We start from the raw sequence: 72,089 nt of genomic DNA on the forward strand, positions 1-72,089 counted from the left end.
TGTTGTCCAATCGGAACATAAAATGGCTGCTTGATCTGTCTGTCGGTTGCAGGCAGAGAGTAATAAATAGGATTAATAAATGAAAAGAAGAAAATAGGCTCTGATCCAGAAGTCCCAAAACAATGAGGGACCAATGGAGCTGTGCCAAAGGATGCCCATTGTTACTCTCCCTAAATCTGGAGAATAACCTACAATGTACAAAGTAAAGATAAGAGTGGACTGGAGTGTCCACATTAGTGCTGGGATTTCTACGGGTATCCGTGTACGCAGTTATATACGCTGCTAATATCTATAACTAGTTGTCTCTCACGCTGTCCTGTTTATGGGTTCTGATACTTTTCCACACTACTGTTTTTTCCCCTAGGATTATTAAAAGGTGGGGCTCCCCTCTGCTTTTTTCCCCTCTTCTTTTTATGTTAACTGTCCCACTAGGACACCCCAGTCCACTCTTATCCTTAATAAATAGGATTACGTATTGTAAATTAAATGTCAGTGTTTTTATCTGCCATCATTATTAAATATTAGTATTAACCCATTAAACATCAGGATTTAAATAATTTCAGGCGTTAGATAAACACCCCAGCACTCCATGCCGCTATCAAACCCGTGCAAAAGGGGACGATAGGCATGAATGTGGAATACCTAATCTTCTCAGCAAGGAACATAAGTTACTTTCACTATTCCAGTTGGTTCTTTAACCTGTTTAGTACATACTCCAATAAATATAACTAGTAATGATTCCCAGTAACGACCCCCCATATCTCCACCAGTATCTTCTTTAATGTTTCTTTACATCCCCTATCATTACATCCAAATAAAACATTAACCGGCACATTCTCTATCACCTTACCTTGTCCAGGAGGTCTGTAGGGTTGCTGCACAGCCAGGTGGGGTAACGTGGGTTAATGTTTAATACTTCCTCTATGTACTCCTGTCTGCTGACACTGGTATTAAATGGGTACTGTCCGGTGATCATGCGGCAGAGAATTACACCAAATGACCACCAGTCTGCTGATTGGCCGTACGGTTTGCTGCTGAGTACCTGGCAAAACCCATAAGATATGCAATTTTATTAAATATGGTATTAAATGTACCAAACCTATCACATTCTAGAGATCTTCATACATTACCCATCTTTCTATTATTAAGCTAGTCCAATAACGTTCCTGTCAGTCCATCCATTAATACTCCGATACTGCCTTTATACCCAGCTCATGTTAGTCATCATTCTACTGCTCGTTATACACCCCTTTAGCTACTGCATTGCTCTTATACCACTCCACATAACCCCCCTCCTACAGTTCACATGACTACACCCTCTAACTAACCTCTGGCGCCATGTACTTCAGTGTGCCAGCTCGTCCTCTGGTTGTTGTATCTGTAAAGATATTTTCTGCCGAGAGACCAAAGTCAGCTATTTTGAGATAGCCGTTGGCACCCAGGAGAATATTGTCTGGCTTCAGATCCCTAAATGATGAAGACAGATATAAATGTGAGATATAGGACAGAGCAGAGATATCAACACATTATTTCTTGTTAGAGTAAGTTACCGCTTACTAAATAAACAAACGCTAATACTGACCGATGAAGGATCCCCCGGGAATGGAGATACTGGATCCCACAAACAAGGTTTGATGAAAAGAACCTGGAAAACAGAATACAAAGAACATAAAGCAATCTCCCCAAACACTAATAGTAAATAAAATAATAAAATATACCTGGGCAAGGTACGAGTATCTATACATCATGCTAAACGCTCTGCTTCCAATATAAACATAACATTTTCATTTTAAACAGGACCTGTCCTTGGGAGATTAGAGTTTACTTTATTATCATTAATATTGTTATTAAAACCATCAGTTCGTTAATTTGGAACATGACTGTCCCTTGATATATTATCCATTGAACCCTTCTCGGTTCTCTACCATAAAGCACAAGCTGCTCTATGATTCTTCCAATTTGTTAGATGTACAAATCAATAATCTAAAAATATATGAATTTATTAAGAAGATCCATGGTCATAGCAATTTGTATTTCAAGTGTGTAGAAGAAGATCCACCCTGAAGTTAGCTTAGGGCTGCGGCAGGTCAGCTGACCCCTAGTGGCTCCCGATCTGCCGTCAGTCCGTACTGAATGTATCCCGCTGCTAGTCCTGAGTTTCTTGGGGTTTTTTTTGTGTTTGTTTTAGACTATCTTTATTTTTATTTTTAAATCGAACAAATCAGGTGAAATTATGTGTAGATGTGCAGTAATGCCTCAGACAGACACGGAATGAGTTATTAATAAGGAACACATCTAAAAAGTTCTAAGTTGCCTCTGTATACACAAAGTTAGGTGTTTGGGCATGCATCTCAATAGTAACTTTCCTAGCAGGAAGAACCATGGAAAGCATAGTAATATACTATATCATCAGATGGATTCCATGATATCAACCGATTATCCAACTCGTCAACCATTAAAGCCATCACATATTCCAGAGGGATGTAAGATCCTCCGTCCTCAGCTAGTGAGCGAGATACCACTGAGGAGGAGGGGAAAAAAAGGGAGGGAAGAGAAAAGAGAGAAAAAATAGGACACAAGCATAGAATAGGATCAGAGCTAGGTTTCTTGTATTGCCTATTGTCTGGCTGATATTGAAGGGGGGATTCTGGTTTAGTACATTACCGTTAACTCAGTCTGTACTCCTGATGGATCTCCATTAATAGCACTACTATTGAGGATATAGGTAAATACAGGGTTATATCCATAGCCTCTTACAATACTGTATCGTGTGTTAAACTCACTCCTTCCTCCTACCTGCTAGAGCTATTAATGACTCACCTTGCTTCCCCCATGGGCAGACATTCCTTTCCAGCCATGTAAGAACGGAGACTGCCCCCTGGTACGTGCTCCATGACCAGGGAGGCTTCCTCCTGTTTCACAAGACAACAAATATCTAGTTAATATATATTGTAATAATAATAATAGAACACAATCAGCCGTATAGAAATATATAGAAATAAGGAAACATTATGGACAGCGTTTCATACCTGGGTCTGGAAGGCAGCCAGTCCCTGACATAGGAACGGACTGCCGCTCGCCATTTTCAGTATCCGCTCCTCCTTCTGAATGGTCTTTTCCTTAACTTTACCTTTCTTTATTACTTTAAGTGCAACAACTTGACCTGTGTCTTTGGTGGAAGCTAGCGCAACCTGAGCATCACATAGAGAGAGGAGAGAGCCTCGAATCAGCCACAATGTCACAAATGAAGGGGGAACTTTCAGCTACTTTTTTTTATTTAAAACTTCATTCAGTGGGGGCATATTACAGATATCACGTGGTAACATAACTTCGACACCGCCTGAAGGATGTCTATACAGAGCTTGGGAACCTACCTGGAAAAAACCTACATAAAGAATAAATATACATAGCTCTGGAAGCTACCTGAGAACCCTATATCAGGGATATATATACATAGCTCCGGGACCTACCTGTGAACCCTATATCAGGGATATATATACATAGCTTTGGGACCTACCTGTGAACCCTATATCAGGGATATATATACATAGCTCTGGGACCTACCTGAGAACCCTATATCAGGGATATATATACATAGCTCTGGGACCTACCTTAGAACCCTATATCAGGGATATATATACATAGCTCTGGGACCTACCTGAGAACCCTATATCAGGGATACATATACAGAGCTCTGGGACCTAACTGAGAACCCTATATCAGGGATACATATACAGAGCTCTGGGACCTAACTGAGAACCCGATATAAAGCAATATATAAATATACATATATATATATATATATATACATATATATATATATATATATATAGTGACCGAAAGCAAGGAATTGTGCTGGAAGGAACCTATATACCTCCCCAGATTTTGCAAGGTTCTTACTTTGTGTAATTAGCCCCAGGGAAATGTGTTATGTTATAATGAATGTTGCACTTTAAATATGTGTATATTTGGGCCCTGGGGTGGAGCACTTGGAGAGTAGGGAGGGCCACTCCACATTTTGGAAGTTGCTTGTAACCTACAGGTGAGAAGTCCAGTTCCAGAGTTTGAATCCTAATCTAACTCACCTGAAAAGTATTGTCAATTAGCAGTGCTATTAAGTACTCCCCTGCCAAGGAAGGAGGGAGATTGTGTTTGATTTCTGTGAGTGGAAACAGAGAGCTGAAAACCTGAAACAGTAAGGTTGTTTATGTTGGGAAATGGAAAAGCCATCCAACCCAGTTAGCTGATTATTTTGTTTAGTTAGTGCTCAGAAGAGCAAGGCTTTTGTTTTGTATATTTTTGTTACCTTTATACCTTACTGTGCATTTATTTTGGAGCCACAATAAAAGAGCAAGTCCTTTTACCTCATCCAGCGTGTGAAGTGTTTCTAAAGCCTGAAAAGACTGTAACACCCCAATCCCAGGACAAGGTACCAAGGGAAAGGAGTACTTTTGTCACATATGGTGGAGAATGCGGGCAGCACACGGCAAAGTCTGTAAGTAGGGAGAAAGAGACTGCTGAGAAAATGGAGGATGTCATGAAAGCTTTGCTCCAGTCAACTGCTGTACAGCAAGAGACAAACAGGAGGACTGCAGAGACTAATGCAATACAGCAAGAGAGCATTTCAATACTGCAGCAGCTTGTACTGGCTCAAAAGGAAAATACAGATGCTTTATTCAAGCAAGTTGAAGCAACACAGGCAGCAGCTCATCAAGTGCTCAGAGAGGAGCAGCAGCATGCCACATGTGTCATACAACAGGAGATCCAGAGTCTATCACAAAGGCTGGCCAGGGTTGCCACAGAATCACCACAATGTCCAAAGGTGATCAGAGTGAGTCACTACTTGCAAAAGATGGTATCCACAGATGATGTAGAAGCCTACCTGATGGCATTTGAGCGAACCGCTGAGCGAGAAGGTTGGCCTGAAGTGGAATGGGCAAGTCTGCTAGCACCATTTCTTACTGGTGAATCCCAGAAAGCATACTATGATCTGGAAGCAGCGGAAGCCAGTGACTACAAGAAGCTAAAAGCAGAAATACTGGCACGCCTGGGGGTGACAACAGCCGTCCGTGCCCAGAGATTTCATTCATGGACTTACAGCCTGGATAAAGCGATTCATTCACAGATGTTTGACTTGATACACCTTGCCAGAAAATGGTTGCAGCCAGAGATCAACTCACCCAGCCGCATTGTGGAGCAACTGGTGATGGAAAGATTCCTAAGAGGCTTACCTATTGGACTTCGTCGGTGGGTCAGCCAGAGCAATCCCCAAACAGCAGACCAATTGGTTGAATTGGTTGAACGGTATATAGCAGCGGGAGAACTGCTTCAACCTCCTGGCCAAGAGAGACGCAAGAATCCAAAAACCTACAACTCCAGCAAATCTGGTAAGACTGTTCCAGGGAAAAGGGGGTCTTTTGATGAGAGAACAGGGTCTTATTACCCAAAAGACATTGTTAAAAGAGAAAAAGACTTTGGGAGGTGGGAAGAGCCTACAAATGAATCAAAAAGTTCTAACTATGGTATAAAATGCTTTAAATGCAGAAACTTTGGACATATTGCAAAAGACTGTCCTGAAAATGTTGAACCAATGGAGTGTAATTTTGGTAATAATTGGGAAGGAATTGCACTTTATTCACAGGTTGTATGTTCTGTGGAAAAAAATGGTTATTTCAATAGTCACCCTGGGTGTACCGTGAATGTGGAGGGAAAAAATATACAGGCATTGCTAGATTCAGGGAGTATGGTTACCCTTCTAGACCAATCCTTATTACAGGATACTCATATTGTTAACTCTGGAAAAGTTGATATTGCTTGTGTGCACGGGGATATACATAACTACCCTACTGCAGATATACTTGTTAAAACCCAGTGTGGTACTGTAAACTGCAGAGTGGGGCTGGTACCAAAACTGGCACATGAGATGATTATTGGAAGGGATTTTCCCCATTTTCTAGACCTATGGGCGTGTTTTGAAAACCCATCAGGTGAACAGAATGATGAATTTCCTTTTGCAGATACTCTGGCAGATGAGAGAGATCATGATGATGAGCCTAACAGTATGCAGCACTCCCCTATAAAAACATTAGTTGGTGAAAACCCAGAACAAACTAATGCGGGACCTTCTAGAAGCTCTGAACCAGATAGAGTTAGTTGATTTAGAGGTTAGGCCTGGTAACTTCAGAAGTGCACAGTGGTCTGACCCAACATTATTGGTAGCCAGGAATAATATTTCTATAAGGAATGGATCCCCTGTAAATCCAGGGAATTCTCTTTCTTACCCTTATTTTGAAGTGGATAATGATCTGTTGTACAGAGTTGAGAAAAAAGAGTCCGTTATTACAAAGCAGCTGTTAGTACCACAAGCCTATTGGCGCACTGTGTTAAACCTTGCACATAGCCATGTTTTGGGGGGTCACCTAGGGGTGGACAAAACAAGAGAGCGTGTTTTGAGGAGATTTTATTGGCCTGGAGTAATCGCAGCTATCAAAAACTACTGTTCGTCATGCCCTGAATGTCAGGTCACTGCGCAATTTACGGCTTACCGTAGCCCTTTAGTACCCTTGCCTGTTATTGAAGTGCCTTTTGAATGTATTGCTATGGATTTTGTAGGTCCTCTGGTAAAATCCAGTAGGGGGCATCAGTATATATTAGTAGTACTAGACTATGCTACCCGTTACCCTGAGGCAATACCTATGCACACAACCTCAGCAAAGTCCATTGCTAAAGAGTTAATGATGATGTTTAGCCGGGTTGGGATTCCCAAGGAGATCCTATCAGATCAGGGTACTCCATTCATGTCCAAGGTTACTAAGGAACTCTGCAAGCTCCTTCACATTAGACACCTCAAAACCTCTGTTTATCACCCACAAACCGATGGTTTGGTTGAGCGATTTAATAAAACGTTAAAGGCTATGCTGCGCAAAGTAACTGATAAAGATGGGAAAAACTGGGACTTTCTATTGCCCTATTTAATGTTTGCCATTAGAGAAGTACCCCAAGCTTCCACGGGTTTCTCACCTTTTGAATTATTGTATGGCAGACACCCCAGGGGATTACTTGACATAGCAAAGGAAACTTGGGAACAAGAAGCAAACCCACATCGCAGTGTAATAGAACACATAACTCAGATACAGGAACGTATTGAAGCCATTATGCCAATAGTCAGAGAACACATGCAAAAGGCTCAACAAAATCAGCAGAATAGCTATAATAAGAATGCTAGAATTCGAGTATTTCAACCAGGAGACAGAGTATTAGTCCTGGTTCCCACAGTAGAGAACAAATTCCTGGCAACTTGGCATGGGCCATATGAGATTATTGAAAGAGTAGGAGAGGTAAATTATAAAGTAAGGCAACCAGGTAGAAGAAAGGAAGTGCAGATATACCATGTCAATTTGCTAAAACCATGGAAAGAAAGGGAAGTTCTGGTTACTACAGAGGCTTCAACCTTCCCTGATAAGTGTAATGTTGACCCCAAAGTAAATATCTCAGAGACCCTGTCAATACACCAGACAAGGGAAGTTAAGGAGTTTATTAGATTAAATAAAGAGGTATTCTCCCCAGTCCCAGGAATGACTAGTGTGATTAAACATGACATTTTGACAGAACCAGGAAAAAGGGTCAATCTCAAACCATACAGAATACCCGAGGCTCGCAGAGAAGCTATCAGAGCAGAGGTTAAGAAAATGTTAGATCTTGGAGTCATTGAGGAGTCACAAAGTGACTGGAGCAGTCCAATTGTGCTGGTACCAAAGCCGGATAATACAGTACGGTTTTGTAATGATTATCGCAAACTGAATGCTATTTCTAAGTTTGATGCATACCCCATGCCTAGAGTTGATGAGCTAGTAGAACGACTTGGGAGAGCTCGGTACCTCACTACACTAGATTTAACCAAAGGTTATTGGCAAGTACCACTCACAGAGCGAGCAAAAGAAAAGACCGCATTTTCTACTCCTGATGGCCTATTTCAGTACAGAGTTTTGCCTTTGGGCTTGCATGGTGCCCCTGCCACATTCCAAAGATTGATGGACAGAATACTAAAGCCGCATGTGCGCTATGCAGCTGCATACTTGGATGATGTTGTAGTACACAGTGAGGATTGGGAATCTCACCTTCCAAAAGTACAGGCTGTCCTTAACTTAATACAAAATGCTGGCTTAACTGCTAACCCCAATAAGTGTACAATTGGCCTAGAGGAAGCAAAATATTTGGGCTAATCTATTGGTAAGGGAATAGTGAAACCCCAAGTTGCTAAAATTGAAGCCATGCGAAATTGGCCGAGACCACTGACTAAGAAACAGGTGAGAACATTTCTTGGCCTCATTGGCTATTACAGGAGATTTATATCCAATTTTGCTACAATTGGAAGCCCATTAACTGACCTTACTAAAGCTAATGTTCCAGTAGTGGTAAAATGGTCCCCAGAGACTGAACAAGCATTCAGAAAGCTTAAAGAAGCCATTGGTGCCCAACCAGTGTTGGTAACACCTGATTTTTCTAAAGAATTTATTTTACAGACAGATGCCTCTGATGTAGGACTAGGTGCTGTTCTCTCTCAGGAAATTCAGGGTGAGGAGCACCCCATATTATATTTAAGCAGGAAGCTTAATCCCCAAGAAAGAAACTATTCCATTGTTGAGAAGGAGTGTCTGGCTATAAAGTGGGCAGTAGACACACTTAAATACTATCTCTTGGGATGAAAATTCAGACTAGTGACAGACCATGCACCCCTTACTTGGATGAGCCAAAACAGGGAGAAAAATAGTAGAGTAACCCGCTGGTTCCTTAGCTTGCAACCCTATAATTTCTCCATAGAGCATAGGGCTGGGAGTAAACAGGGAAATGCAGATGATCTTTCGCGGATGCACTCGCTAATGTCCATGGTCGCTCGACCCAATAGGTCTGAGTTGGGGGGGAGGATGTGTGACCGAAAGCAAGGAATTGTGCTGGAAGGAACCTATATACCTCCCCAGATTTTGCAAGGTTCTTACTTTGTGTAATTAGCCCCAGGGAAATGTGTTATGTTATAATGAATGTTGCACTTTAAATATGTGTATATTTGGGCCCTGGGGTGGAGCACTTGGAGAGTAGGGAGGGCCAGTGCTCCACTCCACATTTTGGAAGTTGCTTGTAACCTACAGGTGAGAAGTCCAGTTCCAGAGTTTGAATCCTAATCTAACTCACCTGAAAAGTATTGTCAATTAGCAGTGCTATTAAGTACTCCCCTGCCAAGGAAGGAGGGAGATTGTGTTTGATTTCTGTGAGTGGAAACAGAGAGCTGAAAACCTGAAACAGTAAGGTTGTTTATGTTGGGAAATGGACAAGCCATCCAACCCAGTTAGCTGATTATTTTGTTTAGTTAGTGCTCAGAAGAGCAAGGCTTTTGTTTTGTATATTTTTGTTACCTTTATACCTTACTGTGCATTTATTTTGGAGCCACAATAAAAGAGCAAGTCCTTTTACCTCATCCAGCGTGTGAAGTGTCTCCAAAGCCTGAAAAGACTGTGTGTAACACCCCAATCCCAGGAAAAGGTACCAAGGGAAAGGAGTACTTTTGTCACAATATATATATATGCAGAGATCGAGAATGATTGCTGTGTAAGGGATATATAGATCTAGATTCTAACTAAGGTCTCAATTTAATATTTTTGGATAAACTTTGATAATCAAATGATCACAATCTGTTAGAATTTTTTTTTTTTATAAATGATTTACCTACATAAATTTCCTATAGATTGTAATGACTTCAGTAGATAACTAATTTGAAAAGAGATTGTGATCATTTGAAATGCTTACCCAAACATTAAATCGAGACCAATCTCTGTAATTCTAATGTGAATAATAAGAGTTTAGAGAAAGATACACAGATTCAATAGCACTCCACATAGTATTTTGTGCAACTTTGAGATTTGTATTTCATGTATGTATGGATGAAACCTATCACCTTCTTTTATTTATTACATTATTCATAACTCGATTGTTTACTTTTCTTAGTTTTCTGTTCCATATTGTTTTCAATATGTTTACTAAAAATAATTTAAGAAGATTTAATAGAACTGTCAGTATAAGAAGCCATGTTAAACATCATAGAATAGAAGAGTCCTGGAGATTTTATTTGGAGTCTCAATATAATGTTCTAAATACTTTTCAGATCTGAATATGTTTTCCACATTCATGGATGATACACAGATTTATAGGAAAGTTAATCTCAATGAATTGTTATAGGAAGATAATGATAATCATGAGACCTATAATTGTTCCCTACTAGATCAATAGATGTATTAAATGAGGTGTATACATTGCTCATTGACTCACCTTTCCATAGCTCCCCTGTCCCAGCACTTTGTGGAATCTATAACCGGTGAATGACAGAGGCAGTGACGTCTTTGGTTCAACCACAGACTGTCCACTTACTCCTTAAAGAATGAACACATATAATATTAGTCTCCACTTCAACATAAACATAGGAACCAACTTAATTTCTCTAGTACCCCAGATTCGCCCTACAAATCTTCTGATCCCACCCAGTTATATGAAATAATAATATGGTTTGTAAATATCACATGGACCATTTCATTAAAACAATTTTATAGTTTGTGGTACATTAGCCATGAATATCTTTGGCTAATTCCTAATGGATGGATAAATATTCTAGATAGTTTAAAGGGCTTGAAATATTGGTCTGTACCATTATAGTTTAAAAAAAAAACATCGCCTGAGCACTTATGGTCACTGAATTGCGGGAGATAGTGATTAAAGAGATAGTGAATGGGTTCAGAGTATGGTCAATTGAGGGTGAAATTTCTTATATTTTAAATTGACCAATCTCTTTAAAGCTTGTAGGTTCATCTTACCTGCCACACATTCATCGTCGCTCGTTGACTTGTTTTCTTTCTTAAAGCACTTTTTCTCTCCTATCTCCTCCCTATCTCTTTTCTCCTCTTCCTGCTTTCCAGGGGAGATCTTTATCTTTTTCTGCCTAACTTGTTCCTTCTCCTCCTCATCATATTCCCTGCTTCTTTTCAGGGCTTGTTTTCTGGGTGGAGATGTGTGACCGCCTTTTCCAGCAGACTTTCTCTCACTTTTCTGACCAAGTTTTGAAGATGAGGAGAACTTTGGTCTTTTCTGCATGAGCTGCTCCCCATGATCGCTCTCCCTGCTTCGTTTCAGGGCTTGCTTTCTGGGTGGAGATGTCTGATCGCTCTTTACAGCAGACTTTCTCTCACTTTTCTGATCCAGTTTTGGAGATGAGGAGAGCTTTGGTCTTTTCTGCATGACCTGCTCCTCTTCATCATGACTGGAGGTCCTGTATCTTTTCTGTCCCTGATATCTGATGCGTTTCTCAGCAAGGAGCCGTCTTTTGGGTTCTCTCTCTCTCTCAATGTCCTGCTCATTGCAGCTCCTACTTCTCTTTTTCCTGGAATGTCCAGGAGATATCCGCTGTTCCTGCTCTTTTGAACCGTTACTGAGTTTTCTATATTTGTTTTTAAATTCGTCAGAATTTTCCTGACTTACCTCAGTTTTCTTATGAGAACGCTTTCTTGTTCTCTTCATGCTTATATTATACTGTGTGAATCTATTGCTTTTAAATTCACAAATATATTTAGCAATCAGCTAATTAATAATTGTAACAATAAATAAATTATTGCAAATCTCACTCAAGCAATGCAGTAGCCACTGTCCACTCGCAAGGTGTCCAGTCACTCTGAGAGTAGGTGAGTTTGACATTGATTGTTTCATCGGATGATGTCAGAGTATTTATGATGTCACTACACCTGTCCATATATGGAGATATGAACTAGTCAGTAATGGAGAGACTAATATCTTATCCCAGTTTTATAAGTCTCAGGATCCCCATCCAACAGTGAACTAAGAGTCATGGTAGAAACCTTTTTTGGATACCCCTGCTCTATTGGGGTGACAGGAAGATGTGACTGAGTTATTTTCATTAAATTAATTAATCAATCAATCTCTAAATAATAAAGACACTGTACGGGTCCCTTCGGTCTGTGTTATGAAAGTTGCATTTCACCAGCAATTATCTGCTATATACTAACAACAGCCCCCAACTTTTCATGGGTGCTCCCAAAATAGTGATACACAAACACACGCACACGCACACGCACACACATACACATACAAGCACACACACAGACACACACTTACACACACTTACACACAGGCACACACGCACACACAGACACACACAAACACACAGACACACACACATACACACTCGCTCACAAGCATATGCACATGCACATACAAGCACACACATGCCTCCTGGCCACATAAACAAACATATAAAAACATCCAGTGATATAGACAAGTATAGACACTCATACACTGACACCAACATCACACATACATCCAGATTAAATCCAAAAATGCAATGTATTATTAATTTTTTCCACAAATATATGTTTTTCAGGGCTGGCAGTTGATCAGTTTGGGTCTTTAATCAAACTTCATTTGAGCTACAATATTTCTGGTGTTTTTAAACCTAAATTCTCAGGACCAATAGAGGATTTCGTAGTGTCTGATAGCCTTGGTGATGTGTGGAAACCTGCAGAATGTGAGGCATGCCACAAAAGCTGCACCTAGAGGAGCATTTTAGATCTGCTGCCAACCTTACTCTGCTAACACCCAGTTCTGTGCTCCCTGTCTAAACCAATAATAACAAAAATGTCTCCCGTGCCCAAGTCTAATTGTTAGTTACCATGCACATTGTCATTAATTACAAGCCGGTTATAAAGAAGATGTGGAGTATAACTCCCATCACTCTCAGACAGGATACAGTTCAACCCATATTGACAGCTGGAATTTTTATTGTGGTAGCCAGCTGTATAATTGTAGTTTACTGGGTTTTAAACAAAGTACTTTCTAAACTCCTTAACCTTAAACCCCGATTCAGTAATTCAATGACATAGGATTACTGCACAGAGTTCACTATACACCATGTTATTACTGTGCCCTGTACTACAATAATAACCCAAAACGACACAATATTATCCATCTGTGCAGTTAAAGGGTCCTCAGTTAAGAAAAAGGTTAAATGAGTCCTTTATTACACGTGAATTTACAGAGGAAGAGGTTCTATTTCAACTGTCAAAAGTAAAGACAAATAAGTCAATGGGACCTGATGGAATACACCCAAAGCTATTAAAAGAGCTCAGTGGTGTACTAGCAAACCATAAACAGATTTATTTAACAAATCATTGTTAACAGGAGTAGTCCCAGAAGATTGGAAGTTAGCGAATGTTGTGCCCTTTCACAAAAAAGGTAATAGGGAGGAGTCGGGCAACTATAGGCCAGTAAGCCTTACTTCAGTAGTGGGGAAAGTGATGGAAACCATGTTAAAGGATAGGATTGTTGAACATCTAAAAACACATGGTTTTCAAGATCAGAGACAACATGGGTTTACTTCAGGGAGATCATGCCAAACTAATCTTATTGACTTTTTTGATTGGGTAACTAAAATTATAGATCAGGGTGGTGCAGTAGACATTGCTTACCTAGATTTCAGTAAGGCTTTTGACACTGTTGCACATAGAAGGCTTATCAATAAACTACAATATTTGAGTTTGGATTCCAATATTGTTGAATGGGTAAGGCAGTGGCTGAGTGACAGGCAACAGAGGGTTGTAGTCAATGGAGTATATTCGAAGCTTGGGCTTGTCACCAGTGGGGTACCTCAGGGATCTGTACTTGGACCCATTCTCTTTAATATTTTTATTAGTGATATTGCAGAAGGTCTTGATGGTAAGGTGTGTCTTTTTGCGGATGATACCAAGATATGTAACAGGGTTGATGTTCCAGGAGGGATAAGACAAATGGCAAATGATTTAGGTAAACTAGAAAAATGGTCAGAGTTGTGGCAACTGACATTTAATGTGGAAAAGTGCAAGATAATGCATCTTGGACGTAAAAACCCAAGGGCAGAGTACAGAATATTTGATAGACTCCTAACCTCAACATCTGAGGAAAGGGATTTAGGGGTGATTATTTCTGATGACTTAAAGGTAGGCAGACAATGTAATAGAGCAGCAGGAAATGCTAGCAGAATGCTTGGTTGTATAGGGAGAGGTATTAGCAGTAGAAAGAGGGAAGTGCTCATGCCATTTTACAGAACACTGGTGAGACCTCACTTGGAGTACTGTACACAGTACTGGAGACCAGATCTTCAGAAGGATATTGATACCTTAGAGAGAGTTCAAAGAAGTGCTACTAAACTGGTTCATGGATTGCAGGATAAAACTTACCAGGAAAGGTTAAAGGATCTTAACATGTATAGCTTGGAGGAAAGACGAGACAGGGGGGATATGATAGAAACATTTAAATACATAAAGGGAATCAACACAGTAAAGGAGGAGACTATATTTAAAAGAAGAAAAACTACCACAACAAGAGGACATAGTCTTAAATTAGAGGGGCAAAGGTTTAAAAATAATACCAGGAAGTATTACTTTACTGAGAGGGTAGTGGATGCATGGAATAGCCTTCCATCTGAAGTGGTAGAGGTTAACACTATAAAGGAGTTTAAGCATGCGTGGGATAGGCATAAGGCTATCCTAACTATAAGATAAGGCCAGGGACTAATGTAAGTATTTAGAAAATTGGGCAGACTAGATGGGCCGAATGGTTCTTATCTGCCGTCACATTCTATGTTTCTATGTTTCTAATTTGAATTCGTGATATAAATCAGCGATCTATTGGAAGATTTAGCTAATCATTGTGAGTGAGGGGCGGTCCCCCTAGACATGCTTATACCATTTAATTTTCATAACTAACAATAATTTGTCTCCCAACGTAAATTATGTGTGAAAAACACACAAACATAAAATATTACAAGACAATATGACAGATTTTAGTGGGTAAAGTTGCATTATCTAAATTTCACATTTCATACTGTATTACATCATTTTGTGGGGAGGTTTTGGTCAACGTGATTGCTACTTACATTATAGTAACTTATTACCAAAATTTGAAATATTCTACAATTGAAACACGAATGTGCTCATTGCAATATGTAATCTATAACTGCCGAAATAGATGAAACCCTTTGGCTTATAAGGGATTTTCAAAGATAGGATAAGTAAATCGAAACATTTTTAGATATACTTTTCTGGCTAATTCTGCAATAGTTTTCAGAAATCATAATAGTTAATTCTGTGGGAAAAAAAGTTTAAATACATTTTTGAACCGGTCAGTAATTTTGAAACTAATATCAGGATCCCCATTCAACAGGGAGCTGAGAGTCATGGTAGAAACCTTTTTTGGATACTCCTGCTCTATTTTTTTTTTATTGTGTTTTTTTATCCCATTCATTTAGCTATATATATATATATATATATATATATATATATATATATATATATGATATAGATTAGGCACTCACCCTTAAGTGGCTGTAACCTGTTCTTGCCTTTGGTGCTACCCACGTCCAAAATACATAATCAAAGATAAATCGGAGCACTCAAAAAGGACTTCTTTTCAGTGTTTAATGTGGCAAAAAAAATAAAAAATAAAATTACATCAAATCTTCAAATCGACGTTTCGACCCCTTAGGGTCTTTTTCAAGATCAAACAATGTGTGAAATAGCAGAGTTTAAATACAAAATAAAGATTAGCAACTCACCAATCTCGTGTGTGCAGCTACCCGAACCCGGAAGTGTTCCACCACCTCACGTGACTCCTGGGACGTGCGTCCGTACGTGCGTCATGGTTGCTAAGAGATGGAGTGTAAACTCCGTGAGACTTGGAGCGTGGTTACTAGGCAATGGAGTGTAAACTCCGTGTGTGGAAAGTATACAAACCGGGAAACCCGTGAATCAGGTAATGTGGTTCAAAGGAATTAAGAGATCTCTAAACGAGATCATAGAGTGACAGTTTAAAAACAAAAAGCATATTCAAACAGAGGATTTCTGGTATGTTGGAAATGTATCCATGAGGTAAATGCCGAAAGGATAAATAAACTAACAGTGAAATAAAAAGGTGATTTATGTGGATAAGTGAAAACGTGACAGAACACTAAAAATATCTACAATCCGTTCGGCAAAAAATCTCATAACATACCCCAAAAGCGGGTAGTAATAGACAGGATGAGTAAAAAAATAACAGGTCAGAATGAAATTTAGAAAAGATAATGTACAATATACAATATTCAATATTACAATATTATTATCAAATTACAATATTATGTGACTATGATCATGGGTATTACTGCTGATAAATCCCAGATTAAATATATCCATATCTGAAGAGTAGGACTGTTAACTGGCTACTGTAAATAATTCACAAAAACATGGTGAATGAAATATATTCGTTAAGTCCCTTAGGTGTAACAGTGTCAAGGCGATGTATCCAATAGGTTTCACGTTGGAGTAATAGTTTGGATCTGTCTCCTCCTCTGGGACTGAGTGGCACATGGTCAATGGCCATAAATTTGAGTGTGGGAAGTCTGTGGTTCAGTTGGAGGAAATGCTTGGCAACGGGTTTATCGGATTTTTGGTCTCTAAATGCAGTAGTGATGGTTGATCTATGACCACGGATCCTATCTCGGAGAGTGAGGTCCGTCTTTCCAACATAGGAAAGAACACATGGACAAGTAATTAAATATATTACATGATCAGTCATGCATGTGATATAGTGGGGAATGGGAATTCGGATGCCACTATGTGGATGGGCAAATGAACTACCTGTGTTCATGTGACTGCAGGTGACACATCCACTGCAACGATAGCAGCCTTTCTTGGTGGGTCCTGTGGGTTTTTGGTAACATAAAGTGGGATCACTTTTGACTAATAGATCTCTCAGGTTTTTATTCCTTTTCAGGCTGATATTAGGTTTTTGAGAGAAAATTGATGGAAGATTTTTGTCAGAACCTAAGATGCCCCAATACTTGTGCATGACTCTTTGGGTTTGTGAGGTACCGGTGTGAAGGGTTAGCGGTAAATACATCTTAGTTGCAGGCAGCGTTTTTCTTGCAGTCTCTATGGGTTTCTTTGTCATATGCCTGTTGGCTTTGTCCATGGCTCTTTCCAGAACTTCACGGCTATACCCTCTGGCCAGGAATCTCGCGGTCATCTCTTGCAATTGATTAGCTTGATTCATGGGTTCACTATTGTATCTCAACACGCGCATGTATTGGGATACTGGGAGTGACTCTTTCAACTTATGTAGGTGATAACTGTTGAATTGGAGTAAGGTATTCCTCGCTGTGTCTTTGCGGTAGAGAGTATAGCCCAACTTGCCTACCTCTTTGTCTTTATAGACAGAGACGTCTAAGAATTGAATAATGTGAGTGTCCACTGTGAGTGTCAGTTTCACCGGAAGTTCAGAGGAGTTTATTCCATTAATCATTTGTTCCAAACTGTTGATGGTTCCCGTCCATATCAAGAAAATGTAATCTACAAAGCGATGATATATAAGTATCTGTTGATGGAATTTCTCCAAGATGTGTTGGGTTTCAAAGAGGAACATGTAGGCATTGGCATATGAAGGTGCCATTGCGGCTCCCATTGAAGTCCCCATCAACTGTAAGAAGAAATGATCCTCAAACTTGAAATAGTTGCAGGTGAGAGCTATAAGTAGGAGCTCCATAAGAAATTCGATAGGTGGACCATTATATTGGGGGAATTACAAAGGATCCGTCGTAGTGCCTGAATTCCTTCTGTGTGAGGTATTATGGTATATAAGTTTTTGACTTCTAATGTAACCAGTAGGTGTTGTGCTTCCACTGAGGTTACCTTTTTGATGTTGTTCAAGAAGTCACTGGTGTCTCGTAGGCAGGTTGGAAGATCCATGACTGAGGTTTTAATATAATGGTCAATGTATTTACCGATAGGTTCTAGTAGACTGTCTCGAGCCGAAACTATCGGTCTTCCTGGTGGATTTAGTGGGTCTTTATGAATTTTTGGTAGGGTGTATAGAACGGGATGTTTGGGATGTTCTACATACAGAAATTTGGCCAGATTTGAGTTGATGAAGCCCATCTGAACTCCAGTGTTGATAGTGGTTTGAATTCTATTTTGAAATTTCTTCACAGGGTTAAAGGTTAATTTCTGGTACGTAGTTGTGTCGGAAAGTTGGTTGTATATCTCATCCCTGTATTTAGTGTAGGACATCACTACAATAGCTCCCCCTTTATCCGCTGGACGGATGATGATATTAGGGTCTGACATTAGGTCTTTAAGGGCATTCTTTTCTGAGCCAGTTAGATTTTGTCGGTTATCGGTGGGATTCTTGAGTGTTAGTGCGGATTCATTTTTCACCGATTGCATAAATGTCCTAATGGATGTATTGGAGGTTTTTACATCACCTTTATACTTCACTTTGAATGGTTGTTGGATGGTTGTGGTGGTATCCGATATCGTCGGACTGTCTTTCCATCTTTCATAATTAGTCAAAGTGCGTTGGACCTTTTTATTTCACTGTTAGTTTATTTATCCTTTCGGCATTTACCTCATGGATACATTTCCAACATACCAGAAATCCTCCGTTTGAATATGCTTTTTGTTTTTAAACTGTCACTCTATGATCTCGTTTAGAGATCTCTTAATTCCTTTGAACCACATTTCCTGATTCACTGGTTTCCCGGTTTGTATACTTTCCACACACGGAGTTTACACTCCATTGCCTAGTAACCACGCTCCAAGTCTCACGGAGTTTACACTCCATCTCTTAGCAACCATGACGCACGTACGGACGCACGTCCCAGGAGTCACGTGAGGTGGTGGAACACTTCCGGGTTCGGGTAGCTGCACACACGAGATTGGTGAGTTGCTAATCTTTATTTTGTATTTAAACTCTGCTATTTCACACATTGTTTGATCTTGAAAAAGACCCTAAGGGGTCGAAACGTCGATTTGAAGATTTGATGTAATTTTTTTTATTTTTTTTTGCCACATTAAACACTGAAAAGAAGTCCTTTTTGAGTGCTCCGATTTATCTTTAATTATATATATATATATATATATTAGTGTAGGACCCAAGGAGACATCTGACTGCTATTTTGGGGTCAAGAAGGAATTTTTTCCTAGTTTGTGGCAAAATTGGAAGCGCTTCAGACTGGGTTTTTTTTCATTCTTTTGGATCAACAGCAACAACATATGTGAGGAAGGCTTAACTTGATGGACGCAAGTCTCTTTTCAGCTATGTAACTATGTAACTATGTAACTATGATATTAAAATACTGTGAAGTAGTGGTGGGTGTAACACAATATGGCCGTCTGGTGGAACTGAATCCCCATATTTGTTTGGTAAGTTAGGCGACTTTATAAATTGAAAACTGTATTTTTATGTGTGAGCTGTTCCTTAACCTGTATTATTAATCATTTAAAGAGACAGCAGCTAACCGTTATGACCGTATACAAAATATTTCCCAAAAAAGTGACCAAGACTAAATCAGAAGGACAATACTAATAATAACTTCCATTAAGCCAATCAGAGCTGGACACGTGTCAGAAACAATCCAAGTGTGAGAAAGCCCTGGTCACGTTATTGTATAGACTTTGTATATCTGTTGTAACGGTTGTTTTACATGTGCTGTCTCTTTAAATAATGACACATGACTTTTTATTTGTGTTCTGCATCCTTTTGCATTCTTGGTTATTAAATCAATCATTTTCAGTCTCTGTATTTTCTGTTCTTTTATTTATTTTTAATTCACCGTAGTTTTTTTATTTACACATTAGAAGGGATTATTTTTTCTGATGGCGGCGGGATCTTTGGTAAATGTTAGTGATGGGCTGAGCTTAAACAGCATTCCATTTCAGTTGCAAATTTACCCACAATCCATCGGTGAAATCAGTCCGGCAGAAGGCAAACAGCAGACAATATGGAGGGAGGAGAACAGAATTTGCGGCAGCACACACAATGTTATATTTATTTAAACTATACCAGTGGCTGACACAGTGCCCACATGCAATGGTTACCATGACAACATGAAGTCATGAAGCCACCACCCCATCGCTGCTAACCCACAACAGGCCCCAGAGGAACCAAAGCCAAGTGAAATAGAGAAATGTACGCAGTGCTGCACGTACAATGTATGATGGGATCGCCGCTGGGACGGCCATAATGTGAGAGCAGACGGCAATGCTCTCCAGCTAAACAGCAGGTTGGGGAACTCACCGAATTATCACAGCATTGGCAACCACCAAAATCTAACTCCACAACCTCAGAGACCCCCGATAAACCCCCGATAAACCCCCACCATGGCACTGCTCACACAGCGAGGGGCAAACAGTGCGGACATGACGGAGAAAGAAACAGGCTGGGGAAGGAAGGACTGCAAGCAACAGGAGATAGTGGGCCAAGCCGCCTGACTGCATCTCCTAAACTGACCGACATCATGCCCCCCATGTGACTGGCATCCGATATCGTTCACCATCATTACCCGCTATGGGAGGCTCTGCCAAATGGACCTTCCTGGAAATACTGGACAGATACGGACACCATCACAGGTCGTTATTGGATCTGCTCAATGGACCTTCCTGGAAATACTGGACAGATATGGACACCATCACAGGCCGGTATTGGATCTGCTCAATGGACCTTCCTGGAAATACTGGACAGATACGGACACCATCACAATCCGTTATTAGATCTCCTAAATGGACCTTCCTGGAAATACTGGACAGATACAGACACCATCACAATACTGGACAGATGACACCAGAAGCCCCCAACATTTCAAGGGTGACGCTTGGACTAAAAATAAATATAAAAAGACAAGCTCTCCTCTCTTCTCCCAGCCTCAAGGTATAGATAATAATTGATGTGATAGTTTAATGTGAGCCTGGATTTACAATGCTTTTGTGGCATTAATCATCTGGCAATTATATTCAAGTTATATTTATCCTAAGAGGCTCCATTTTCCCCTAATATTTTGTTGACTTTCTGGACTTCTATATTAATTTCAATTCATTTTAATTTGTGGTATTAATATATAATATAATGGACATGTATTTTATTCTATTTTAAGAGGTTGCTATACCCCAATAATTGATCTATATTTGTATTAATATTGATATCTCTATATTTTTAATTACTATTCAGCATTTTATCCCACTCTAAGCTATTTCTGCTGACCATCCTGCTATACTGTTAGCTAGGTTATATCTTTGTATTTAATTTAAGGTATGGCGAACCCTGGGTTCATTTGAGCAATATTTAGTTAATTGTCCCCTAAATCACTTTTGGATGGGGACTGGTCATATCATGACCGGTCTGCAGCTACGTAGCCTCATATGCAGCAAACTGCGATGCACTGTATGTTCTGACACCTTTCTGGTGGCCAACATTACGCTTTCCAGCAATTTGAGTTTCAGTAGCTCATCTATGTGATCGGACCAGACGGGCTAGTTTTTACTCTCCACGTGCATCAATTTATTTATCTATTACTGGCATTTATAAAGCGCCAACACCGGTTGTCCTTCCTTGCACCACATGTGGTTAGTACTAACCACTGCATACCGGGAACACCCTTGCTCTTTTGGAGATGCTCTGACCTAGTTGTCAAGTCATCACTATTTGGTCTTTTTCAAAGTCACTCAGATCTTTTCTCTTGTCCATTTTTCCTCTTGCCAACACATGAAATTCAAGAATTGAGTGTTCACTTGCTGCCCAATATCCCATCCGTTAACAGGTGGCATTGTAACGATATAATCAATGTTATTCACTTCAACTGTCAGTGGTTTAATGTTGTGGCTGATCAGTGTATGTCCCTTCACCTCTCATTAAATCCCTCTCCCATCATTTACACCCAACCTGTACAGCCCCACCCACCTTCCAGTCACCTACACCCAACCTGGACATCCCCACCTACCTTCCATTCACCTACACCCAGCCTGGATATTCCCATCTACCTCTAGGTCACCTACACCCAGCCTGTACATCCCCACCCACCTTCCAATCATCTACACCCAACCTGGACATTCCAACCTACCTCCAGGTCACCTACAACCAGCCTGGACACATGATTCTCATTTGGTCAATGACTTAACTCCAAACTGGTTTAAATCTAAATTACATAATATATCCTTGTAACTCATCTGGAAACATTCTCCTATTCAGCTATAAAGCTATAAGGGGGTGAGCAAAGGGAAGGGCTCATTTAATCACATCCACATAGGTAACTAAAAACACCCTGCATCCAGGTGCAACTGACCCCTGGCCAGGGCCGGACTGGGGATACAAAGCAGCCTGGAAAAAAAATCTATGCCAGCCCCATAAGTCATTGCGCCATATATTGTCGCATGTAATATGTAAGGCTATGTCTTGCCACCAAAGATGATTGAGTAATATATCTATATATACATATATATATATATATATATATATATACACACTGCTTTTTCTAATATAAAATATTGGTCCTTTCAGAGTAGAACATTTAATTATACAGTAAGCATACTCACATGCAGACACAGACAATCTCACTGACACACACAAGCTCATTGATACACATACAATATAGAGGAAGCAAAGTGGAAAATACAACCTGTATAACAGGACGTGGTCTTTAGCAAATCTAAAGGATAATATATGGTATATAGTGAAGTATGTATAGAAAGGAATAATAACATCCAGGAGGTAGAGAACTTACAAGAAGTATTGATGGTCTGCGCTTATCTCCCCTTAGGGGTATCTGTATGCAGAAACGAGATTCTCCTCAAGTCTGAGGTCCTCAAATGGATAAAAAGAAAATATATACATAGAATAGTACTGTTAAGAAATGATACATTTATCAGCAAGCATATCTCCACTCACAAGTGGACCAAGATGATAAATGGGTGTATGCAGAAGATGGAACAAAAGCTGATCACAACACACTAAGTGCTAAAAATAATAATAATACAATCATAAAATCAAATAGAAGAAAAAATCTTTCTAAATACTCAATCCAACGCGTTTCGTCAGTATTGACTTCTTCAGGGATGTGAGTACAGTCCAAAATCTTTTCTTTATATATCTTCAAGTGTAGATGTTCCTCATTAATCAAATTTTCACGCGCTGCTGAATACTTCCGGGGTGTGACATCAGGTATCTTTCATTGGTCGCATCCATACAGACATAATATGACCTGCAGCCGTCTGTGCGACTTCCGCGTTCCAGAATGGAACGCATGACGGAACTTCCGCATGGCGCACATTACAGCGTTCCACAATGGAACGCATATCAGAACAAAGATCAAAACAACAATTAAGACGAGAGTGGGTGAAAGGGAACCACCCACTCTCATCTTTTGGACATATGTGCCCATATATATCATCATACAAAATATAAAAACCAGAAATAAATACAGAAAAAGAGTGTATATAAGTGGATACACCAGATACCTAGACAATAAGTATGAAAAAAATATGAAAAAATATATAAAATATATATATATATGAAAAATATAAAAAAATATATTTGTATAAAAGCTGTATATAAGACAAACTATATCTAAAAAAGTAAATATAGAGAACATAAAAATGAAAATATATATATATATAATAATATAAAAATATATATATAATAAATACACATTAAATAAAATGAAATGAAATTAATACAAACATACCGTATATACTCGAGTATAAGCCGACCCGAATATAAGCCGAGGCCCCTAATTTTACCCCAAAAAACTGGGAAAACTTATTGACTCGAGTATAAGACTATGGTGGGAAATGCAGCAGCTACTAGTAAATTTCTAAATAAAATTAGATCCTTAAAAAATTATATTAATTGAATATTTATTTACAGTGTGTGTATATAATGAATGCAGTGTGTGTATGAGAATGCAGTGTGTGTATGAGTGCAGTGTGTGTATGAGTGCAGTGTGTATATGAGTGCAGTGTGTATATGAATGCAGTGTGTGTATATGAATGCAGTGTGTGTGTATGAGAATGCTGTGTGTATGAGTGCAGTGTGTGTGTATGAGAATGCTGTGTATGAGTGCAGTGTGTGTGTATGAGTTCAGTGTGTGTGTATGAATGCTGTGTGTATGAGTGCAGTGTGTGTGTGTATGAGAATGCTGTGTGTATGAGTGCAGTGTGTGTGTATATGAATGCAGTGTGTGTGTATGAATGCAGTGTGTGTGTATGAATGCTGTGTGTGTGTATGAGTGCAGTGTGTGTGTATGAGAATGCTGTGTGTATGAGTGCAGTGTGTGTGTATGAGAATGCTGTGTATGAGTGCAGTGTGTGTGTATGAGTTCAGTGTGTGTATGAATGCTGTGTGTGTATATGAATGCAGTGTGTGTGTATGAGAATGCTGTGTGTATGAGTGCAGTGTGTGTGTGTATGAATGCAGTGTGTGTGTGTGTATGAGTGCAGTGTGTGTGTATGAATGCTGTGTGTGTGTATGAGTGCAGTGTGTGTGTATGAGAATGCTGTGTGTGTGTATGAATACAGTGTGTGTGTATGAATGCAGTGTGTGTGTGCATGAATGCAGTGTGTGTGTGCATGAATGCAGTGTGTGTATGTGTGTGTGTAATGCAGAGTGTGATGCAGAGCCTTGGTGGGGGGTGGGCATTTTTATTTTTTAATTATTATTTTAATATTTTTTTTGATTCATTACATTGTTTTATTATTATTATTTTTTTATTTTATTATTATTATTATTTATTTAATTATTATTTTTATTTATTATTTTTATTATTATTGATATACATACATTTTTTTTGTCCCCCCTCCCTGCTTGCTAGCTGGCCAGGGAGGGGGGCTCTCCTTCCCTGGTGGTCCAGTGGATGGGCACTGTGTAGGAGGGGGCTGTGGGGGCTGCAGAGAGATGTTACTTACCTTCCTGCAGCTCCTGTCAGCTCTCTCCTCCTCTGCCGGTCCGTTCAGCACCTCGGTCAGCTCCCAGTGTAAATCTCTCGCGAGATTTACACTGTGAGCTGACAGAGCTGAACGGACCGGCAGAGGAGGAGAGAGCTGACAGGAGCTGCAGGAAGGTAAGTAACATCTCTCTGCAGCCCCCACAGCCCCTGTCTGTATTATGGCAATGCAAATTGCCATAATACAGACTATTGACTCGAGTATAAGCCGAGTTGGGGTTTTTTAGCACAAAAAATGTGCTAAAAAACTCGGCTTATACTCGAGTATATACGGTAATAAAAATAGTAAAAAAGAAGATAGAAAAAATAATATTAAAATTTAGGTGTCATGTGAATCCGCTTACATGTACATATCAGCCACAATGATAATTCCAATCACATAAAAATATATATATTCATACAGAAGATATAGAGCATTTTTAATCTTCTACAAAAAAGAAAAAACAAATTAGTCTAAAAAATATATATATACATATTACTCGAAAATATGGTCTAATGAACCCACCAAGTGAGAAATAAAAAACCAAAGAGGTGTATTAAATTATATCCAAAAAACCTTCTGTAAAGATGGTGACAAGAGTATCAAAGGAGTCCTGCTAGATCAATGTCTTGATTTAGACCAGTTTTTTAAGTTTTTAAATTATATATCCACTGTGCCTCTTTTCTAGCTAATTCAAGCATTGTATTTCCTCCTCTCCAATGTCTTTCAATAGAATCTATACCAATAACAATAAAGGTAGACCAGTTAAAAAGTGTACATTCAAGTTCTCCCTGCGGCCGCAGGTCACCGAAATGTCTCCCCGGCCCCAGGTGCCGACGGCCCACCGGGAAATTTCCCGGTATCCCGGTGGGCCAGTCCGGCCCTGCCCCTGGCTCACCCCGAGCAAATTATCTCGGAAATTGTAACGAATATCCCAAAAGTGTATTAAATAGTAATGTAATCTAACTAGCAAACCACGAAATGCCCTAATCTTCAAAACCATATAAAGAAAAGATCAATTCAATATAGAACGAACCATGTAGAATGAACAATATGTTAGCATAACAGTACAGGTGTGCAATGAAGAATGTGTAGCCAGAACTATATGTTGTAACAAAACCACCTCTTTTCCAGGTAGGATTTTTTCATAGATCTTGTAACCACAGCCTTCTAGGGTAATGAACACATCCAGCTCAGTTTTTCAGCTTTATTCAGTGAAATATATATACAGGTGTTTCAAAAGTGAAAAATAAACAAAACAAAATTCCTTGCTCTTGCTTAAGCCCTTACTATACACAGCAAATCCCTATCTGGAATTGGGTGGCTTTGCCACTTGCCAATTTACAAAAAGTATAACTGCAAGACACCATTCCTCTGGCTTTTCCTCCTCACTCTGCAGCATGCTGATCCATTCATTTTAAAAGCCTGCTAGCTAATTGATCAGATACAGGTGAGGTGCAATTAGACATAAGTGATACTACTAAGCAAAATAAAAGTTCTGGTTCGACTGTTACATAGCAGCTGGTGCTATTGGAGCCCTGGCCCACCCTGCTCTCCAAGTGCTCTGCACCAGGCCACCCATACCGTGGTTTGCAGAGTGCCAGTAATGCATGTCTCCCTGGGACATTTAACTCTCAAACCTCAGGCTGCTGTTCAGTAAAGCAGGCCTAATATATATGCCGTCAACTACTAAACCACATTTCCTCTCACAATGTGCAAAACAAAACATACACAAAAATATTTTTATTTATTTATTTACAATATAACAGTAGTTGGCACAAGGCCCACATGCAGTCGTTTCTATCGGTCAAGAACTAATATGGAGGTGGTCCTGGTGCAATAATTTTATTTTGCTCTCACAATGCTTTGCAAGCTGGGGATCAACCATTTGCCCATTCTTACAGGGTTGTATTTAGCACTGAGCAGTGTTTGTGTGTTTGAATGTAAGCATGTTTTTTTATGGTGTACGTGTGAGTGAATGTAAGGGTGTATTTGTATATGGTGTTGTGTGTTTTTATGTACTGTTGCAATTTGAAAGCAGTAGATTACTTGTGTAATACCGACACCCACACATAGATACACACACTGACACACACACAGTTTCACAGACACACAGAAAGACACAGAGATACACACACTGACACACATACAGTTTCACAGACACACAGAAAGACACAGAGATACACACACTGACACACACACACAATTTTACAGACACAAAGAAAGACACATAGATACACACACACTGACACACACACAGTTTCACAGACACACAGAAAGACACAGAGATATACACACTGACACATACACACACAGTTTCACAGACACACAGAAAGACACAGAGATACACACACTGACACACTCAGTTTCACAGACACACAAGAAGACACAGAGAAACACACAGTGACACATATACAGATACACATACTGACGTACATATAGATGCAAAGACACACAGATACATTCCCAACATTCCTAGATTGTGAAGGACAGGACATGGATAACGTAGTCTTCAAATAAAAAGGTGTCTGTCTCTTGATACAGTGTCTGCAACAAGAAATGATATGTAATTAGTTTAGCATCATATGGCATTGCCTACTTCTTGCATATAAAAAAGAATGTACAGCTTATTATGGTCACTGTGATGGTGGGGAGCAATTATTATTATTATTGGCATTTATGTAGCACCAATAGATTCCATACCGCTTTACAATATTATAACAAGGGGGATTTAACAATAGGTAAGACAATTACAAAAAACTTACAGGAATGATAGGTTGAAGAGGACCCTGCACAAATGAGCTTACAGTCTATAGGAGGTGGGGTGTAAAACACAATACGACAGGAGATAGCAATCAAAAAGGGTAGGAGTGAAGCAAAACTGGAGGAGAGATAGAGTGCCTTCTTTTAGGAGAGAGCAAGGGACAGGTATGTGAGGTAGAGGCTCCTCTGGGAGGCCATACACTTTCCTAAAGAGATGGGTTTTAAGGTACTTTTTAAAAGATTGAAGACTAGGGGAGAGTCTGATGGTGGTAGGCAGGCTTTTCCAAAGGAAAGGAGCCACCTGTCAGGTCCCCTGCCCCTGCGCCGCTCGCGGCGACCTTGCTTTCCTCATTACAGCGAGCGGCGTCATCTGGTCCCTGTCTCCAGACTGGCAGTGTGTCTGACGTTGCACGCTCCAGAGCAGCTTCCTTATATGTGTGCTGCACCCGGTCATGTGACCTTGCACACAGTGATGACCTCAGAGACCACAAGGGAGGGAAGAAACTCCTCCCACGTGTCATGGCTAACACTAATTGGAGATTAGCCAATCAGACACACCCTGTGTGTATATAAGCTAACCCCTCCCTCAGTGCCCTGTTGTGGTCTGTGGTTTACCATTGAGCGTTGCACTTGTTATTTGGATTTCCTGGTTACTGATATTTGGCTTTGTCTCTCGTTATTCCGTCTCTCTGTTTCCCTTGACCTCGGTTCATGTTTTGACTATCCTTTTTGCATAACCCGACCATTCTAAGGATCGGTATTGCAATTCTCTCTACTCTGTCCTGTCTGCATGTTAGGGTTACCTAGTGAACTTTACACCACCTGCGAGAAGTCCTGCAAGCGTGAATTGGCCTTACAGGTGCAAGCAGCAGACAAGAGAAAGTCATGGGTAGAGCATAGAGATTGAGAAGGGGCATACCTATGGAGCAGTGAGGAGATATAGGAGAGGATAGAATTGTTCAATGCTTATAGGTATGAAAAAGTACTTTGAATTGACTCCTATAGGATTCAGGAATCCAATGTAAAGACTGGCAGAGGGGAGAGGTGTGAGAGGAGCGACTGGAGAGGAAAATCAGTCTGGCAGCAACATTCATTACAGACTGTAGCGGGGCACTACGACTTTTGGGAAGACCAGATAGGAGAGGGTTACAATAATCTATGCGGGAGATTACTAGACAAGGACAAGGTCCTTAGTAGTATCTTGCGTAAGGTAGGAGCGGATGCAGGCTATGTTTTTAAGATGGAATCTACAGGATTTGGGTGCAAATACACACTTACCATAGGAGAATATGGTCTTTTTGATGTTCAAGCTACTGCTATAGTTTGACCAAGATGTGGCCATCACCATCTTCTTTGCTGGAAATCTTTTCTTTTCTTTTATTACCGACATTCCTAGATTGTGAAGGACAGGCCATGGATGACTTAGTCTTCAAATAAAGCGGTGTTACTTAGCAGAAAAAAAAGAATTCTTCTGTGGTGTCTGTCTCTTGATACGGTGTCTGCAACAAGAAATGATATGTAATTAGTTTAGCATCATATGGCATTGCCTACTTCTTACATATAAATAAGAATGTACAGCTTATTATGGTCACAGTAATGGTGGGGAGCAATTATTATTATTATTATTGCATTTATATAGTGCCAATAGAATCCGTACTGCTATACAATATTATAAGAGGGGGGGAGGTTAACAATAAGTAAGACAATTACAAAAAACTTACATGAATGATAGGTTGAAGAGGACACTGCACAAACAAGCTTACAGTCTATAGGAGGTGGGGTATAAAACACAATACGACAGGATATAGCAATCAAAAAAGGGTAGGATTGAATCAAAAGTGGAGGAGAGAGCAAGGGACAGGTATGTGAGGTAGAGGTTCATCTGGGAGGCCATACACTTTCCTAAAGTGATGGGTTTTAAGGTAATTTTTAAAGATTGAAGACTAAGGGAGAGTCTGCTGGTAGGCAGGCTATTCCTAAAGAAAGGAGCCACCCGCGAGAAGTTCTTCAAGCGTGAATTTTCCTTACGGTTGCAAGCAGCAGACAGGAGAAGGTCATGGGCAGAGCGTAGAGATCGAGAAGGGGCCTACCTATGGATCTGTGAGGAGATGTAGGAGGGGATAGAATTGTTCAATGCTTTATAGGTATGGATTAGTACTTTGAATTGACTCCTATAGGATACAGGAATCCAATGTAAGGAAAGACAAAGAGGAGAGGTGTGAGAGGAGCGACTAGAGAGCAAAATCAGTCTGGCAGCAACATTCATTACAGACTGTAATGTGGCAATATGGCTTTTGGAAAAGACCAATTAGGAGAGGGTTACAATAATCCATGCAAGAGATTACTAGAGCATGGACAAGCTGCTTGGTAGCATCTTGCGTAAGAAAGGGGCGCATGCGGGTTATGTTTTTAAGATGGAATCTACAAGATTTGGTAACAGACTGGATGTGAGACTCAAAGGTGAGGCCAGAATCAAGTATGATGCCAAGACAGGGCACTTGCAAGGATGGGCTGATGTGGGTTCCGTCAACTTGAAGGGAGAGCGAAAGAGAAGGATCAGTATTAGGAGGAGGAAAGACAAGGAGCTCAGTTTTAGAAAGATTGAGTTTCAGAAAGTGGAAGGACACGCAGTCAGAGATGGAAGAAGGGCAAGCAGTGACACATTGCATGATGGCAGGGGGAGGTACGGGGAGGAGAGATCTATTTGGGTGTCATCGGCGTACAGGTGGTAGTGGAATCCAAAAGAGGTAATAAGTTTGCCAAGAGATGCAGTATAAAATGACAATAGAAGGGGACCAAGGACAGAGGCTTGGGGGACTCCAACCGAGATAGGACGAAGGGAGTAGGTATCATTAGAAAAGGAGACACTGAATGAGCATTGGGACAAATAGGAGGAAAACCACGAGAGGAGAGTTTCACAGAGACTGAGTGATTGAAGAGTTTGAGGAAGGAGAAGATGATCAACAGTGTCAGCTATTAAGGCAGTTCTTGTTAAATGGAGCCCCCTCTTGGATATGATCACTGGTGGATCAAGAAATCAGTTTTCATCTTGTTGTGGTGGAATTATTATTCCATATAATCTCTTCTCAGTTTATAAATACTGATTATTTGTGTACTTACCAGCAGTGACAAGAATGGACAGGTCACTTTGCCCCTCTCTAGATCTTTCCAATTAATGTTAGTGTAGAAGGGGTGCTCCCGAATGTTCCTTCCTGCCACAGCACGTGCATTAGGATCCTTATCCAGGAGCTAGAGAGAGAGGATACACTGAGTATAATTTACTTTATATCTCTGTAACACTTTGATGTACAATCTTTAATGCATACAAAACCAATCACCTCTGATGGAGGATGCCATTTTAACCTTCTAACAAACCTCAGATGAGGCAGTGCTTGTGAAAAGTTAGTTGTAAATGTATTACATTAACTAAAATCTTGATTATATGACTGACCAGTAAATAATGTTTTTTTTTTTTTAAATAAAGATTTCCTCTTGTGTTGTCCAATCGGAACATAAAATGGCTGCTTGATCTGTCTGTCGGTTGCAGGCAGAGAGTAATAAATAGGATTAATAAATGAAAAGAAGAAAATAGGCTCTGATCCAGAAGTCCCAAAACAATGAGGGACCAATGGAGCTGTGCCAAAGGATGCCCATTGTTACTCTCCCTAAATCTGGAGAATAACCTACAATGTACAAAGTAAAGATAAGAGTGGACTGGAGTGTCCACATTAGTGCTGGGATTTCTACGGGTATCCGTGTACGCAGTTATATACGCTGCTAATATCTATAACTAGTTGTCTCTCACGCTGTCCTGTTTATGGGTTCTGATACTTTTCCACACTACTGTTTTTTCCCCTAGGATTATTAAAAGGTGGGGCTCCCCTCTGCTTTTTTCCCCTCTTCTTTTTATGTTAACTGTCCCACTAGGACACCCCAGTCCACTCTTATCCTTAATAAATAGGATTACGTATTGTAAATTAAATGTCAGTGTTTTTATCTGCCATCATTATTAAATATTAGTATTAACCCATTAAACATCAGGATTTAAATAATTTCAGGCGTTAGATAAACACCCCAGCACTCCATGCCGCTATCAAACCCGTGCAAAAGGGGACGATAGGCATTAATGTGGAATACCTAATCTTCTCAGCAAGGAACATAAGTTACTTTCACTATTCCAGTTGGTTCTTTAACCTGTTTAGTACATACTCCAATAAATATAACTAGTAATGATTCCCAGTAACGACCCCCCATATCTCCACCAGTATCTTCTTTAATGTTTCTTTACATCCCCTATCATTACATCCAAATAAAACATTAACCGGCACATTCTCTATCACCTTACCTTGTCCAGGAGGTCTGTAGGGTTGCTGCACAGCCAGGTGGGGTAACGTGGGTTAATGTTTAATACTTCCTCTATGTACTCCTGTCTGCTGACACTGGTATTAAATGGGTACTGTCCGGTGATCATGCGGCAGAGAATTACACCAAATGACCACCAGTCTGCTGATTGGCCGTACGGTTTGCTGCTGAGTACCTGGCAAAACCCATAAGATATGCAATTTTATTAAATATGGTATTAAATGTACCAAACCTATCACATTCTAGAGATCTTCATACATTACCCATCTTTCTATTATTAAGCTAGTCCAATAACGTTCCTGTCAGTCCATCCATTAATACTCCGATACTGCCTTTATACCCAGCTCATGTTAGTCATCATTCTACTGCTCGTTATACACCCCTTTAGCTACTGCATTGCTCTTATACCACTCCACATAACCCCCCTCCTACAGTTCACATGACTACACCCTCTAACTAACCTCTGGCGCCATGTACTTCAGTGTGCCAGCTCGTCCTCTGGTTGTTGTATCTGTAAAGATATTTTCTGCCGAGAGACCAAAGTCAGCTATTTTGAGATAGCCGTTGGCACCCAGGAGAATATTGTCTGGCTTCAGATCCCTAAATGATGAAGACAGATATAAATGTGAGATATAGGACAGAGCAGAGATATCAACACATTATTTCTTGTTAGAGTAAGTTACCGCTTACTAAATAAACAAACGCTAATACTGACCGATGAAGGATCCCCCGGGAATGGAGATACTGGATCCCACAAACAAGGTTTGATGAAAAGAACCTGGAAAACAGAATACAAAGAACATAAAGCAATCTCCCCAAACACTAATAGTAAATAAAATAATAAAATATACCTGGGCAAGGTACGAGTATCTATACATCATGCTAAACGCTCTGCTTCCAATATAAACATAACATTTTCATTTTAAACAGGACCTGTCCTTGGGAGATTAGAGTTTACTTTATTATCATTAATATTGTTATTAAAACCATCAGTTCGTTAATTTGGAACATGACTGTCCCTTGATATATATTATCCATTGAACCCTTCTCGGTTCTCTACCATAAAGCACAAGCTGCTCTATGATTCTTCCAATTTGTTAGATGTACAAATCAATAATCTAAAAATATATGAATTTATTAAGAAGATCCATGGTCATAGCAATTTGTATTTCAAGTGTGTAGAAGAAGATCCACCCTGAAGTTAGCTTAGGGCTACGGCAGGTCAGCTGACCCCTAGTGGCTCCCGATCTGCCGTCAGTACGTACTGAATGTATCCCGCTGCTAGTCCTGAGTTTCTTGGGTTTTTTTTGTTGTTTGTTTTAGACTATCTTTATTTTTATTTTTAAATCGAACAAATCAGGTGAAATTATGTGTAGATGTGCAGTAATGCCTCAGACAGACACGGAATGAGTTATTAATAAGGAACACATCTAAAAAGTTCTAAGTTGCCTCTGTATACACAAAGTTAGGTGTTTGGGCATGCATCTCAATAGTAACTTTCCTAGCAGGAAGAACCATGGAAAGCATAGTAATATACTATATCATCAGATGGATTCCATGATATCAACCGATTATCCAACTCGTCAACCATTAAAGCCATCACATATTCCAGAGGGATGTAAGATCCTCCGTCCTCAGCTAGTGAGCGAGATACCACTGAGGAGGAGGGGAAAAAAAGGGAGGGAAGAGAAAAGAGAGAAAAAATAGGACACGAGCATAGAATAGGATCAGAGCTAGGTTTCTTGTATTGCCTATTGTCTGGCTGATATTGAAGGGGGGATTCTGGCTTAGTACATTACCGTTAACTCAGTCTGTACTCCTGATGGATCTCCATTAATAGCACTACTATTGAGGATATAGGTAAATACAGGGTTATATCCATAGCCTCTTACAATACTGTATCGTGTGTTAAACTCACTCCTTCCTCCTACCTGCTAGAGCTATTAATGACTCACCTTGCTTCCCCCATGGGCAGACATTCCTTTCCAGCCATGTAAGAACGGAGACTGCCCCCTGGTACGTGCTCCATGACCAGGGAGGCTTCCTCCTGTTTCACAAGACAACAAATATCTAGTTAATATATATTGTAATAATAATAATAGAACACAATCAGCCGTATAGAAATATATAGAAATAAGGAAACATTATGGACAGCGTTTCATACCTGGGTCTGGAAGGCAGCCAGTCCCTGACATAGGAACGGACTGCCGCTCGCCATTTTCAGTATCCGCTCCTCCTTCTGAATGGTCTTTTCCTTAACTTTACCTTTCTTTATTACTTTAAGTGCAACAACTTGACCTGTGTCTTTGGTGGAAGCTAGCGCAACCTGAGCATCACATAGAGAGAGGAGAGAGCCTCGAATCAGCCACAATGTCACAAATGAAGGGGGAACTTTCAGCTACTTTTTTTTATTTAAAACTTCATTCAGTGGGGGCATATTACAGATATCACGTGGTAACATAACTTCGACACCGCCTGAAGGATGTCTATACAGAGCTTGGGAACCTACCTGGAAAAAACCTACATAAAGAATAAATATACATAGCTCTGGAAGCTACCTGAGAACCCTATATCAGGGATATATATACATAGCTCCGGGACCTACCTGTGAACCCTATATCAGGGATATATATACATAGCTCTGGGACCTACCTGACAACCCTATATCAGGGATATATATACATAGCTTTGGGACCTACCTGTGAACCCTAGATAAGGGATATATATACATAGCTCTGGGACCTACCTGAGAACCCTATATCAGGGATATATATACATAGCTCTGGGACCTACCTTAGAACCCTATACCAGGGATATATATACATAGCTCTGGGACCTACCTGAGAACCCTATATCAGGGATACATATACAGAGCTCTGGGACCTAACTGAGAACCCTATATCAGGGATACATATACAGAGCTCTGGGACCTAACTGAGAACCCGATATAAAGCAATATATAAATATACATATATATATATATACATATATATATATATATAGTGACCGAAAGCAAGGAATTGTGCTGGAAGGAACCTATATACCTCCCCAGATTTTGCAAGGTTCTTACTTTGTGTAATTAGCCCCAGGGAAATGTGTTATGTTATAATGAATGTTGCACTTTAAATATGTGTATATTTGGGCCCTGGGGTGGAGCACTTGGAGAGTAGGGAGGGCCACTCCACATTTTGGAAGTTGCTTGTAACCTACAGGTGAGAAGTCCAGTTCCAGAGTTTGAATCCTAATCTAACTCACCTGAAAAGTATTGTCAATTAGCAGTGCTATTAAGTACTCCCCTGCCAAGGAAGGAGGGAGATTGTGTTTGATTTCTGTGAGTGGAAACAGAGAGCTGAAAACCTGAAACAGTAAGGTTGTTTATGTTGGGAAATGGACAAGCCATCCAACCCAGTTAGCTGATTATTTTGTTTAGTTAGTGCTCAGAAGAGCAAGGCTTTTGTTTTGTATATTTTTGTTACCTTTATACCTTACTGTGCATTTATTTTGGAGCCACAATAAAAGAGCAAGTCCTTTTACCTCATCCAGCGTGTGAAGTGTCTCTAAAGCCTGAAAAGACTGTGTGTAACACCCCAATCCCAGGACAAGGTACCAAGGGAAAGGAGTACTTTTGTCACATATGGTGGAGAATGCGGGCAGCACACGGCAAAGTCTGTAAGTAGGGAGAAAGAGACTGCTGAGAAAATGGAGGATGTCATGAAAGCTTTGCTCCAGTCAACTGCTGTACAGCAAGAGACAAACAGGAGGACTGCAGAGACTAATGCAATACAGCAAGAGAGCATTTCAATACTGCAGCAGCTTGTACTGGCTCAAAAGGAAAATACAGATGCTTTATTCAAGCAAGTTGAAGCAACACAGGCAGCAGCTCATCAAGTGCTCAGAGAGGAGCAGCAGCATGCCACATGTGTCATACAACAGGAGATCCAGAGTCTATCACAAAGGCTGGCCAGGGTTGCCACAGAATCACCACAATGTCCAAAGGTGATCAGAGTGAGTCACTACTTGCAAAAGATGGTATCCACAGATGATGTAGAAGCCTACCTGATGGCATTTGAGCGAACCGCTGAGCGAGAAGGTTGGCCTGAAGTGGAATGGGCAAGTCTGCTAGCACCATTTCTTACTGGTGAATCCCAGAAAGCATACTATGATCTGGAAGCAGCGGAAGCCAGTGACTACAAGAAGCTAAAAGCAGAAATACTGGCACGCCTGGGGGTGACAACAGCCGTCCGTGCCCAGAGATTTCATTCATGGACTTACAGCCTGGATAAAGCGATTCATTCACAGATGTTTGACTTGATACACCTTGCCAGAAAATGGTTGCAGCCAGAGATCAACTCACCCAGCCGCATTGTGGAGCAACTGGTGATGGAAAGATTCCTAAGAGGCTTACCTATTGGACTTCGTCGGTGGGTCAGCCAGAGCAATCCCCAAACAGCAGACCAATTGGTTGAATTGGTTGAACGGTATATAGCAGCGGGAGAACTGCTTCAACCTCCTGGCCAAGAGAGACGCAAGAATCCAAAAACCTACAACTCCAGCAAATCTGGTAAGACTGTTCCAGGGAAAAGGGGGTCTTTTGATGAGAGAACAGGGTCTTATTACCCAAAAGACATTGTTAAAAGAGAAAAAGACTCTGGGAGGTGGGAAGAGCCTACAAATGAATAAAAAAGTTCTAACTATGGTATAAAATGCTTTAAATGCAGAAACTTTGGACATATTGCAAAAGACTGTCCTGAAAATGTTGAACCAATGGAGTGTAATTTTGGTAATAATTGGGAAGGAATTGCACTTTATTCACAGGTTGTATGTTCTGTGGAAAAAAATGGTTATTTCAATAGTCACCCTGGGTGTACCGTGAATGTGGAGGGAAAAAATATACAGGCATTGCTAGATTCAGGGAGTATGGTTACCCTTCTAGACCAATCCTTATTACAGGATACTCATATTGTTAACTCTGGAAAAGTTGATATTGCTTGTGTGCACGGGGATATACATAACTACCCTACTGCAGATATACTTGTTAAAACCCAGTGTGGTACTGTAAACTGCAGAGTGGGGCTGGTACCAAAACTGGCACATGAGATGATTATTGGAAGGGATTTTCCCCATTTTCTAGACCTATGGGCGTGTTTTGAAAACCCATCAGGTGAACAGAATGATGAATTTCCTTTTGCAGATACTCTGGCAGATGAGAGAGATCATGATGATGAGCCTAAAAGTATGCAGCACTCCCCTATAAAAACATTAGTTGGTGAAAACCCAGAACAAACTAATGCGGGACCTTCTAGAAGCTCTGAACCAGATATAGAGTTAGTTGATTTAGAGGTTAGGCCTGGTAACTTCAGAAGTGCACAGTGGTCTGACCCAACATTATTGGTAGCCAGGAATAATATTTCTAGGGGATTACTTGACATAGCAAAGGAAACTTGGGAACAAGAAGCAAACCCACATCGCAGTGTAATAGAACACATAACTCAGATACAGGAACGTATTGAAGCCATTATGCCAATAGTCAGAGAACACATGCAAAAGGCTCAACAAAATCAGCAGAATAGCTATAATAAGAATGCTAGAATTCGAGTATTTCAACCAGGAGACAGAGTATTAGTCCTGGTTCCCACAGTAGAGAACAAATTCCTGGCAACTTGGCATGGGCCATATGAGATTATTGAAAGAGTAGGAGAGGTAAATTATAAAGTAAGGCAACCAGGTAGAAGAAAGGAAGTGCAGATATACCATGTCAATTTGCTAAAACCATGGAAAGAAAGGGAAGTTCTGGTTACTACAGAGGCTTCAACCTTCCCTGATAAGTGTAATGTTGACCCCAAAGTAAATATCTCAGAGACCCTGTCAATACACCAGACAAGGGAAGTTAAGGAGTTTATTAGATTAAATAAAGAGGTATTCTCCCTAGTCCCAGGAATGACTAGTGTGATTAAACATGACATTTTGACAGAACCAGGAAAAAGGGTCAATCTCAAACCATACAGAATACCCGAGGCTCGCAGAGAAGCTATCAGAGCAGAGGTTAAGAAAATGTTAGATCTTGGAGTCATTGAGGAGTCACAAAGTGACTGGAGCAGTCCAATTGTGCTGGTACCAAAGCCGGATAATACAGTACGGTTTTGTAATGATTATCGCAAACTGAATGCTATTTCTAAGTTTGATGCATACCCCATGCCTAGAGTTGATGAGCTAGTAGAACGACTTGGGAGAGCTCGGTACCTCACTACACTAGATTTAACCAAAGGTTATTGGCAAGTACCACTCACAGAGCGAGCAAAAGAAAAGACCGCATTTTCTACTCCTGATGGCCTATTTCAGTACAGAGTTTTGCCTTTGGGCTTGCATGGTGCCCCTGCCACATTCCAAAGAATGATGGACAGAATACTAAAGTCGCATGTGCGCTATGCAGCTGCATACTTGGATGATGTTGTAGTACACAGTGAGGATTGGGAATCTCACCTTCCAAAAGTACAGGCTGTCCTTAACTTAATACAAAATGCTGGCTTAACTGCTAACCCCAATAAGTGTACAATTGGCCTAGAGGAAGCAAAATATTTGGGCTAATCTATTGGTAGGGGACTAGTGAAACCCCAAGTTGCTAAAATTGAAGCCATACGAAATTGGCCGAGACCACTGACTAAGAAACAGGTGAGAACATTTCTTGGCCTCATTGGCTATTACAAGAGATTTATATCCAATTTTGCTACAATTGGAAGCCCATTAACTGACCTTACTAAAGCTAATGCTCCAGTAGTGGTAAAATGGTCCCCAGAGACTGAACAAGCATTCAGAAAGCTTAAAGAAGCCATTGGTGCCCAACCAGTGTTGGTAATACCTGATTTTTCTAAAGAATTTATTTTACAGACAGATGCCTCTGATGTAGGACTAGGTGCTGTTCTCTCTCAGGAAATTCAGGATGAGGAGCACCCCATATTATATTTAAGCAGGAAGCTTAATCCCCAAGAAAGAAACTATTCCATTGTTGAGAAGGAGTGTCTGGCTATAAAGTGGGCAGTAGACACACTTAAATACTATCTCTTGGGACGAAAATTCAGACTAGTGACAGACCATGCACCCCTTACTTGGATGAGCCAAAACAGGGAGAAAAATAGTAGAGTAACCCGCTGATTCCTTAGCTTGCAACCCTATAATTTCTCCATAGAGCATAGGGCTGGGAGTAAACAGGGAAATGCAGATGGTCTTTCGCGGATGCACTCGCTAATGTCCATGGTCGCTCGACCCAATAGGTCTGAGCTGGGGGGGAGGATGTGTGACCGAAAGCAAGGAATTGTGCTGGAAGGAACCTATATACCTCCCCAGATTTTGCAAGGTTCTTACTTTGTGTAATTAGCCCCAGGGAAATGTGTTATGTTATAATGAATGTTGCACTTTAAATATGTGTATATTTGGGCCCTGGGGTGGAGCACTTGGAGAGTAGGGAGGGCCAGTGCTCCACTCCACATTTTGGAAGTTGCTTGTAACCTACAGGTGAGAAGTCCAGTTCCAGAGTTTGAATCCTAATCTAACTCACCTGAAAAGTATTGTCAATTAGCAGTGCTATTAAGTACTCCCCTGCCAAGGAAGGAGGGAGATTGTGTTTGATTTCTGTGAGTGGAAACAGAGAGCTGAAAACCTGAAACAGTAAGGTTGTTTATGTTGGGAAATGGACAAGCCATCCAACCCAGTTAGCTGATTATTTTGTTTAGTTAGTGCTCAGAAGAGCAAGGCTTTTGTTTTGTATATTTTTGTTACCTTTATACCTTACTGTGCATTTATTTTGGAGCCACAATAAAAGAGCAAGTCCTTTTACCTCATCCAGCGTGTGAAGTGTCTCTAAAGCCTGAAAAGACTGTGTGTAACACCCCAATCCCAGGACAAGGTACCAAGGGAAAGGAGTACTTTTGTCACAATATATATATATGCAGAGATCGAGAATGATTGCTGTGTAAGGGATATATAGATCTAGATTCTCACTAAGGTCTCAATTTAATATTTTTGGATAAACTTTGATAATCAAATGATCACAATCTGTTAGAATTTTTTTTTATAAATGATTTACCTACATAAATTTCCTATAGATTGTAATGACTTCAGTAGATAAATAATTTGAAAAGAGATTGTGAGCATTTCAAATGCTTACCCAAACATTAAATCGAGACCAATCTCTCTAATTCTAATGTGAATAATAAGAGTTTAGAGAAAGATACACAGATTCAATAGCACTCCACATAGTATTTTGTGCAACTTTGAGATTTGTATTTCATGTATGTATGGATGAAACCTATCACCTTCTTTTATTTATTACATTATTCATAACTTGATTGTTTACTTTTCTTAGATTTCTGTTCCATATTGTTTTCAATATGTTTACTAAAAATAATTTAAGAAGATTTAATAGAACTGTCAGAATAAGAAGCCATGTTAAACATCATAGAATAGAGTCCTGGAGATTTTATTTGGAGTCTCAATAGAATGTTCTAAATACTTTTCAGATCTGAATATGTTTTCCACATTCATGGATGATACACAGATTTATAGGAAAGTTAATCTCAATGAATTGTTATAGGAAGATAATGATAATCATGAGACCTATAATTGTTCCCTACTAGATCAATAGATGTATTAAATGAGGTGTATACATTGCTCGTTGACTCACCTTTCCATAGCTCCCCTGTCCCAGCACTTTGTGGAATCTATAACCGGTGAATGACAGAGGCAGTGACGTCTTTGGTTCAACCACAGACTGTCCACTTACTCCTTAAAGAATGAACACATATAATATTAGTCTCCACTTCAACATAAACACAGGAACCAACTTAATTTCTCTAGTACCCCAGATTCGCCCTACAAATCTTCTGATCCCACCCAGTTATATGAAATAATAATATGGTTTGTAAATATCACATGGACCATTTCATTAAAACAATTTTATAGTTTGTGGTACATTAGCCATGAATATCTTTGGCTAATTCCTAATGGATGGATAAATATTCTAGATAGTTTAAAGGGCTTGAAATATTGGTCTGTACCATTATAGTTTAAAAAAACCATCGCCTGAGCACTTATGGTCACTGAATTGCGGGAGATAGTGATTAAAGGGAGATAGTGAATGGGTTCAGAGTATGGTCAATTGAGGGTGAAATTTCTTATATTTTAAATTGACCAATCTCTTTAAAGCTTGTAGGTTCATCTTACCTGCCACACATTCATCGTCGCTCGTTGACTTGTTTTCTTTCTTAAAGCACTTTTTCTCTCCTATCTCCTCCCTATCTCTTTTCTCCTCTTCCTGCTTTCCAGGGGAGATCTTTATCTTTTTCTGCCTAACTTGTTCCTTCTCCTCCTCATCATATTCCCTGCTTCTTTTCAGGGCTTGTTTTCTGGGTGGAGATGTGTGACCGCCTTCTCCAGCAGACTTTCTCTCACTTTTCTGACCAAGTTTTGAAGATGAGGAGAACTTTGGTCTTTTCTGCATGAGCTGCTCCCCATGATCGCTCTCCCTGCTTCGTTTCAGGGCTTGCTTTCTGGGTGGAGATGTCTGATCGCTCTTTACAGCAGACTTTCTCTCACTTTTCTGATCCAGTTTTGGAGATGAGGAGAGCTTTGGTCTTTTCTGCATGACCTGCTCCTCTTCATCATGACTGGAGGTCCTGTATCTTTTCTGTCCCTGATATCTGATGCGTTTCTCAGCAAGGAGCCGTCTTTTGGGTTCTCTCTCTCTCTCAATGTCCTGCTCATTGCAGCTCCTACTTCTCTTTTTCCTGGAATGTCCAGGAGATATCCGCTGTTCCTGCTCTTTTGAACCGTTACTGAGTTTTCTATATTTGTTTTTAAATTCGTCAGAATTTTCCTGACTTACCTCAGTTTTCTTATGAGAACGCTTTCTTGTTCTCTTCATGCTTATATTATACTGTGTGAATCCATTGCTTTTAAATTCACAAATATATTTAGCAATCAGCTAATTAATAATTGTAACAATAAATAAATTATTGCAAATCTCACTCAAGCAATGCAGTAGCCACTGTCCACTCGCAAGGTGTCCAGTCACTCTGAGGGTAGGTGAGTTTGACATTGATTGTTTCATCGGATGATGTCAGAGTATTTATGATGTCACTACACCTGTCCATATATGGAGATATGAACTAGTCAGTAATGGAGAGACTAATATCTTATCCCAGTTTTATAAGTCTCAGGATCCCCATCCAACAGTGAACTAAGAGTCATGGTAGAAACCTTTTTTGGATACCCCTGCTCTATTGGGGTGACAGGAAGATGTGACTGAGTTATTTTCATTAAATTAATTAATCAATCAATCTCTAAATAATAAAGACACTGTACGGGTCCCTTCAGTCTGTGTTATGAAAGTTGCATTTCACCAGCAATTATCTGCTATATACTAACAACAGCCCCCAACTTTTCATGGGTGCTCCCAAAATAGTGATACCCAAGCGCACACACACAAACACACGCACACGTACACACATACACATACAAGCACACACACAGACACACACTTACACACACTTACACACAGGCACACACGCACCCACAGACACACACAAACACACACAGACACACACAAACACACACAGACACACACACACACACACACATACACACTCGCACACAAGCACATGCACATGCACATACAAGCACACACATGCCTCCTGGCCACATAAACAAACATATAAAAACATCCAGTGATATAGACAAGTATAGACACTCATACACTGACACCAACATCACACATACATCCAGATTAAATCCAAAAATGCAATGTATTATTCATTTTTTCCACAAATATATGTTTTCCCTTCAGATTAGAGGCAGTGCTTATACCAATGGGATTTCATCTAGAAGGATAAAAAACAGGCAGGCAAAAACTTTTCAAGGACCTCCCCCAATTAACCTTTGGCCTTATAAATAGCTTCCTATCCAAGACATCCCCAGTTCTTTGCCTGCCTCCGGCAGGGGAGGGTGTCAGGTCAGGTTTCTCCTTAGAAGTATGGTGAGAGGGCTGAGGCTTTGGAGGCTCTACTTCTTTCAAATACATTTTTCAGAGATAAGCCAGGGTTAACACTCCAGAGGGCTGTAGCCCCCGGGTCGTATTAATTCCGTCTATACCGAGCCAGGTGCCGGGCAGACGATAGTGCGCTTTTTGGCACTAGCTGGGTAGTCCTGGCGGTGGAAGACTCGTACAGGTTATGCTTATTTCCACCGTAGAATCGCGGAATGCAGGACATGCGTAATGTGATTTTAAAATTCAGGCGCCAATATCTTTGTTTTTTCTCTCCGGGGTCAAGATATTGGTTTCCAGGACTTAGAGAGGCTGTTTACCCAGCAGCAATTAACTGTTTGCCAGGTGCACTCAGAATTAATTGCAAGTGTGTTCTCACCAACCTCCAACACACTCTGAGGACATTTAAGGTAAGACTTTTTGCTTTATCTTAAATGACTCTAGCCTGAATAAGTTAATTATCTGTGCTATAAGGTAGATAAAGTTTCTAAGTAGGAGAGTTTTTAACTTCTCTTCTTTTAACCCCTTAAGGTCCAAACTTCTGGAATATAAGGGGATTCATGATATGTCATACATGTCAGGTGTCCTTAAGGGGTTAAGGATTATTACTAAGTCTTCAATCATATTGCGCTTTGCAGGGGTAAGCACTAAGTAGATTGGGTTCAAATAGATTTTCTTTGAGTAAATCCTATAAAGGATATTAGTTATCCTCACTAGGTTATGCTTAGGAGGCTGATATTTAAAATCTGGTTAAATTAATTTTCTGTAATAGCAATGCCAGAATTCTAGCTACAGTACTTATTTGCTTAACCCCTTAAGGACCAAATTGCTGGAATAAAAGGGAATCTTGACATGTCAAACATGTCATAGGTCCTTATGGGGTTAAACATGCAGTAGGTTTTTAGCAATAGACAAAGCTCTGGGCAATTAGCATTCTCTCCACCTCAACTAGTTTCACCTGATATCAGTTTCTACAAGGCAGTCTGTTTTTCAGCTGAGGCAGAACTTTTCCTGTGCTTCACTCCAGGATTGCACATTTTATGTTTTTGTTTCAATTTCAAGTTTGATAGGTTTCAGCTATATTGTGATGTAATTCCAGTAAAATACAAGTTTAGCAGGCTAAGATTGCCACAAGGCATATGTATGTATATGTGTTTGTAGTATCAGTTAGTTAATAACACGTAGCTAAGATACTGTCATCACTGTACTGACCAGGTGCAGGAATGTAAGAACTGGAATTACGCGTCCCTCTCCTTTGTATCAGATGAGCCACGTGGTTAGACCGGATGGATGAGTTTAGACTCTATTCATTAAATAGGTTAAGGGTATGTGTGGGTGTAGTTAATTGTGGGAGGAGCTACAGTGCTATATAAGGAATGTACTCTATGTATTCAGTACTCAGACTTTGCTGTATTTTGGTGACGCTAGTCCCTCTGAGTCCCGATCGGTGATCCAATAAAGAATCTCTTCCTTCCTGAAGAAACCTGTGTCCATCTCTCTGTGCTTGGCTTCCGTCAGTTTCTCCGGTATCATTTGGTGCATTGGCCGGGAAGCTCATCGTTCAACGGTAGCTGAGAGGCAGAGGCGTGAGACGGTCTATCTTTGCCCACGTTCTCTACGGCTGCACCCCTGAACTTCTGCGTGGACCTCCCTTCGTCTCGGCGCCACTGGTCTGTTGTCCAGGAGATCATCGGCCTCTACGTGAGAAGTGCTGGGGTGTCCCCGTCGATGAGTGTGAACTCAGGTTCAGGAACGAGGAGGTAAGACAACTGCTGTTTTAGACGGCAGGACCCACTAGGGGTATACCGATTGTGCGGTAGGCCCAAAGGGGTTTTGAATCTGTGTATCTGCCCCCTCTGTCGGAGGGAAGGAGCGAAGGCGCACCGCTCGATCGAACGCTCTTTAGTCAGACCGTTTGATTTGGTTAGTCAGGCGGGGTCCAGGTGTAAGATAGCCCTAGCCGGACACCGGTGTCTTGTCTAGACTAGCGTTCTAGGGTGTATATTACGTTCGCTAGGTCGGAGGGACCGGGAGACTAAGCGGCGCCTGTGTAAATTCGGTTCGCTAGTTCTCATCCTATCTGGGCTAAGTGGGAAGGCGTGTAAATTTGGAACCCACTAGACTTTTGATAGTGCGACTAAGAGGCGCCTGTGTAAATTCGGTTCTCTAGCTCGCTATATATGTGGTGATTGGGCACTGTGGCTAACCAAAACGGGTGTATATAGTTTTAGGTAGTCCATTCAAGGTACTGGCCAATAGTTTAGTTGGGAATTGTAAATGTGTTAACGATTGTTTTAGTAAAGTGTATATCTTGTTAGATAGCGCGAGCTCAGCCGTCTAGCGAGAGTGTTAATAGTGTGTTGCTGTATTATAGTGCACGGTACCATAACCCTGTATATTTACTGACATTATATAATAAGTACTAATCATTGTCGTCCATTGCATGTTTAACACCATAACCACTAATAATTGTATTGTGACCTTAACTTGTGCTTTGACCTATGCTAACCGTACTGTAACCGCTATTTGTAAAAGACGATGTTACTGGGGTGTGTTATAGACGGGTAATTCGTATATAGAGAATTATAGCGTGGGTGACTGTATAGTTACGCCAAAGGGCATAATATTGATTATATAGTGACTGGTGTAACAGCTGTGTGTGTACGGGAATTCCCTGAGTGTTTATTGTTATTGTGTACGTTTCACTTGGTAACCGTACCACGTGGTGCTGTTGCCAGAGGAAACGGGTGTGACTGTTGAATAGTACGCGTGTATAGTATTCGTTGTCGACGACGTTCCATTGTTAAGTATGGGTGCGTCGCAGTCAACGATTCCGGATCCCTTAGGATGTATGGTTAAGAATTTTAAAAAGGGATTCAAAGTTTGTGATTTTGGGGTTAAGATGTCCCCTGTACGTTTGGTCACTTTGTGCACTAGGGAGTGGCCTACTTTGGTTGCGGCATGGCCGCCACGTGGCAGTTTGGATCCAACTCTGGTACAGCGCTTACACGTGGCTGTATCAGGTAGGCCTGAACTTTACGGCCAGTTTCCTTATATTGATTGTTGGAGACAGGCCGTAAATGACTCGCCAAAATGGCTCCGGACATGCCACGAGGAACAGTGTCGCCTCATGGTAGCTAGGACTTGTTCGTCCACTAGGGCTGGTGTTAGGCCCATTTTGGACACGCCCCCTGAGTCCGAGATCCCTTTGCCGCCCCCTTACTTTCCGGTAAGAGGAAGTGACGCAAATACAGGAAGTCCTGTAACCCTCCCCTCATTACCCTCATCCACTTCCGCTTCCTCCTCCAGTACAGGATCCACCCCCCCTCGTACTAAATCTCCCCTTCCGGAACCAGAATCCACCCCCATTAGAAACGAATATCCTGATTTGGCGCCACTTCAGACTTCCGGTCAAGCTTCATCTAGCTCGGCTCGAAGTGTTTTATTTACGACCTTTTCCCAAAACCGACCTCCCACATCCCCATACCCTATCTCTCCCCGACCGGAACCCATGACTGACGCCTCTCTACGTAGCCCCATCCAAACCCGACAGTTGACTGGTGCCCAACAATTAAAGCACTATCAGATGCCTCTTCGTCTGAATCCCGGGTCAGCTTATATCGATGCCGCAGGTCAAATGGCACACGCTGACCCAGTCTTCGTATATGTCCCATTTACCACAACCGATCTTTTAAACTGGAAGACCCATAATTCCTCGTATACTGAGAAACCACAAGCTATGACTGATCTGTTCACCTCAATAGTACAGACGCATAATCCGACATGGGCTGATTGCCAGCAGTTACTAATGACTTTATTTAACAATGAGGAAAGGACAAGAATAAATCAAGCAGCCATTAAAGCATTAGAGGATAGAGCCCGTGCTTTGAACCAAGCCAATCCAGCAGCATGGGCCGCAACACATTATCCCAACACTGATCCCGATTGGAACGTAAATGGTGCTGATATGGTTCAACTCAGAGCCTATAGAGACGCTATAATTGCTGGCATGAAAGCCGGAGGAAAGAAAGCCATTAACATGTCGAAGACAGTTGAGGTGATCCAGAAAAGCGATGAAGCGCCCAGTGTCTTTTATGACCGATTATTGGAGGCATACCGCTTGTATACCCCCTTTAATCCGGAAGACGCAGACAATTCCCGAATGGTTAACTCCGCCTTTGTCAGCCAAGCATACGGAGATATTAAGCGCAAGCTACAAAAGTTAGAAGGGTTTGCAGGTATGTCCATCACCCAACTAATGGAGGTAGCAAATAAGGTCTATATGAACAGGGATACAGAAAGTAAGAAAGAGGAAGAGCGCAAGATGCGTAAAAAGGCTGATATGCTAGCGGTAGCAATCGCAGGCGTAGATAAACGGGGCCCAGATAGAGGTGATAGTAGATGGAGTAGGGAGCCTTTGAGTAGGGATCAGTGCGCGTATTGCAAGGAAGAAGGGCATTGGAGGAACGAATGTCCGCAAAGAGAGCAGTACGAGAGGGTCCTACCCAGGGCAGGCTACGGAAACTTTAGAGGCAGAGCGAGAGGTAGAGGAGGCCCCGGAGGGAGTAATGGTTATAGAGGGAGTAATGGGAACAGAGGAAGTGTTAGGGAAGACAGGTATATTCCAGCAGCGCAAAGGTCCCGCGATAGAGAAGGTAGGGACTTTGTAGGATTGGCTGACACTGTCATGGAGGACTATTGATACCGACCGGGCTCCATCCCCCTTGGTCGAGCGGAGCCTATGGTCGATGTATCAATAGGGGGGAAAAGGAGTGCGTTCATGATCGACACTGGTGCTGAACATTCAGTGGTGACTAATCTAGTTGCTCCTCCATCTGGAAGGACTATTACTGTGATAGGAGCAACTGGAAGAAGTGCTGAAAAACCGGTTCTTAAAAGTCGACTCTGTACATTGGGAGGCCACGTAGTAAAACACCAATTCCTTTATATGCCTGAATGTCCAGTCCAATTGCTGGGACGTGATATGCTATCAAAATTACAAGCGCAGATTACGTTCCTACCAAATGGAACAACATCCTTAAAGTTTAATGGACCTTCAGGTATTATGACTTTATCCGTACCAAAGGAAGAAGAGTGGCGACTTTATACAGTGTTGACTAGCCAAAACCCTAGGAGTGATGAGACATTGTTTAACATACCAGGAGTTTGGGCAGAGAACAACCCACCAGGACTGGCCCGCAATATTCCACCTATAAAAATTGAACTAAAACTTGGGGTTTATCCAGTAAGCCTAAGACAATACCACATCCCACAGAAGGCTAAGAAGAACATCCAATCCTATCTGGATAAATTCATACGGTATGGTATCTTAAAATTCTGTACTTCCCCCTGGAACACCCCATTGCTGCCTGTTCAAAAGCCCGGTACAGATGAGTATCGACCTGTGCAGGACTTAAGAGCAGTCAATGATGCGGTTGTTAGTATACATCCAGTTGTACCCAATCCATATAACCTGCTTGCTTTAATTCCGGGCGGGGCTACTTACTTCACAGTCTTAGATCTCAAAGATGCCTTCTTTTGCCTCCGAATTGCCGCAGAAAGTCAATGTATTTTCGCTTTCCAGTGGGAGAACGCTGTAACGGGCTCAAAACGCCAAATGACTTGGACAAGACTGCCCCAAGGGTTTAAAAATTCACCTACCCTATTTGGTTCAGCCCTAAGTCAAGATCTATTGGATTTCGAGTCCATCCCAGGAGAGTGTGTATTGTTACAATATGTAGATGACTTGTTGATAGCAGCAGTTACAAAAGAAATCTGTCAGCAAGCAACGCACGATCTACTACACATTCTCTGGAAGGCAGGATACAAGGTGTCTAGAAAGAAGGCTCAGTTGTGTTTGCCAACTGTCAAGTATCTAGGATTCCATATCTCTGAAGGTCAAAGAATTATGGGGCCAGAGAGAAAAGAAGCTGTCTGCCAAATACCAATACCCAAGAATAGAAGACAAGTGCGAGAATTCTTGGGGGCAGCAGGCTTCTGTAGGATATGGATTCCCAGTTATGCGATACTAGCAAAACCTCTGTACGCAGCTATCAAAGGTACAGAGCACGACCCCTTCTTATGGACCCAAGAACAGCAAACGGCATTTGAAGATGTGAAGAAGGCTTTGATGAGTGCCCCAGCATTAGGTCTACCTGATCACACACGACCATTCTACTTATATGTACACGAGCAAAGAAGAATGGCTGTGGGAGTATTGACACAGTACTTGGGATCATGGCAAAGACCTGTTGCCTACATGTCTAAGCAACTGGATGCAGTGGCCAGCGGACTTCCACCTTGTCTAAGAGCCGTAGCTGCAGCCGCCCTGCTAGTAGCTGAAGCCGATAAACTCACTCTGGGTCAAGAACTTTATGTACGAGTCCCACATGCAGTACAGACGTTGTTGGATTACAAAGGAAATCATTGGTTTAGTAACAGCCGTATGACCAAGTATCAAGCAATGTTGTGTGAAAACCCAAGAGTGCATTTAGAGACTGTAAACACCTTAAATCCAGCTACCCTTTTGCCACAACCTACTGAAAGTCAACATGATTGTTTGGAAGTAATGGATGAAGTATTCTCAAGTAGACCAGATCTTCGTGATTTTCCCATCCAGAACCCCGATGTTCAATATTACACCGACGGCAGTAGTTATGTGAAAGAAGGGATCCGCTATGCAGGATATGCAGTGACAACAATAGACAAGGTGATAGAAGCTCGGCCACTGGCGAAAGGAACATCAGCACAAAAGGCAGAATTAATAGCACTAACACGAGCGTTACAATTGGCTGAAGGTTTAAGAGTAAATATCTATACGGACTCTAAGTATGCGTTTTTAACCACTCATGCCCACGGAGCTTTGTATAAAGAAAGAGGACTACTGAATTCAGAAGGCAAAGAAATCAAGTACGCAGCTGAAATCCTACAACTATTGGAAGCAGTGTGGGAGCCGAAAGAAGTCGGTATCATACATTGTCGAGCGCATCTGAGAGGAGATGGTGATGTAACCAAGGGAAATCGGATGGCAGATAGTGCAGCTAAGCGTGCCGCTGAATCAGGAAGACAGGAGTATGTAGGGCATATAGCTGCTCTTATACCAACTCCACTGTCCCAATGGACTCCAGTTTATACAGCTCAAGAAGAGGAGTGGTTAAAGACTGAACCGGGAAAGTATCTGGAGAACAAGTGGTATCAGCTAGAAGATGGAAGAATAGTTATACCAGCATCGCTAGCGGTAGAAATTGTCCAAAATTATCACAACGGGACACATTCTGGGAGAGACAGTACTGAAGAATCTCTTAGAAAACATTTCTACATACCAAGATTGTCCAACTTGACTCAGGCCATTGTACGCAGATGTGTAACGTGTGCTAAGAATAATGCAAGACAAGGACCAGTAAAGCCACCAGGAGTTCAGTTTATGGGGGGACTCCCCATGTCCGATCTACAAATAGACTTTACAGTGATGCCTAAGTCGGGTGGACATCGTTACCTGCTGGTAATTGTGTGCACCTATTCAGGCTGGGTAGAAGCATGTCCTACTCGTACAGAGAAAGCAGGAGAAGTTGTGAGATTCCTGCTACGAGAAATAATACCCCGATATGGACTACCCTGTTCTATAGGATCGGACAATGGTCCAGCTTTTGTTCACCAGTGCCTACAACAACTGACTCATATGCTTGGTATAAAGTGGAGGCTTCATACTGCATATAGACCCCAGAGTTCTGGTAAGGTAGAGAGAATGAATAGAACTATAAAGAACCAGTTGGCTAAAATGTGTCAGGAAACCCAACTTAAGTGGAACGTTCTCTTACCTATAGCCTTATTGCGAATCCGCAGTACCCCTACCAGAAGGATGGGCCTCTCTCCTTTTGAAATCATGTATGGGCGACCACCTCCCGTACTTGGTAACTTAAGGGGGGACTTGAGTCAGTTGGGAGAAGGAATTACTCGGCAGCAGGTTGTAGAGTTGGGTAAGACTATGGAGGAGGTACAGAAATGGGTACAAGATAGATTACCTGTGAATATTTATCCCCCTGTTCATAGTTATCATCCAGGAGATCAAGTGTGGATTAAAGAGTGGAATAATGTACCGTTAGGGCCCAAGTGGAGAGGTCCTTATGTTGTTCTTTTGTCTACCCCTACAGCGATAAAAGTAGCAGAAGTGACTCCGTGGATACATCACTCCAGGGTTAAACCAGCAGCAGTCGATTCTTGGCAAGTTACAGCAGATCCAGAGAATCCCTGCAGGATCCGGTTGAAACGCACTACTCAGTCGGAGTAACGAGGAATTATTGTGGATTACAAATTTTATTGTTACAGGTGTGAGTGAGAAGGCCATAATAAAGCCTGTCCGCTTACCATCACATAGTGTATAAGCCAGGCAAGTCTCGAAGGGACACCTGTGAAGATGAGCAGAACTCCATTCCCTGCAGCCCCTCACATCCTGGAAGCTGAGGCGCCATCGCACGGACGAAGACTGAGGATGACGGCGAAAGATGTGCTTTTGATAGTGTTTATTTATATGTGTTTTTATATTCAGGAAGGTAGAGGTACCGACACTCCTAGCTGTGAGGTATGCATTAAGACTACGAGAACAGGTAACCATATTTCCCAAACCCTAATTTGGCATTCACAATACGAATGTAAAGGAGAGGTATCAAGATGTAGATACCTAAATATAGACTATAGTGTGTGCCATTTAGGAGTAGGAGAACCTAAGTGCTTCAGTCCAGAGTATCAACCTCGTACAATTTGGTTGACTCTCAGGAATGGAGATCCTCAGGGGACCCTAATTAATAAAACGGTGTTAGAATCCGTACATTCTTCGGGTGTTCTGCTATTTGATGCGTGTAAAGCGATATCGAGTGGTAGAAAGCCGTGGAATGTATGTGGGGATCTTAGATGGGAGAGGACGTATGGGTCTAACGATAAATATATTTGTCTCAGTAGCAAAAATAAATATGTAAGTCCTAGATGCCCAAATAGAGATTATAACTTTTGCCCATATTGGTCTTGTGTGGGGTGGGCAACTTGGGGACAGACAGTAGACAAAGACATGATAGTGACTAAGTTGCCGACTAGCCCTTATTGTAAGTCTATGGAATGCAACCCAGTCCATATACTCATTAATAACCCCGACAAGTTCTTAGATAAGTATGGAAATTTATTTGGGTTTCAAATATACGGGACGGGTTTAGATCCTGGGACATTATTGTTTATAGGAATAGAGACTGATACGGTATCCTCCCAGACTCATCAAGTATACCATTCCTTTTACGAAGAGATGAGTATAGATAATAAGATCCCCCATAATGCTAAAAACCTGTTCATCGATTTAGCTGAAAGTATTGCCGGTAGTCTTAATGTTACCAACTGCTATGTGTGTGGAGGTACTAACATGGGAGACCAATGGCCTTGGGAAGCAAAGGAGGTAATGTCCGGTTCTGAGGCAGTTGACCAATTAATATCTACACAAGCCGATTATCATATGAGTGTTAGAGGTAAATCTGAGTGGAGATTAAAGACCTCCATCATAGGTTATGTTTGCATAGCAAGGAAAGGAATAATGTATAATACTTCTGTAGGAGAATTAACTTGTCTAGGGCAAAAAGCTTATGATGATGATACAAAGAATACAACTTGGTGGTCGGCTTCAAATGTCTCAGAACCATCTAACCCGTTTGCTAGATATGCCAATTTAAAGGATGTGTGGTTTGATCTATCCATCACATCTACTTGGAGAGCCCCAGCAAATTTGTACTGGATCTGTGGTAAGAAAGCCTATTCGGAGCTGCCACAGGACTGGGAAGGGGCATGTGTGTTGGGTATGCTCAAACCATCCTTCTTCTTGTTACCGATTGAAACAGGTGAGACTTTAGGTGTTAAAGTGTATGATGTGAATCATAGGAAGAAAAGGGGACCCATAGAGATAGGCACCTGGGAAGATGATGAATGGCCTCCCCAGCGTATCATAGATTATTATGGGCCAGCCACGTGGGCAGAAGATGGTACCTTTGGTTATAGAACCCCAATTTATATGCTCAACCGTATTATAAGATTACAGGCGGTGGTTGAGATTATTACTAATGAGACCTCACAAGCACTCAATCTTCTAGCGAAGCATAATACCAGGATGAGGACAGCAGTGTACCAAAATAGATTAGCCTTGGATTACCTTTTGGCAGTAGAGGGAGGTGTATGTGGGAAGTTTAACCTGAGCAATTGCTGTCTTCAAATAGATGACGAAGGGCAAGCAATAGCTGAGCTTACTAGCCATATGGTTAAACTAGTGCATGTGCCTACTCAGGTATGGAAAGGGTACAATCCAAGTAGTTGGTTTGGTAGCTGGTATGAGTGGTTTGGAGGGCTTAAGGCAGTGGTAGGTGGAGTCCTACTGATTTTACTGTTGTGTCTACTCCTACCGTGTCTTATACCCTTAGTAGTTAGGTCTGTGCAAAGCCTGATAGGAAGTATAGCAGAGAGGAAGGCTGCTGCACAGATAATGGCGATATATAAGTATAAGGCTCTAGATCAGGGAGAACCAATGCAAGAAGATGAATGTTGAAGATTCACATCATAAGATAAGTCTGGTCTGGTTCATGGTAACCTGAGGTATATGCAAACCAAGGTTAAGTGATGCCTCAAGTAATTGTGAAATATCAGAGGCATCAAAGGGGGGAATGTGATGTAATTCCAGTAAAATACAAGTTTAGCAGGCTAAGATTGCCACAAGGCATATGTATGTATATGTGTTTGTAGTATCAGTTAGTTAATAACACGTAGCTAAGATACTGTCATCACTGTACTGACCAGGTGCAGGAATGTAAGAACTGGAATTACGCGTCCCTCTCCTTTGTATCAGATGAGCCACGTGGTTAGACCGGATGGATGAGTTTAGACTCTATTCATTAAATAGGTTAAGGGTATGTGTGGGTGTAGTTAATTGTGGGAGGAGCTACAGTGCTATATAAGGAATGTACTCTATGTATTCAGTACTCAGACTTTGCTGTATTTTGGTGACGCTAGTCCCTCTGAGTCCCGATCGGTGATCCAATAAAGAATCTCTTCCTTCCTGAAGAAACCTGTGTCCATCTCTCTGTGCTTGGCTTCCGTCAGTTTCTCCGGTATCAATATGACTGTTGGAATGGGAAATTCAAGAAAAGGCTCCCTAATTTTGGTTACTGCAAGGTTTGCAGCAAACAGGTTTTGTAATACAGTTGCAGCTATTCTATCGGCTCTAGCCTCTGCTCCACAAATACGGCTAAGGAATGCCTCTATCAGGTAAGGCTGCTGTTTGGAATTGCAATTTTAAGAATTACTTCTGATATTGATTCCAGCGGCGTCTGCATCAAACAGGTTTTGTAATGCAGTTGCAGCTATTATGTCTGCTCTAGACTCTGCTTCCCAAATATGCTAAGGAAAGCCTCTATCAGGTAAGATTGTTGGTTGGAATTGCAATTTTAAGAATTACTTCTGATATTGATTCCAGCGGAGTCTGCATCAAACAGGTTTTGTAATGCAGTTGCAGCTATTCTATCTGCTCTAGCCTCTGCTTCCCAAATGTGGCTATTGAAAGCCTATAGCAGGTAAGGCTGTTGTTTGGTATTCCAAATTTAAAGTACTTCTTCTGCTATTGATTCCTGCAGAGCCTGCATCAAACAGGTTGTAGTGCGGTTTGCAGATATTTGTTCTGTTCTAGCCTCTGTTTCCCAATTATGGCTAAGGAAAGCCTGGATAGAAACATAGAATGTGACGGCAGAGGAGAACCATTCGGCCCATCTAGTCTGCTCAGTTTTCTAAATACTTTCATTAGTCTCTGGCTTTATCTTATAGTTAGGATAGCCTTATGCCTATCCCACGCATGCTTAAATTCCTTTCCTGTGTTAATCAGGGGTATTGTCTTATTCTGACTGGATATCTATGTAATCAGTCTCGCTTCCGCCATTAAAGATGGTAACCTGTATGAACTAGTCTTCATAAGAATGTATTTCTTCCTCATGTTTCTGGGTTTGAAGAAAATTCTAGTACGACTGCAAACCTATGGATCATGGTGTAGCCTACGACCATACCAATCTGTAAATGCCTGACTTGGTCAGATCTCGGAAGCCATCCAGGCTTGGGCCTGGTTAGTACTTGTATGGGAGACTAACTAGGAACCTCAGGTGCCGTAAGTAAATTCCACCAGTTTCAATTTGTTCCCTGCAAATGGATACGATATGACTGAGTTGGTTTTCTGCCTAGGTTTATCTGCATTTTTCAGTTTTTTAAGAAAATGCTTATGGCAATTGCCGCTTGAGATGCTCTCACTATGTAAAATATTGCCATCCATAAATTTGTTGAATCTCTACAATTCTGCTTCCTCAGGGGCATCTAATTAATTTTTGTACACCAGCCCCTAAAGGTTAGGGTGTTCCGACAGCATACAGGTGGATGCTAATCAATCTTCTGATAAATATTTCCCCTTTCAGGAAGTGTACGGTTCTGGTTACTAATAAGATTATGCAGTAAAAGGGAATTTAGCTGAGATAATTTGTAAAATCTTATCCGACTACATAGGACTGAAGGCTAGCTGGATAGCTCTTTGCCTTTCAGATAAAGACCAGGTATTTTCTTATCCGGATCTGGTCAGATAGTTCCACATTCGTTAGCAATTATGTACATACAAGGTCATCTTGTTTGAAAAATCTTGTTCCTGGACTTGCTTGGATTAGTTTTTCTTAGATCTGTTCACTTATGCATTGAACTTAATATTCCTCGGTTTAGCGGTATAATTAAGTAGTCAACAGTTAATACCAAGCAGATTGGTTCAGACTCCTTAATCTTCACTCTAACGATAGTAAGAATTTGATTTTCCAGTTATGGAGCTGGGACTTCTAGATCAAACAGCATGAAGTGTTTTGTTGGACAAGCTTGGACAGAGCCGTACGCTTTGGTTTCATTTTCTTTTTTGTGTATTCCAGTCTAACCTATAGTTTCCTCCTGGCCCCCTATTCCCCGAGATCCTATAGGATGGGAAAGGTGAGAATGATAGTCTTCCTCCCTTGGTGGCAAGTAGCGGTTTCACCATTCATCTAAAATGTTCCACAGGTATTTTTGGGGGCCGTAACTGTAAATAGTCATCCTGGAATTCTCAAGGTTACCGCTTCTCAAAATTGTTGTAATTCAATCTGACTACCTGGTTTATGTATACCAGATACTGAAGGATAAGGTTTTGTCCCAGGATATTATAGACAAGTTCTTTTACTATAAATGGATCTTGTTCCAAAATGTATTCCAAGTATGGAAGATATTGGTCCTTAGAAAAACAGGTGTCCGCTTCAAAGTTTTAACCTCTTCTTTCTTCTTCGGATGGGCTTTGTGTATGGTTTATCAGTTGATTTTCAGAGGTTGGTCTCCAGATCACCAGTATCTGCTAGGCTCCTTTGTGGTTTGTTCCTGTCTTCAGGGGATCTTTTCCGCAAGGGATCTTCTTTTGGGGTTTGTTACTCTGCTGATTGGAGTCTTCGGTCTAGGTCTTTGGGGGTAGTTGCCCAAATTATTAAAGGACTTCAAGTTTCTGTTTTCAGCAGGAGAAGTGGAGTTAAATTGGATTCGTTAAATTTTCTCTATCTTCCATCTAACACTATTTTTCTAACTTTTCCCAACAGCGTTCTAGGGTCTTGGAAGTCTAATTCCACTGCCTGGGCGTTTAGTCTTCGTCTACGTTGCCTTAAATGTCTGCATTCGTTAGCGTTTTCTCATCTAACACCTTTGAAGCTCCTTCGATCAGTTTTGTTCAGATCGGTTGCCTGAGGTTTTCGGCTGTCGTTCTCTCGTTCTCATAACAGCCACGAGGTGTTTTCTTCACTCACTTTGGTCTGTTGTTCTTGGTAGATGCAACTTTGGTTGCAGATTTTTTTTTGCAGTGAGACTTGAGTCCCGCCCTAAGGGATTGCTTTAGTATATCCCATTGGTATAAGCACTGCCTCTAATCTGAAGGGAAAAACATAAATTTTACTTACCGTAAATTTCTTTTTCCTGAAGATTAGAGGCAGTGCTACTTCCCCCCCCATATTTGTTCATAGTCTGAGTGGTACGGTTGGTCGGCTTTTGTATTTTCTGGGGATGTCTTGGATAGGAAGCTATTTATAAGGCCAAAGGTTAATTGGGGGAGGTCCTTGAAAAGTTTTTGCCTGCCTGTTTTTTATCCTTCTAGATGAAATCCCATTGGTATAAGCACTGCCTCTAATCTTCAGGAAAAAGAAATTTACGGTAAGTAAAATGTATGTTTTTTCAGGGCTGGCAGTTGATCAGTTTGGGTCTTTAATCAAACTTCATTTGAGCTACAATATTTCTGGTGTTTTTAACCCTAAATTCTCAGGACCAATAGAGGATTTCGTAGTGTCTGATAGCCTTGGTGATGTGTGGAAACCTGCAGAATGTGAGGCATGCCACAAAAGCTGCACCTAGAGGGGCATTTTAGATCTGCTGCCAACCTTACTCTGCTAACACCCAGTTCTGTGCTCCCTGTCTAAACCAATAATAACAAAAATGTCTCCCGTGCCCAAGTCTAATTGTTAGTTACCATGCACATTGTCATTAATTACAAGCCGGTTATAAAGAAGATGTGGAGTATAACTCCCATCACTCTCCGACAGGATACAGTTCAACCCATATTGACAGCTGGAATTTTTATTGTGGTAGCCAGCTGTATAATTGTAGTTTACTGGGTTTTAAACAAAGTACTTTCTAAACTCCTTAACCTTAAACCCCGATTCAGTAATTCAATGACATAGGATTACTGCACAGAGTTCACTATACACCATGTTATTACTGTGCCCTGTACTACAATAATAACCCAACACGACACAATATTATCCATCTGTGCAGTAAAAGGGTCCTCAGTTAAGAAAAAGGATAAATGAGTCCTTTATTACACGTGAATTTACAGAGGAAGAGGTTCTATTTCAACTGTCAAAAGTAAAGACAAATAAGTCAATGGGACCTGATGGAATACACCCAAAGCTATTAAAAGAGCTCAGTGGTGTACTAGCAAACCATAAACAGATTTATTTAACAAATCATTGTTAACAGGAGTAGTCCCAGAAGATTGGAAGTTAGCGAATGTTGTGCCCTTTCACAAAAAAGGTAATAGGGAGGAGTCGGGCAACTATAGGCCAGTAAGCCTTACTTCAGTAGTGGGGAAAGTGATGGAAACCATGTTAAAGGATAGGATTGTTGAACATCTAAAAACACATGGTTTTCAAGATCAGAGACAACATGGGTTTACTTCAGGGAGATCATGCCAAACTAATCTTATTGACTTTTTTGATTGGGTAACTAAAATTATAGATCAGGGTGGTGCAGTAGACATTGCTTACCTAGATTTCAGTAAGGCTTTTGACACTGTTGCACATAGAAGGCTTATCAATAAACTACAATCTTTGAGTTTGGATTCCAATATTGTTGAATGGGTAAGGCAGTGGCTGAGTGACAGGCAACAGAGGGTTGTAGTCAATGGAGTATATTCGAAGCTTGGGCTTGTCACCAGTGGGGTACCTCAGGGATCTGTACTTGGACCCATTCTCTTTAATATTTTTATTAGTGATATTGCAGAAGGTCTTGATGGTAAGGTGTGTCTTTTTGTGGATGATACTAAGATATGTAACAGGGTTGATGTTCCAGGAGGGATAAGACAAATGGCAAATGATTTAGGTAAACTAGAAAAATGGTCAGAGTTGTGGCAACTGACATTTAATGTGGATAAGTGCAAGATAATGCATCTTGGACGTAAAAACCCAAGGGCAGAGTACAGAATATTTGATAGACTCCTAACCTCAACATCTGAGGAAAGGGATTTAGGGGTGATTATTTCTGATGACTTAAAGGTAGGCAGACAATGTAATAGAGCAGCAGGAAATGCTAGCAGAATGCTTGGTTGTATAGGGAGAGGTATTAACAGTAGAAAGAGGGAGGTGCTCATGCCATTTTACAGAACACTGGTGAGACCTCACTTGGAGTACTGTACACAGTACTGGAGACCAGATCTTCAGAAGGATATTGATACCGTAGAGAGAGTTCAAAGAAGGGCTACTAAACTGGTTCATGGATTGCAGGATAAAACTTACCATGAAAGGTAAAAGGATCTTAACCTGTATAGCTTGGAGGAAAGACGAGACAGGGGTGATATGATAGAAACATTTAAATAAATAAAGGGAATCAACACAGTAAAGGAGGAGACTATATTTAAAAGAAGAAAAACTACCACAACAAGAGGACATAGTCTTAAATTAGAGGGGCAAAGGTTTAAAAATAATACCAGGAAGTATTACTTTACTGAGAGGGTAGTGGATGCGTGGAATAGCCTTCCATCTGAAGTGGTAGATGTTAACACAGTAAAGGAGTTTAAGCATGCGTGGGATAGGCATAAGGCTATCCTAACTGTAAGATACGGCCAGGGACTAATGTAAGTATTTAGAAAATTGGGCAGACTAGATGGGCCGAATGGTTCTTATCTGCTGTCACATTCTATGTTTCTAATTTGAATTCGTGATATAAATCAGCGATCTATTGGAAGATTTAGCTAATCATTGTGAGTGAGGGGCGGTCCCCCTAGACATGCTTATACCATTTAATTTTCATAACTAACAATAATTTGTCTCCCAACGTAAATTATGTGTGAAAAACACACAAACATAAAATATTACAAGACAATATGACAGATTTTAGTGGGTAAAGTTGCATTATCTAAATTTCACATTTCATACTGTATTACATCATTTTGTGGGGAGGTTTTGGTTAACGTGATTGCTACTTACATTATAGTAACTTATTACCAAAATTTGAAATATTCTACAATTGAAACACGAATGTGCTCATTGCAATATGTGATCTATAACTGCCGAAATAGATGAAACCCTTTGGCTTATAAGGGATTTTCAAAGATAGGATAAGTAAATCGAAACATTTTTAGATATACTTTTCTGGCTAATTCTGCACTAGTTTTCAGAAATCATAATAGTTAATTCTGTGGGAAAAAAAGTTTAAATACATTTTTGAACTGGTCAGTAATGGAGAAACTAATATTATCTTATCCCAGTTTTATAAGTCTCAGGATCCCCATTCAACAGGGAGCTGAGTCATGGTAGAAACCTTTTTTGGATACTCCTGCTCTATTTTTTTTTAATTGTGTTTTTTTATCTCATTCATTTAGCATTATATATATATATATATATATATATATATATATATATATATATATATATTAGTGTAGGACCCAAGGAGACATCTGACTGCTATTTTGGGGTCAAGAAGGAATTTTTTCCTAGTTTGTGGCAAAATTGGAAGCGCTTCAGACTGGGGTTTTTTGCCTTCTTTTGGATCAACAGCAACAACATATGTGAGGAAGGCTTAACTTGATGGACGCAAGTCTCTTTTCAGCTATGTAACTATGTAACTATGATATTAAAATACTGTGAAGTAGTGGTGGGTGTAACACAATATGGCCGTCTGGTGGAACTGAATCCCCATATTTGTTTGGTAAGTTAGGTGACTTTATAAAATTGAAAACTGTATTTTTATGTGTGAGCTGTTACTTAATCTGTATTATTAATCATTTAAAGAGACAGCAGCTAACCGTTATGACAGTATATAAAATATTTCCCAAAAAAGTGACCAAGACTAAATCAGAAGGACAATACTAATAATAACTTCCATTAAGCCAATCAGAGCTGGACACGTGTCAGAAACAACCCAAGTGTGAGAAAGCCCTGGTCACGTTATTGTATAGACTTTGTATATCTGTTGTAACGGTTGTTTTACATGTGCTTTCTCTTTAAATAACGACACATGACTATTTATTTGTGTTCTGCATCCTTTTGCTTTCTTGGTTATTAAATCAATCATTTTCAGTCTCTGTATTTTCTGTTCTTTTATTTATTTTTAATTCACCGTAGTTTTTTTATTTACACATTAGAAGGGATTATTTTTTCTGATGGCGGCGGGATCTTTGGTAAATGTTAGTGATGGGCAGAGCTTAAACAGCATTCCATTTCAGTTGCAAATTTACCCACAATCCATCGGTGAAATCAGTCCGGCAGAAGGCAAACAGCAGACAATATGGAGGGAGGAGAACAGAATGGCGGCAGCACACACAATGTTATATTTATTTAAACTATACCAGTGGCTGACACAGTGCCCACATGCAATGGTTACCATGACAACATGAAGTCATGAAGCCACCACCCCATCGCTGCTAACCCACAACAGGCCCCAGAGGAACCAAAGCCAAGTGAAATAGAGAAGTGTACGCAGTGCTGCACGTACAATGTACGATGGGATCGCCGCTGGGACGGCCATAATGTCAGAGCAGACGGCAATGCTCTCCAGCTAAACAGGAGGTTGGGGAAATCACTGAATTATCACAGCATTGGCAACCACCAAAATCTAACTCCACAACCTCAGAGACCCCCGATAAACCCCCGATAAACCCCCGCAATGGCACTGCTCACACAGCGAGGGGCAAACAGTGCGGACATGACGGAGAAAGAAACAGGCTGGGGAAGGAAGGGCAAGCAACAGGAGATAGTGGGCCAAGCCGCCTGACTGCATCTCCTAAACTGACCGACATCATGCCCCCCATGTGACTGGCATCCGATATCGTTCACCATCATTACCCGCTATGGGAGGCTCTGCCAAATGGACCTTGCTGGAAATACTGGACAGATACGGACACCATCACAGGTCGTTATTGGATGTGCTCAATGGACCTTCCTGGAAATACTGGACAGATATGGACACCATCACAGGCCGGTATTGGATCTGCTCAATGGACCTTCCTGGAAATACTGGACAGATACAGACACCATCACAATACTGGACAGATGACACCAGAAGCCCCCAACATTTCAAGGGTGACGCTTGGACTAAAAATAAATATAAAAAGACAAGCTCTCCTCTCTTCTCCCAGCCTCAAGGTATAGATAATAATTTATGTGATCGTTTAATGTGAGCCTGGATTTACAATGCTTTTGTGGCATTAACCATCTGGCAATTATATTCAGGTTATATTTATCCTAAGAGGCTCCATTTTCCCCTAATATTTTGTTGACTTTCTGGACTTCTATATTAATTTCAATTCATTTTAATTTGTGGTATTAATATATAATATAATGGGCATGTATTTTATTCTATTTTAAGAGGTTGCTATACCCCAATAATTGATCTATATTTGTATTAATATTGATATCTCTATATTTTTAATTACTATTCAGCATTTTATCCCACTCTAAGCTATTTCTGCTGACCATCCTGCTATACTGTTACCTAGGTTATATCTTTGTATTTAATTTAGGGTATGGCGAACCCTGCGTTCATTTGAGCAATATTTAGTTAATTGTCCCCTAAATCACTTTTGGATGGGGACTGGTCATATCATGACCGGTCTGCAGCTACGTAGCCTCATATGCAGCAAACTGCGATGCACTGTATGTTCTGACACCTTTCTGGTGGCCAACATTACGCTTTCCAGCAATTTGAGTTTCAGTAGCTCATCTATGTGATCGGACCAGACGGGCTAGTTTTTACTCTCCACGTGCATCAATTTATTTATCTATTACTGGCATTTATAAAGCGCCAACATATTCCGCAGTGCTGTACGATTGGGAAAACGACAAACATAATAAGAACAGACCGATACAACAGGTATAGGACCCTGCCCGTGAGCTTACAATCTAAAGGTTAAAATGGGGAGATTATCCTTGGGTGCCCATGACCATGATGCTGGTTCACCGGTAGTCCTTCCTTGCACCACATGTGGTTAGTACTAACCACTGCATACCGGGAACACCCTTGCTCTTTTGGAGATGCTCTGACCTAGTTGTCAAGTCATCACTATTTGGTCTTTGTCAAAGTCACTCAGATCTTTTCTCTTGTCCATTTTTCCTCTTGCCAACATATGAAATTCAAGAATTGAGTGTTCACTTGCTGCCCAATATCCCATCCGTTAACAGGTGGCATTGTAACGATATAATCAATGTTATTCACTTCAACTGTCAGTGGTTTAATGTTGTGGCTGATCAGTGTATGTCCCTTCACCTCTCATTAAATCCCTCTCCCATCATTTACACCCAACCTGGACATTCCCACCTACCTCCAGGTCACCTACAACCAGCCTGGACACATGATTCTCATTTGGTCAATGACTTAACTCCAAACTGGTTTAAATCTAAATTACATAATATATCCTTGTAACTCATCTGGAAACATTCTCCTATTCAGCTATAAAGCTATAAGGGGGTGAGCAAAGGGAAGGGCTCATTTAATCACATCCACATAGGTAACTAAATACACGCTGCATCCAGGTGCAACTGACCCCTGGCCAGGGCCGGACTGGGGATACAAAGCAGCCCTGGAAAAAAAATCTATGCCAGCCCCATAAGTCATTGCGCCATATATTGTCGCATGTAATATGTAAGGCTATGTCTTGCCATCCCAGATGATTATATATATATATATATATATATATATATATATATATATATATATATATTACTCAATCATCTGGGATGGCAAGACATAGCCTTACATATTACATGCGACAATAGAAAAAGCAGTATATATATATATATATATATATACACACTGCTTTTTCTAATATAAAATATTGGTCCTTTCAGAGTAAAACATTTAATTATACAGTAAGCACACTCACATGCAGACACAGACAATCTCACTGACACACACAAGCTCATTGATTCACATACAATATAGAGGAAGCAAAGTGGAAAATACAACCTGTATAACAGGACGTGGTCTTTAGCAAATCTAAAGGATAATATATGGTATATAGTGAAGTATGTATAGAAAGGAATAATAACATCCAGGAGGTAGAGAACTTACAAGAAGTATTGATGGTCTGCGCTTATCTCCCCTTAGGGGTATCTGTATGCAGAAACGAGATTCTCCTCAAGTCTGAGGTCCTCAAATGGATAAAAAGAAAATATATACATAGAATAGTACTGTTAAAAAATGATAAATTTATTGCACTGATTGCACTTACATTCATGTTGCAATCAGCAAGCATATTTCCACTCACAAGTGGACCAAGATGATAAATGGGTGTATGCAGAAGATGGAACAAAAGCTGATCACAACACACTAAGTGCTAAAAATAATAATAATACAATCATAAAATCAAATAGAAGAAAAAATCTTTCTAAATACTCAATCCAACGCGTTTCGTCAGTATTGACTTCTTCAGGGATGTGAGTACAGTCCAAAATCTTTTCTTTATATATCTTCAAGTGTAGATGTTCCTCATTAATCAAATTTTCACGCGCTGCTGAATACTTCCGGGGTGTGACATCAGGTATCTTTCATTGGTCGCATCCATACAGACATAATATGACCTGCAGCCGTCTGTGCGACTTCCGCGTTCCAGAATGGAACGCATGACGGAACTTCCGCATGGCGCACATTACAGCGTTCCACAATGGAACGCATATCAGAACAAAGATCAAAACAACAATTAAGACGAGAGTGGGTGAAAGGGAACCACCCACTCTCATCTTTTGGACATATGTGCCCATATATATCATCATACAAAATATAAAAAACAGAAATAAATACAGAAAAAGAGTATATAAGTGGATACACCAGATACCTAGACAATAAGTATGAAAAAAATATGAAAAAAAATATATATATATGAAAAATATAAAAAAATATATGTATAAAAGCTGTATATAAGAGAAACTATATATAAAAAGTATATATAGAGAACATAAAAATGAAAAAAATATATAATAAATACACATTAAATAAAATGAAATGAAATTAATACCAAAATAATAAAAATAGTAAAAAAGAAGATAGAAAAAATAATATTAAAATTTAGGTGTCATGTGAATCCGCTTACATGTACATATCAGCCACAATGATAATTCCACATCACATAAAAATATATATATTCATACAGAAGATATAGAGCATTTTTAATCTTCTACAAAAAAGAAAAAACAAATTAGTATAAAATATATATATATATATATATATATACATATTACTCGAAAATATGGTCGAATGAACCCACCAAGTGAGAAATAAAAAACCAAAGAGGTGTATTAAATTATATCCAAAAAACCTTCTGTAAAGATGGTGACAAGAGTATCAAAGGAGTCCTGCTAGATCAATGTCTTGATTTAGACCAGTTTTTTAAGTTTTTAAATTATATATCCACTGTGCCTCTTTTCTAGCTAATTCAAGCATTGTATTTCCTCCTCTTCAATGTCTTTCAATAGAATCTATACCAATAACAATAAAGGTAGACCAGTTAAAAAGTGTACATTCTAGTACTCCCTGCGGCCGCAGGTCACCGAAATGTCTCCCCGGCCCCAGGTACCGACGGCCCACCGGGAAATTTCCCGGTATCCCGGTGGGCCAGTCCGGCCCTGACCCTGGCTCACCCCGAGCAAATTATCTCGGAAATTGTAACGAATATCCCAAAAGTGTATTAAATAGTAATGTCATCTAACTAGCAAACCATGAAATGCCCTAATCTTCAAAACCATATAAATAAAAGATCAATTCAATATAGAACGAACCATGTCGAATGAACAATATGTTAGCATAACAGTACAGGTGTGCAATGAAGAATGTGTAGCCAGAACTATATGTTGTAACAAAACCACCTCTTTTCCAGGTAGGATTTTTTCACAGATCTTGTAACCACAGCCTTCTAGGGTAATGAACACATCCAGCTCAGTTTTTCAGCTTTATTCAGTGAAATATATATACAGGTGTTTCAAAAGTGAAAAATAAACAAAACAAAATTCCTTGCTCTTGCTTAAGCCCTTACTATACACAGCAAATCCCTATCTGGAATTGGGTGGCTTTGCCACTTGCCAATTTACAAAAAGTATAACTGCAAGACACCATTCCTCTGGCTTTTCCTCCTCACTCTGCAGCATGCTGATCCATTCCTTTTAAAAGCCTGCTAGCTAATTGATCAGATACAGGTGAGGTGCAATTAGACATAAGTGATACTACTAAGCAAAATAAAAGTTCTGGTTCGACTGTTACATAGCAGCTGGTGCTATTGGAGCCCTGGCCCACCCTGCTCTGCAAGTGCTCTGCCCCAGGCCACCCATACCGTGGTTTGCAGAGTGCCAGTAATGCATGTCTCCCTGGGACATTTAACTCTCAAACCTCAGGCTGCTGTTCAGTAAAGCAGGCCTAATATATATGCCGTCAACTACTAAACCACATTTCCTCTCACAATGTGCAAAACAAAACATACACAAAAATATTTTTATTTATTTATTTACAATATAACAGTAGTTGGCACAAGGCCCACATGCAGTCGTTTCTATCGGTCAAGAACTAATATGGAGGTGGTCCTGGTGCAATAATTTTATTTTGCTCTCACAATGCTTTGCAAGCTGGGGATCAACCATTTGCCCATTCTTACAGGGTTGTATTTAGCACTGAGCAGTGTTTGTGTGTTTGAATGTAAGCATGTTTTTTTATGGTGTACGTGTGAGTGAATGTAAAGGTGTATTTGTATATGGTGTTGTGTGTTTTTATGTACTGTTGCAATTTGAAAGCAGTAGATTACTTGTGTAATACCGACACCCACACATAGATACACACACTGACACACACACAGTTTCACAGACACACAGAAAGACACAGAGATACACACACTGACACACATACAGTTTCACAGACACACAGAAAGACACAGAGATACACACACTGACACACACTGACACACACACACAATTTTACAGACACAAAGAAAGACACATAGATACACACACACTGACACACACACAGTTTCACAGACACACAGAAAGACACAGAGATATACACACTGACACACACACACACAGTTTCACAGACACACAGACAGACACAGAGATACACACACTGACACACACAGTTTCACAGACACACAAGAAGACACAGAGAAACACACAGTGACACATATACAGATACACATACTGACGTACATATAGATGCAAAGACACACAGATACATTCCCAACATTCCTAGATTGTGAAGGACAGGACATGGATAACGTAGTCTTCAAATAAAAAGGTGTCTGTCTCTTGATACAGTGTCTGCAACAAGAAATTATATGTAATTAGTTTAGCATCATATGGCATTGCCTACTTCTTACATATAAAAAAGAATGTACAGCTTATTATGGTCACTGTGATGGTGGGGAGCAATTATTATTATTATTGGCATTTATGTAGCGCCAATAGATTCCATACCGCTTTACAATATTATAACAAGGGGGATTTAACAATAGGTAAGACAATTACAAAAAACTTAAAGGAATGATAGGTTGAAGAGGACCCTGCACAAATGAGCTTACAGTCTATAGGAGGTGGGGTGTAAAACACAATACGACAGGAGATAGCAATCAAAAAGGGTAGGAGTGAAGCAAAACTGGAGGAGAGATAGAGTGCCTTCTTTTAGGAGAGAGCAAGGGACAGGTATGTGAGGTAGAGGCTCCTCTGTGAGGCCATAAGCTTTCCTAAAGAGATGGGTTTTAAGGTACTTTTTAAAAGATTGAAGAATAGGGGAGAGTCTGATGGTGGTAGGCAGGCTTTTCCAAAGGAAAGGAGCCACCTGTCAGGTCCCCTGCCCCTGCGCCGCTCGCGGCGACCTTGCTTTCCTCATTACAGCGAGCGGCGTCATCTGGTCCCTGTCTCCAGACTGGCAGTGTGCCTGACGTTGCACGCTCCAGAGCAGCTTCCTTATATGTGTGCTGCACCCGGTCATGTGACCTTGCACACAGTGATGACCTCAGAGACCACAAGGGAGGGAAGAAACTCCTCCCACGTGTCATGGCTAACACTAATTGGAGATTAGCCAATCAGACACACCCTGTGTGTATATAAGCTAACCCCTCCCTTTCCTCAGTGCCCTGTTGTGGTCTGTGGTTTACCATTGAGCGTTGCACTTGTTATTTGGATTTCCTGGTTACTGATATTTGTCTTTGTCTCTCGTTATTCCGTCTCTCTGTTTCCCTTGACCTCGGTTCATGTTTTGACTATCCTTTTTGCATTCTAAGGATCGTTATTGCAATTCTCTCTACTCTGTCCTGTCTGCATGTTAGGGTTACCTAGTGAACTTTACACCACCTGCGAGAAGTCCTGCAAGCGTGAATTGGCCTTACAGGTGCAAGCAGCAGACAAGAGAAGGTCATGGGTAGAGCATAGAGATTGAGAAGGGGCATACCTATGGAGCAGTGAGGAGATATAGGAGAGGATAGAATTGTTCAATGCTTATAGGTATGAAAAAGTACTTTGAATTGACTCCTATAGGATTCAGGAATCCAATGTAAAGACTGGCAGAGGGGAGAGGTGTGAGAGGAGCGACTGGAGAGGAAAATCAGTCTGGCAGCAACATTCATTACAGACTGTAGCGGGGCAATACGGCTTTTGGGAAGACCAGATAGGAGAGGGTTACAATAATCTATGCGGGAGATTACTAGACAAGGACAAGGTCCTTAGTAGTATCTTGCGTAAGGTAGGAGCGGATGCAGGCTATGTTTTTAAGATGGAATCTACAGGATTTGGGTGCAAAGACACACAGATACACACTTACCATAGGAGAATATGGTCTTTTTGATGTTCAAGCTACTGCTATAGTTTGACCAAGATGTGGCCATCGCCATCTTCTTTGCTGGAAATCTTTTCTTTTCTTTTATTACCGACATTCCTAGATTGTGAAGGACAGGCCATGGATGACTTAGTCTTCAAATGAAGCGGTGTTACTTAGCAGAAAAAAAATATTTCTTCTGTGGTGTCTGTCTCTTGATACGGTGTCTGCAACAAGAAATGATATGTAATTAGTTTAGCATCATATGGCATTGCCTACTTCTTACATATAAATAAGAATGTACAGCTTATTATGGTCACAGTAATGGTGGGGAGCTATTATTATTATTGCATTTATATAGTGCAAATAGAATCCGTACTGCTATACAATATTATAAGAGGGGGGGGGGGGGTTAACAATAAGTAAGACAATTACAAAAAACTTACATGAATGATAGGTTGAAGAGGACACTGCACAAACAAGCTTACAGTCTATAGGAGGTGGGGTATAAAACACAATACGACAGGATATAGCAATCAAAAAAGGGTAGGATTGAAGCAAAAGTGGAGGAGAGAGCAAGGGACAGGTATGTGAGGTAGAGGTTCATCTGGGAGGCCATACACTTTCCTAAAGTGATGGGTTTTAAGGTACTTTTTTAAAGATTGAAGACTAAGGGAGAGTCTGATGGTGGTAGGCAGGCTATTCCTAAAGAAAGGAGCCACCCGCGAGAAGTTCTTCAAGCGTGAATTTGCCTTACGGTTGCAAGCAGCAGACAGGAGAAGGTCATGGGCAGAGCGTAGAGATCGAGAAGGGGCCTACCTATGGATCTGTGAGGAGATGTAGGAGGGGATAGAATTGTTCAATGCTTTATAGGTATGGATTAGTACTTTGAATTGACTCCTATAGGATACAGGAATCCAATGTAAGGAAAGACAAAGAGGAGAGGTGTGAGAGGAGCGACTAGAGAGCAAAATCAGTCTGGCAGCAACATTCATTACAGACTGTAATGTGGCAATATGGCTTTTGGGAAGACCAATTAGGAGAGGGTTACAATAATCCATGCAAGAGATTACTAGAGCATGGACAAGCTGCTTGGTAGCATTTTGCGTAAGAAAGGGGCGCATGCGGGTTATGTTTTTAAGATGGAATCTACAAGATTTGGTAACAGACTGGATGTGAGACTCAAAGGTGAGGCCAGAATCAAGTATGATGCCAAGACAGGGCGCTTGCAAGGATGGGCTGATGTGGGTTCCGTCAACTTGAAGGGAGAGCGAAAGAGAAGGATCAGTATTAGGAGGAGGAAAGACAAGGAGCTCAGTTTTAGAAAGATTGAGTTTCAGAAAGTGGAAGGACACGCAGTCAGAGATGGAAGAAGGGCAAGCAGTGACACATTGCATGATGGCAGGGGGGAGGTACGGGGAGGAGAGATCTATTTGGGTGTCATCGGCGTACAGGTGGTAGTGGAATCCAAAAGAGGTAATAAGTTTGCCAAGAGATGCAGTATAAAATGACAATAGAAGGGGACCAAGGACAGAGGCTTGGGGGACTCCAACCGAGATAGGACGAAGGGAGTAGGTATCATTAGAAAAGGAGACACTGGGGGGCGTGGCCGGACCGTGCATGAGAGCAGATGTGTAGACGGTGAGCTCCGTGCCCTCGGCCTATATTCACAGCTATCTAAGCCTGCAAACGAGCCCTAAATGGTGAGAACTAAGAGACACCTGCTTCTGGGTACCCCTCACACCGGTTCCCCGCGGAGCAGTAGAGGTACCTTGGACGACTTTGTTTCCACGCCGTCGGATCCTCGCTCCGCCGGGCCGACTGCTAAGATGGCGTCGGCCTCCCTCGACGCGGAAAGCGCGGGAGTCTCCTCCGAAGACGGAGACCACATGGACGCACTAACAATGATTCGGCAAGAACTCACCCGGATCTTGTCCAGCATGCTCACGAAGGCGGACTCCACTGCAATGCTGAAGGAGTTCCGAGCAGCTATGCGTGAGGAGATAACCGCCATGCGCACCGAGCTGACAGCAGTGGAGGTAAGGGTGGAGGCCCTGGAGACGGACGCGGAGGCCAGCCGGTCCCAACACAGGTCGGCCGAGATTGCCACCACTAGACAAGGGAACCTCCTATTAACACTGAGGCGACAGGTAGAGGACTTAGAGAACCGGAGCCGCCGCCAGAACATACGCATCCGTGGCCTACCGGAGCCGGACTCAACCCCACTGTCAGAAAAGGTACAGGCCCTATTCAGGCAGATCTTAGGCCGCAACTGCCCTGAGACAATCCAATTTGACCGGATCCACAGAGCCCTGGGCCCCCCGAGGCAAGATGGGAAACCCAGAGATGTGCTATGCTGTCTACATGCCTATAGCCTGAAGGACGCACCAATGGCGGCCACTAGGGGCTCCGATAATATAATGTTCCAGGGTGCAAACGTGGCACTGTTCCAGGACCTCTCTAGCCTGACCTTGGACGCGAGGAGAGCACTACGGCCCATAACGGCCATACTGCGAGAGAAAAATGTGCCCTACCGCTGGGGCTTCCCATTCAGCCTGCAGATACGACAGGGCAACACCTGGCTGCACATCCGATGGCCTGACGATGTGGCTCCCACACTGCGAGCGCTACATTTACCCCACGTGCGCACCCGTAACTGGCTGCTGGAGACGCCGCTGGCCCCCAACCGGAGACGAGAAACGGGCAGCCCACCGCCGGGCACGCGGAGAGTAAGAGAATCCCCAGCCCGGATGCTTGGTGGCCCGGCAGGATCTGAAGAGTGACACCCTACTGGAGCCTAGACACGGCCTACTACTGAGGTACCTGGGGTGGGCATCGTGGTTGACCACAGTGGGCAATAGTCTGTAGGTTGGGAGGTGGGGCTGAACCTCGGACGCTGGCCAAAGGTGACTTTGCTACTGCTTCCCCTCCCCCCCCCCCGTGCAGATATGCATTGAAATGAACTTTGGGACGCTTTCAAGGAACTGTACCCGCTCTTCCCCCCCCCCCCCCCGTTGATCCCTAAGGGTTAGCAAACCGATTAAACGTTAGCTCCTTCCTGGGATTTGGGCGGGGGACTGGTCTTTGGAGGGCATCAGCCCGATGGGACTCGAGAGAACTGACTAAACTACCTGGCTTGGCTGTTATCCGGGGGGTGGCTTGGGTGGGGGAGAGACGAGGGTGTATAATGTGTAGCACTGGGTTCCGCTAAGCACGTTGGGCCTCGAAGCCCGGGGAGTTGGGCTTTGAGAATTGGTCAGTTAGACGAGAGTTAGTCCCCCTACCTTGTCAAATGCCTGTTGAAACTAGATGCGTACCTAGACCTTAGTTTTAGTTTTAGTTTTGCTTATGCTTGTTCTGCTCATATTAGAACGGCCGAGGGCCGGACGTTGTAGTTTTACACACACTAGTTGTCTCTTCGCGCTTTACACAGAGTGCTCTGACTCTACCTGTACGGATTCCGCGTATGACCCCGCGGACAGACTGAGGGTAACGGACGGGAGGACCGCGGGTGACTG

The 72,089-nt window shown here is 41.2% G+C and overlaps 2 protein-coding genes across 2 annotated transcripts in view; both read right to left on the reverse strand.

The window, feature by feature from the left end:
• Nucleotides 1-11,559, reverse strand: part of LOC134571270 (protein kinase C delta type-like) — a 15,358-nt gene extending 3,799 nt beyond the window's left edge. The window contains exons 1-7 of the mRNA XM_063429442.1: nt 10,860-11,559; nt 10,321-10,421; nt 3,030-3,191; nt 2,821-2,912; nt 1,583-1,645; nt 1,329-1,467; nt 851-1,042 (exon numbers count right to left, since the gene is read on the reverse strand). Of these exons, the coding sequence (XP_063285512.1) occupies nt 851-1,042; nt 1,329-1,467; nt 1,583-1,645; nt 2,821-2,912; nt 3,030-3,191; nt 10,321-10,421; nt 10,860-11,559 (1,449 nt within the window). The remainder of the gene's footprint in view (nt 1-850; nt 1,043-1,328; nt 1,468-1,582; nt 1,646-2,820; nt 2,913-3,029; nt 3,192-10,320; nt 10,422-10,859) is intronic.
• Nucleotides 11,560-27,287: 15,728 nt separating this feature from the next.
• Nucleotides 27,288-41,853, reverse strand: LOC134571271 (protein kinase C delta type-like). The gene is made up of 9 exons (XM_063429443.1): nt 41,154-41,853; nt 40,615-40,715; nt 34,102-34,263; nt 33,893-33,984; nt 32,653-32,715; nt 32,399-32,537; nt 31,921-32,112; nt 30,696-30,824; nt 27,288-27,359 (listed from the first exon to the last, which is right to left on the reverse strand). The coding sequence occupies exons 1-9, from the start codon at nt 41,851-41,853 to the stop codon at nt 27,288-27,290; spliced, it is 1,650 nt and encodes a 549-aa protein (XP_063285513.1).
• Nucleotides 41,854-72,089: the final 30,236 nt, after the last annotated feature.

This window comes from Pelobates fuscus, chromosome 8 (assembly GCF_036172605.1).
Source record: "Pelobates fuscus isolate aPelFus1 chromosome 8, aPelFus1.pri, whole genome shotgun sequence".
Lineage (NCBI taxonomy): Eukaryota > Metazoa > Chordata > Amphibia > Anura > Pelobatidae > Pelobates > Pelobates fuscus.

Coding starts and splice junctions, on each gene's coding strand:
- LOC134571271 (XM_063429443.1), bottom strand. CDS start 41,853: ATGAAGAGAACAAGAAAGCGTTCTCATAAGAAAACTGAGGTAAGTCAG. Junction 32,716..33,892: donor CTGCCCATGGGGGAAGCAAG/GTGAGTCATTAA, acceptor TCTGTTTTCCAG/GTTCTTTTCATCAAACCTTG. Junction 27,360..30,695: donor GTCCATTCTTGTCACTGCTG/GTAAGTACACAA, acceptor TTCTTGTTGCAG/ACACTGTATCAAGAGACAGA.